The sequence below is a fragment of the Silene latifolia genome, unplaced genomic scaffold (genome assembly GCF_048544455.1).
Source record: "Silene latifolia isolate original U9 population unplaced genomic scaffold, ASM4854445v1 chrun_scaffold_16, whole genome shotgun sequence".
Classification (NCBI taxonomy): domain Eukaryota; kingdom Viridiplantae; phylum Streptophyta; class Magnoliopsida; order Caryophyllales; family Caryophyllaceae; genus Silene; species Silene latifolia.
The window spans coordinates 8,684,099-8,756,187 of record NW_027413123.1 but is presented as its reverse complement, the minus strand read 5'-3'; the positions used below and the strand labels follow the sequence as shown (position 1 = coordinate 8,756,187).

Here is a 72,089-nt window from a genome sequence, read left to right as displayed (position 1 = left end):
ATTCGAACGGGTTCCAGGCATCCCACAAATGCTTGGTGGCGACTCCGAACATCTCTAATCGTTTCGAGACCCTTACCGAGACGAAACCGACGGATCTAAAACGATCGGTCGAAAGCACCTTTACGCCGCCGAGCGTGGCTTTCAAAAAGACCGATGCCGTTGTCCACAGATCGGCTGGGCATACGCAGGTGGGCCCACGTCCACAGATTGGCGACTCCGCTGGGGATAACTAGGACACTTACGTCTTTGTGATCCCTAGATGGTGAGACTCGAACGAGGTCTTGGTTGGAATGCATTAATTGATATTACGGTCACGGTCGGGTTCCTTGTCCGGGCCCACAACCTAACCTTTATCGACCAATTGGCTCGTCTCGTCGGCGTGAGTTTTCTCATCCCCGCGGTTCGAATCCCGATTGAGTCAAGCATACCATTGACGTTACACATTTCTGTTTCGTCAAAGAGCTTTCATCACTTTCGAGCACGAGGCTAGGGCACCCTCCTTACACATTTTGTTTGGATTGGTATCCCTCTCGCAAATCGGGGTTTGATTGCTTGGTGTGTAACCCACCCTTTTAAGCCAAAACCCGTGTCAGCATGATGCATAATATAATGAAACTGTGAGTGCTTATGTGCTACTTGATCATAAGTCCTTCCGTGTCATTTTGCAAACTTTCAAAACACCTTTTTGCGCCGTTATAATGGCTATTTCAAACCTCGGTCTTTCGCCGACCGATGCACGCCTTTCTAGGCCGTCGTAATGATGATTTTAAAACCCGTTTTTGTATAAACCATTTCAACACGCCTTTCTAGGCCGTCGTAATGACGATTTTCAAACCCGGCTTTGTATAACCATTTCAACACGCCTTTCTAGGCCGTCATAATGACGATTTTCAAACCCGGTTTTGTATAACCATTTCAACACGCCTTTCTAGGCCGTCGTGATGACGATTTTCAAACCCGGTTTTGTACAACCATTTCAAAATCACCTTTTTACGCCGTTATAATCGCCGCGTCTAGACACGGATTTTAACCCGTTTCGCGCCGATAGTGGCTCTTTCAAAACCCGAGAAAAGCACACACCCTTTTCTCGAGACACTTTCGGGATCCCGAGGACCATACACCATCCCTGAGACCTCTTCAGACATTTCAAACTCGATTTTCAAAACATGCAATTTTGAATTTCAAAACCGTCTTGGGAAGCAACACGCCGTTTCCCGAACCGACTCAAACTCAAACCGTCTTTTGCAAATAAACTTAAGACAACCCTTTTCAACTGATCGACTTGCGGAGATTTCTATCTTCGGAAGCCGCCCACTAAAGCGACAAATGAATCTTTTTAAAAATTTCTATTTTCGAAAATTTCAGTCCACCATTCCAATTCCGCCTCGTGTCTATCAAGTCAAAGCAAACGTACTTATGGGTCTTTACTTATGAGTCGTCTCGCCACGAGACCCGTCCAGTGGCATCACGTCGTCATGTTGGACCCGTGTCAAAGGTTCGGTCAAACACCGTCACGTCATAAATCGAGTCAGCACCGAGGGACCACACACGGTCACCCCGTCTTGTTGAGTCGATCTTGGTCTCGTTCTCTGTGTTGTCTGCGTTCAATCTTGGAACCGTGTCGGATTGAGTTGTAATGTGAGCCGTTTTTCTGCCTCAGAGCCATGGCCCCGTCTTCAGCTTCGTCCAACAACAACAATGATAACAACAGAGATGTCACAACTGATCAGCTAGCCAGCCTACTTACCGCTCTTAAGGTCACCCTGGATCGCGTCGAGACCCGTATCGACGCCTTGGAGAACAAAGAAATTGGGGAACATAATACCCCACCTCTGACTGAGACTGAAAAGAGGCTGAAACTTTTGGAAGAGCAACTCCTAGCCCGGGGTAACAACATCCACCTTGAAAATAACCGAAGGTTCGAACCTGTTGGGGACCAGTTACCTGACAACTTCACCCTAACTGATGTGCCTAAATTCAAGGGAGTGGACGACCCACTCAACCACATCCGTGCTTTCAAAGACTACATGGCCATTAAGGGGGTCAAACAGGAACTTTTTACCAGGATCTTCCCCTCCTCTTTGGAGCCAATACCTCGCCAATGGTACTACTCCTTAGACCCGAAAAACCTTACCACCTGGGACGAAATCGCAGTTGAGTTTGCCAAACAGTATGCCGACAATGTCGAGATCCAGGCCAACACCCGTACTCTCGAGGTGTTAACCCAAAACGACAAGGAAGGATTCACTGAGTTCCTAACCCGTTGGAGGAGGGTGAGTACTCGATTGGTTAGTAAGCCGAATGAATCAACTCGGTGGAAAAATTCGTCAACAACCTCCGCCCGCTTTATGCCAACTCGCTAAGGTATCGAAATATCAAAACTTTTCAAGATCTGCAGATTACGGGACACGCATTGAGGACGACCTCCGAAAGGGTGTCTTAGCAAAGACCACAGGCAGGGGTTATCAAGGATCCACCTCAACCGGATCTCGCCCTTACGGTTAGACAAACAAGATTGATGAGGTCAACCTCGTCGAACCATCTGCCAAAAAAATTGAACGCCCCCAGAGAGTGTTCACCAACATAGGGTCAACTTATGCAAGTGCCTTGAAAAGGCTCATGGACCAAGGGAAGCTACAACCGATCGGGCCCACCCCGGACCCGACCGACGCCAAGTAATCCCGATTTTGGAATCCCAACGCCTACTGCCAGTATCATCGAGGGAAAGGGCATGATACCGAAAATTGCTTCAAACTCAAGCACCTCATTCAAGACATGATTGAGAAGGGAGACTTGCCTATACCCCCACCAACTAAGCCAAACAACAAGACGAATCCTCTGGGAATTCACGCCATCTATGACGATGAGCCGACCCTAGACTGCTCTCATCTCATCTTGCCAATTGACGATGAGATAAATGCTCTGGAAAAGGACCCTTCAGACGGAGTGTTCGTGTTCAGTGCTGCCACTATGCTCACTATGTTTCAGCAAGTTGAGGAGGCTATTGCCAGCCTTTCTGAGAGAATCACCCGACTCGACGACGCCTACCGTCGACTCATCTTCAATCCCCCGGCACCACGTCCGCGGGAGAATTCCCCAAGCATTCAAAACTACCCACCCCAGGATGGATTACTCCCGCGACCATTCTGGCATAGACCCCACGAAAACCACCTTCAAAATAACCACATTCATGAGAATTACTCTCAAAATAACTACCCTCAAAATAATTACCCTCATAAAAATCGCCCTCACAAAAATATTCCCCACAAGAACTACCCACCGAGGAATACCCCTCCAAGGTATCCTCGAGACCCTGAAATTAACGGCATATGGCGGGATGATGTTGAGGATGTCTATGTCGTCCCAGGAAAGGAGAAGCGGACGAAGGAAATCGGACATCTCACCCGATCAGGACGTCCCTATCAGAATCCGAGCAACCCAGCGGTCGTTCCAACAACGAATGACCAAATCGTCCCAGAGGTGGACACTCAACCAAAGGCTCCCGAGAACTCAATCCTCAAAACGACTCCAAAAAGCAAAAGCCGAGATCTCTATCGGCAACCGATCGCAACGTCTTTTGAGCATCGACAGGCCTTGCTGCAGGCCTTGGGAAAATTAACCGTGCCCTCCACCTCTTCTCCAGAAGAAATAGTGGCACACATTACAAGAGACGCCCCTGATCTGAGTAATCCGGTCGTCTTCTCCGACGAGGATATCCCCCTGTTCGGAGCCAACCATAACCTGACCCTATACATCACTGTGCAATGCCTCCAAAAGAACATACCAATGGTCCTCGTGGATGACGGTTCCGCCGTGAATGTCATTCCTCTCAAAACTGCCCACAGGCTGGGTATTAAGGAATCTGATTTAATCCCAACGAATCAAGGAGTACGCGCCTACGACGGCACTCGTCGCAAGGTCGTTGGGCTTATCACTATAGCCGTCACAACCGGGCCACTAGAAAGACAGACCAGGTTTCCAAGTGGTCGACATCGACGCATCCTTCAACATGCTCCCTGGGACGCCCGGATTCACGCCGTCAAGGCGGTCACATCAACGCTTCACCAAAAGATCAGGGTCCCCTTCAACGGAAAACGATCACGATCCCCGCTTCCCCAATCAAAGCGATCATGAGAAGAGGGTAGCCTCCCAAGCCATTGAGGAGGACGACAATGAAATGTGGGGTTTCCAAGCCGTGAACGCCATAATCGATGAACTAACAACCTCTCGAATATGACCCGTTCGCCGCTTCACGATCAACCGTATCATGATGCGCCGGGTTATTTCCGGGTTTGCCGCTCAATCCGCTAAAGGACCCATTGCCTCCCCTGAAACAAAGCTAAGGTCCCCAACATTCCCTTTGGGCTAGGATACGAACCTACCAATGAAGACATCCAGAAGATGAACCTCCTAATCCGAAAACGCAAGAAGCACGGAGTCATCCTCCGTCCCTACCACCTGACTCTCAACGGATACTTTGTCCCCGAGGGAGAGTCCGAACTTTACCACGGCTTTCCGGAGCCTATCTATGACTGCAAAAGGCTAGATACCCGGGAGTGGAAGTCTTCCAGATCGCTACTTTATTCCCGACAACATCGAAGCCGTATCAATCGAGTCCAAACCGTCACCATGCCTCGACGGACAAGTCACACACTACTTTTGGGGAAGATAACATCAAACGCCTCGACTATGAGGACATCATTAACATCGCCCTGAAAGACAATCAGTTTGATCCAACCGCCTTGATCTCCGATACTGACCCGGAGAAAGCCACCCAAGGCTGGAGGAAAACCATCAAGTGGACCGATCGCCAAGGCCGCATTCTCAAAATCACAACTGGAGAAGGCCCTATGTTCAAGAAGGAAAGTGCTGAAGGATCTGAGTCTGAGTCTGAGTCGGAGTCAGAGTCTGTTATAGCTCCTAACACTCCGGATGTCCCAGTCAAGGTCCCCTTCCCACTGTTTTATCACAAAGTCGTGGCTGATTCAGAGGCTGAGTCTACTAAGGTCACCCCCACTCCAATGAAAGGTGACAACCTGGAGCCTGTTCCAGGGGCCACTTCCTCTGTCGTGTCGCCTCTGACCGACCACGAGATGTCTGTCCTTTCCGAGCTTTTCGCTCGCGTCAACTTAATGAACGCTAAGTTTGCTTATGACTCGTCTCATTTTAACTGCAATGCAATTCTGAATGATCATGAGGAATTTGACTTGAGTAACTACCCACCTCACTTAGCCAAAGAACTTGACAAACGGGAAACCAGAACCCCCATCATTGAGGAAACCGAGCCTATTAACGTAGGAACCGACAATACACCTCAAGAACTTAGGATAGGGACAACCCTGGACCCCTCGGAAAGACATCAGTTCATTAACCTCCTCCACGAATACAAGGACGTGTTCGCCTGGTCTTACAGAGATATGCCTGGGATTGACAAAGAAATTGCAGAGCACCGGATACCCATCAAACCCGGGGCTAAACTCCGTGAAACAAACTACGTCGGATGCGTCCTGAGTGGGCCTTAAAAATCAAAGAAGAGGTGGACAAACAGTTCAAGGCTGGGTTCATCAAAGTGTCTGAATACTCGGATTGGGTGGCCAACATTGTGCCGGTACCAAAGAAGGACGGACGAATTCGGGTTTGCGTCGACTTCAGGGATCTGAACAAGGCAAGTCCAAAAGACGACTTCCCTTTGCCGCATGTTGACATTCTGGTAGACAACACCGCCGAGCATGCTCTCCAATCATTCATGGACGGGTATGCCGGGTACAACCAGATTAAAATGGCTGAGGAAGACATGCACAAAACAGCATTCACTACACAGTGGGGGACGTATTGCTACACGGTCATGCCTTTCGGCCATATCAACGCCGGAGCAACCTATCAAAGAACCGCTACCACTCTCCTACATGATATGATGCACAAGGAGGTAGAGGTATATGTCGATGACATGATCGTCAAATCAAAAGAACGGGACGGCCACATCAATGCCCTCCGGAATTTCTTCGCTCGTCTGCGGAAATATAACATGAGACTAAATCCTCAGAAGTGTGCATTCGGGGTCACCTCCGGAAAACTCTTGGGACATGTCATCAGCAAAAGAGGCATTGAGATTGTTCCAACCAAAATCAAAGCCCTTCAACAAATGCCTCGGCCTAAGAACGAGAAGGAGATTCGGGGATTTCTCGGTCAGGTGCAGTACATCAGCCGGTTCATCGTCAAGCTCACTATGATTTGTGAACCGATATTGAAGAAGCTTCGCGCCTCCGATCACACCGATTGGGACGACGACTGTCAGAAGGCATTCGACAGGATAAAGGAAATCCTATCCAAACCTCATGTTCTCATGCCACCTCAACCGCCTAAGAACGAGGAGCGAGCCATCTACTACATCAGCAAAAAGTTCATTGAGTACGAGACGAGGTATACCCAACTGGAAAAGACATGCCTTGCCTTAGTATGGTCAACAAAGAAGCTGCGGCATTACATGCTCAGCTACTCGGTCCACATCTACTCCAAGATGGACCCGGTTAAATACATCTTCGAAAAACCCGTACTAAACGGAAGGCTGTCTAGGTGGACACTCATGCTGTTCGAATTTGATCTCAAGTTTGTACCCCTCAAGGTTATCAAGGGAAGAGCAGTCGCCGATTTCCTAGCAGAAAATCCCGTCAACGAGGATCCAACGACCGACACATGGTCACTTCCTGACGAAGACATCCTTTGTGCCGACTCCGACGCATGGGACCTATACTTTCATGGGGCATCTAATCTGAGAGGTTTCGGGGTAGGAATCCTTCTAATATCATCGGAAGGAGAACACGTTCCGATCTCGGTCAAGCTAGACTTCGCCGTCACCAACAATGCCGCTGAATATGAAGCATGTCTCATCGGCCTACAAGCAGCCATCACACTTGGCATCAAGAGACTGAGGGTCCATGGCGATTCCTCACTCATCATCAATCAGGTATCCGGATCGTGGAAGATCCGATCTGACAGCTTAGCTCCCTACCGAGCAAAGATCAATCAAGAGGCCGAGTTCTTCGACCAAATCGACTACTTCCACTTGCCGCGGGAGGAAAATCAATTTGCTGATGCCCTGGCAAAACTTGCCGCGCTCGTCAACATACCTGACGACATGGCGTCGATGCCCCTAGGTGTCGAGAGACGGAGCGAGCCAGCTCACATTTGTGCCATTATCGACGATGAGGAAAGACATGATGAACCTTGGTACCAAGCCATCCTCAATTACAAAACCAAAAACGAATTTCCTCCCAACTCTGATCAAAGAGGACAAAGAGCAATCCGTTTACTTGCATCACAATTCGTGATAAACCAAAATCAACTCTACAAAAGAACACCCCAAGGAATTCTCCTCCTTTGCGTTGACCATCACAAAGCCAAGAATTCGAGGTGGTTTGATAGCCGGTGGCTTCAACTTACCTCCCTCATTCGAAAGGATGAGATAGGTTGGTCCTACCCTAGAGGATCAATCTAGTTTTCTTACCTAATCAAAAAAAAAAAAAAAAAAAAAAAAAAAAAAAAAAAAAAAATCACAAAGCCAAGAAAGTCATGGGAGAAGTTCACGACGGAGAATGTGGCCCTCACATGAGTGCAATGATGCTTACACGGAAAATCATGCGGCTAGGTTACTACTGGACAATCATAGAAGCCGATTGCCGTAACTACGTCAAACATTGCCACAATTGCCAAATCTTCACCAACATACAACACATACCACCATCCCTTTTATACACCATGACATCACCCTGGCCTTTCTCAACCTGGGGCATCGACATCATCGGGAAAGTCAACCCGATAGGCACCAAGGGGCATTGCTTCGTCCTTGTCGCCATCGACTACTTCACCAAATGGGTGGAAGCACAGTCATATGCAGTCTTGACCGCCAAACAAGTGGCCAAGTTCATTCAAAACAACATCATCTGCCGATATGGGGTACCCCATGAAATCATCAGCGATCAAGGCTCTCACTTCCGGGCGGAAACTCAAGCTTTGCTGGACAAGTACAAGATCAAACGACATCGATCATCCCCCTACCGTCCCCAAACCAACGGAGCGGTGGAGGCAGCGAACAAAACTCTTGTTACCATTATCAAGAAAATGCAAGACAACTACCGCGATTGACCGAGCAAACTCCCATTCGCACTCTGGGGATACCGAACCTCCATTCGAACACCGATAGGCGCCACACCCTTCTACCTAGCATACGGTATGGAGGTGGTTCAATCGGTGGAGTTAGAGGTCCCATCTCTACGCATTCTATTGGAGAGTCAAGTCCCTGAGGCGGAATGGACCAGTCGAAGGTACGAACAGCTCACTCTTCTAGATGAACGGCGACTCAACGCCCTCCACAACGTCCAGCTATACCAACGACGTATACAACGGGCATTCAATAAGAAGGTCAAACCCCGAAACATCCGGGAGGGCGACTTGGTTCTCAAGTCAGTCCGGGCACCATTACCCGTCGATCCGAGGGGAAAATTCAAACCCAACTGGGCCGGGTCGTACCTGATCAAGAAAATACTTTCGGGGGGAGCAGTGAGACTGAGTGACCTAGATGGGGAGGACTTTAAAAACCCGACCAACCTAGACCAACTCAAGAAATACTACCCTTGAACCCTATCAACAAACAGCCTAGCCTAGTTTTACAACTAGCACCAACCTCAACCCTTTTCAAGTCAAGTTCCTCAATATGTTCTGATTTTAAATTGCATGTTTTATCGAGTCTAAGCTGTGGCACGTTGCCCGTTTCGAATGTCCTTTGATCCGTCAAAGGCAACGTCCATTTGCAATACAAAAACAACCCCTGAACTACGAGCATGGTTTGATTTCACCTCTTCAGGTGAATACGTAGGCAGTCCCTCTTATGCTTGAGGGATACAACCACAAAACCCAATTCAAATTCACAAAAAATTTCGAACTACGATCATGGTTTTATTTCACCTCTTCAGGTGGATACGTAGGCAGTCCTTTCTTACACAAGAAGGATACAACCATCCCCACATGCAAAACATCCCCATCAAAAAGAGAAAAGGGAAAACCATTCCCTTTTCCCCACAAAAGTACAAAAAATGAGCCTTTCTCCCTTTCCACAAAATACCACTTTCCCAAGTGCAATTGTTTAGGACGATTCAAATCGAGTTGCCTTTACAAAATGGATGGAAGAAACAAGCGTTCACAACTTGCCGACACGAGCAATCCTCTTATTTAATTAATAATGGGAGGGATTACAATTTCGACAAATAAAGTTCGACGAGTCTACAACTTGTCAAAGCTAAGGTGTCCACTAACACACCTAACATAGTAAAACTAGCACAAAACACACAATAACTAGCTAGTACAACATAATACAAACTCACAACAATAATACAACATAATAATAAAGTGGGTAATGGAGGTATTCACTCTTACATTCTACCCTTGCCTTTTCCCTCGGGGTACATCTTCCCCTTGTTCTTCTTGTTGGCCCGCCTAGCATGGACTTCCTCCTCGGGACGGATCCTAAACGGATCTAAGACGGCGAAGGCCTCCGGTCTAGCACAAGACCCCATATTTGACCCAAGACGAGCCAATGCACGGCCCACCATACTCTTTGGACCGGAACTCCTCCTCTTCGGTGGTCTCATCACATCGGGAGTAGCTCCATCAACATACTCTTCAAAGAAGGCACGGTTGGCCTTGCCAACCTCTCGGTACTTCAAGTCGACAACCTCGTCCTTACGGAGTTTGGATCTCTCTTCCAAGGACGGAGCACGTGACCACTTGACATAAGCGGGAGTCGCCCATGTTGTGGCAGCGGGGTTTGGCACCTCCCAAAGCGGCCGAGCGGCCCACCACCTTTCAAAGAATTCCACAAGCTCGGAGTTCCGGAAAACATTCTCTTGGACAAGAGTATCTTGAGCGGGCACCTTTTGTTGACGCCCCATTTGCCTCATGAGCCTCTCGGGATAAATGAAGGAAACAACCTTCAAACCCACCGCCATAAAAGAACGAGGACTAGCACCCGAAGCGGGCAACCCCGTGAAGGACCTCAAGTGCCACCACGGCACCACCCAACGGATATGAGGACCACCCTCCTCCGCCAATCTTGCGGCCCAATAGGCCTCGGTGGAAGCAAAACTATCCGGATACAACTTCTTCCTCATGGTAAGGTGACGAAAGGAGTAAGAAGAAGGATTAACCGGAGGCTCTACATACCTTAGCCTCTCCAATAGCCACACTTGGAGGATCCTTGGCGATCCAAAAGAGGGAGCTTCTCCACAAGATCCTTCCTTGTCCAAAGCTTGGATAATCTCTCCAAGCACCAACCATGATGGATCTCTACCATGCTCCATTTGCTCAATCACATGGATAAGGGTCATGCTACCATGGCATCTCGGCCCCTCCTTCATTAAGACATCAACAAAGAGTTACACATGGTCAAGGCAAAATGCAAGAGCCCTTCTCCTAGCAACCTCCGAGACATTAGCATCTAACCGATTCGAGAAGATGTTAATAAGAGCCAACATATCCACACCATGTGGATCAAGAAGAAAGTTGACTTGGCTTGTTGATAAGCCCAACATGGAGCGGAATTTCTCCTTGTAGCACAACCGAGTCGGAGGAAGCACCGGAGTACAACCCGGCCACCCACCAATGACTCCAACTTCTTCGGCAAGAGGACAAATCTCGCCCTTCGGGAAAATGAAAACATGATGTTTCGAATCCCAAAACCGAGAACATGCTTCAAGAAACGAAGGTTGCACCTTGACTTGACGAAGCACCAACAATTGACCAACTCCCATGCAGTCGAGTTGATACTTCTCGGGAGGCGACAAATCCCGGCACCGTTGTCGCAATGCATTCTCCAAAGCATCCATGAAATATTTTTGTGGAAGAAGAGGAGGTTTTGTAGAGATGTTTTTGTGTTTCGGATGCTGAAACAATGAAGCGCAAACGTCTCTATTTATACAAAATGATCAGCGCATTTTTCAGAAAAAGAGGAGAGCCGGCTTCCATCGCCAAGACGCCCGCGCCTCTTTGAGGCTTCCCCAGGATTCTCGCTGTTGACTTGTCTCTTTCAACATGTGTTTTCTCCTGACACCTCAAAACTCCCGCCAGGAACCTCGCGCCTCTTCGGGATGATCCGGGAAATTTTGTGTTTCTTCACACTAACATTTCCTTGTTTTCGCGTTTTACGAAATCCGACACGGTTTCCATGACGCAGCTTTAAACATACGGATTTTTCTTTCTTTTTTTAAGGGGGGAAGGGCTAGTCGCCCCGATCCGCGACGGATCATTTCCATGTCAGTCGAAATCCCGAAAATTTTTCGCTTTTTCGCAAAACAAAAATCAAAATCGAAAATTGATAACACGACATCAATTTTACTCCAAAATTCAAGCACTCACAAATTCGAGTCTTGACCTCAAAAGCCAAATGTACTCGCAAAAATCCTTTTCTAAAAATTCTTTCCTGACGGTCTGAGTTTGAACTTTTCGAGTCATCTTCAAAATTTCGATGCAATTTAATTCACGACACGAGTTAATTGCTCAAATTTTCAAATCAATTCCTTTTGAATTCCAAACGTGAGGATTTTGTCACGGAATTTCCAAAAATTCGTTTCAAAATTTCAAATTTTAACTTCAAGTCATCTTGGTTAATTTTGATTTTTCAAACAAATGCTTTACGTGATTTTCAATCAATTGCTTTTATGTGTTTACATGCTATCTGTTGCCGGTTTTCTACACTAACGATGCAGGAACTGGTGCAAAGCAAAAGGAGGGTCAACAGCCAACAACGCTCCTCCGAAACACAACACAAAAAAGCCAAAAATCACAAAACAAACCACAGTTCAAAAACACATGTATATACAAACCGCCTTACGCAAAATACATCAACAAACGTCTATCATACAGACACTGGCCTAAAACAAACGTCTATCATATAGACACTGGCCTAAAACAAACGTCTATCATACAGACATTGGCCTAAAACAAACGTCTATCATACAGACATTGGCCTAAAACAAACGTCTATCATACAGACACTGGCCTAAAACAAACGTCTATCATACAGACACTGGCCTAAGACAACGAACTGGGGGCTATCCGCCACCTACCGAACTAAGCACTCCCTACCCTTCGATCGGAAAAGAAAGGGAGCAACAGAAACAGAGGAGCAACAAGTGAAAGCGAGAGGAGGTTACCATGGCGATAACCCCTCACTCCCCGCTCCATGACAAAAAGGAAGACAATGTCTTGCAGATTTCGGACGACACGACAACCGAGGATCGTAGCTTAGTATGCTACCCCGATGTTAAAACCCACTCAGCCGAATTCAACTGCGATCAAGGTCAACAACAGGGGATAACACACTCGTCCTGACCCCCAATCATCAGTCATCCTATCCATGAGCCACGACGAAAAGGACAAACCAGCCATATTGGCCGCCTATCCGGATCTCTGCCGACAACGACCAACGATCGATACCCGATCGTTGGCCGGACAAAGGCCGCCAGGGAGAAACACAACCAAGCCTGTAACAAAAAACAGTCGACTCTTCCCCTCCGGGATCGACTTCCTCCTCCAAAGCCTCAACAACGCACCCCATCGGTCCCAAATGATATCCTGTAATAAAAAACAACAAAAAACGTCAGCCGAAATTTCGGCATTACGACGGCATGAAATGGATAAATCCAAAAACAACAAAAAACAACCTGCAATACAGAAAACAAGGGGCAATCCCGCCCAAACCATTCACAAAAAACAACAACACAAAAACGACTCGCCCCTCTTTTCAAGCAAAAGAAGAGTCAAAACTACAAAAACGGCATTTCAAGACCCGTACAAGGTCTGCCAACAACCCAAAATACATTCCCGACACAATGGGGATTTTTCTACGGTTCAAAAAGGCAATTCATACGCTAATTTGAGCCCGAGCCGGTCGAAAATTCGAAAACGACCGCAAAAAGGCAAACGTGATTTTATCACGCCTCAAGGTGACCTAAAATACCAATAAGGTCCATTTCAAGGCGATCGACTCAATTCAAGCCCAAACAAGCGCTTATTTTGTCAGACGTAAGACCGTCGCAAAAGGCAAAAATTCAATTTTGCCCACAAACATCCAATGAAGGTCCTTAAATGGCAAATACGGGTTTTCCCGACTACAATGCAACCTAGTGGGGCCCACTACCCAAGAAAATAAACTTGGCATTATGAAATGAGACGGTTTCTCGCCTCATTCACGTTTTTCGAGCATAGGGAACGGGGACCAAAATGCAAACTAAAAGCACCCCTATACTCCTAAACAGGTTTCTAACCTAATGCAAACATCAATTTCACTCGAAATTGGCTCAAGCAAAAACGCCCAATTCGATTATTAGGGCAAAATCCGCCCTAATTCAATTTAGCTAACAACCAACAAATTTGAAAGGATTCAAGAGGGAATACTTACCTTGAGATGACATTTGTTGACAATGGCACGGATGAAAGCAAGCTTGAAGGTCCGTCAATGGCAATTTTGGGCGAATTTTCGAGGTTGAAGATGAATGTTCATCCGCAGCTCAACCTCGCGTCTTTTTAACAAAAAATAGGGAAGTCGGCTTGCATCGCCAGGTGGCTCGCGCCTAAACCAGGCCTCCCCCTTTCTTTTTTAGCGAAATTTGGGCTTTGGCCCTATTTCCCACAACAAAACTTCAAAATTTTCATTGACAATATCAAATATTGTCATTTCCTCGAAAACCAACAAAAACAAATAGTGAAAATTCAAAACTCGCTATTTTCAAGCAGACGGCGATCAAAGCCGCCAATTTCAAAATAATAGTGAAAATTCAAAACTCGCTATTTTCAAGCAAACGGCGGCACATAAACCGTCACTTCGATCAATAGTGAAGATTCCAAATTCACTATTTCTTTCAAATATCAACGGCGGCACATAAACCGTCACTTCGATCAATAGTGAAGATTCCAAATTCACTATTTCTTTCAAATGTCAACGGCGGCACATAAACCGTCACTTCAATTAATAGTGAAGATTCCAAATTCACTATTTCTTTCAAAAGTCAACGGCGGCACATAAACCGTCACTTCGATCAATAGTGAAGATTCCAAATTCACTATTTCTTTCAAATGTCAACGGCGGCACATAAACCGTCACTTCAATCAATAGTGAAGATTCCAAATTCACTATTTCTTTCAAATGTCAACGGCGGCACATAAACCGTTACTTCAATTAATAGTGAAGATTCCAAATTCATTATTTCTTTCAAAAGTCAACGGCGGCACATAAACCGTCAATTCAAATCGAATGGTGAAAATTCCAAATTCACTATTCCTTCAAATACCAGCAGGGGGCTTCCTCACGGAACCCGCTCATTCCAAAAGCAGTGATAGTGAGAATCCATACTCGCTATTTCCACAGCGACATCATGAGTTCGCTACTTTCAAAGCAAGCCCATTCGACGCGGCTATTCCCATGGTCCATTAACCGACATTTATCCTGGCTGGCGAGCCTTTGTCCGCAACCTTTTCAAGGATACATCCCGAAGATGCCTCGGGTACATTTCCTTACCTTTTCAAGGATACATCCCGAAGATGCCTCGGGTACATTTCCTTACCTTTTCAAGGATACATCCCGAAGATGCTTCGGGTACATTTCCTTACCTTTTCAAGGATACATCCCGAAGATACATCGGGTACATTTCCTTACCTTTTCAAGGATACATCCCGAAGATGCCTCGGGTACATTTCCTTACCTTTTCAAGGATACATCCCGAAGATGCCTCGGGTACATTTCCTTACCTTTTCAAGGACACATCCCGAAAATGCCTCGGGTACGTTTCCTTACCTTTTCAAGGATACATCCCGAAGATGCCTCGGGTACATTTCCTTACCTTTTCAAGGACACATCCCGAAAATGCCTCGGGTACATTTCCTTGTCTCGGCTGGCGAGCCTTACAACGCACCGTGGCTGGCGAGCCTTACAACGCACCGCGGCTGGCGAGCCTTACAACGCACCGTGGCTGGCAAGCCCTCCTCATATACGCACCGCAGCTGGCGAGCATTTATCCGCAAACATGCAAGGACATATCCGAAGATGCCTCAGGTATGACTCCTTCCTATGGCTGGTGAGCCTTTGCACGTAGTCTATCGGACTTTAAACGACCCGCACGGACAGTCGACAGACTCTAAACTGTTCCCGACGACAGGTCCTTGACTCGTACCCTCGAGTCGCCTTGGCGTCGCCCTTCCCGACGGCAGGTCCATGGCCGGAATCCTTTCGAGCCGCCTCGACGTCGCTTGGGTCTTCAGGTTGTAATCTTCGATTGACCTGGGGACTCTACTTTGACTTTCGCCCTGTCCAAGCCTCAGTCAAAGTGGGGGCTCTGTAGATACCCAGTATCTGCGGAGACTCCAACAAACACCCGATGATTATCGTACTACAACATGTTTTGGGATCGCAGCGTTTGATCGACAGTTTGTGTACAACTTTACGTCAGAAAACTTAAAACGATTTCGAAAACAAAACATTTCAAAACATTTCAAAAATACCTGGAGTTTTTAATGCACAACGACGGGGTCGCGATGACACTAACTAGAGTCAAAACCGACACCGGACCAAAAACCGACTCGAGAATTCAAATCCCGACTCCAACAACGAGTCAAACCGAGTCAACCACAAAAACAAAATATCTTCAAGCCTTCTATACTAAGTTTTCCCGGATTCATGAATGGTCAAGTACCAAACATGTGACTACAAAACCTAGGATAGAACAAATCATGATTGCGTTTGTTGTGATAGTGACAACACAACTCGAAGTGCCACGATTTGGCTCGCGCCTCTTTGACCAGCCCAGGTGGCCACTGTTGGAATATGTGTCCTCCGACAATAATGCGATCACGACTGTTGATCATGATGATCACATGTTTAAATCTCATTAAAAAGAATACAATTGGGAAGTAATTTTGTTACTGTCAACATATATCGGTAATGATTGGCTGACTAGAGTTTGACATTACTGTCGTGCGACGGTGGTGATCAGTTGACCCCCTAGGTCATACCTATAGGGCAACACTCTTAATTGATTATTTAATTAATCGTATAATGTTACGAGTTAATTAAATTACTTGAAAATTGACGGACGATTTTGGAAGTAAAATTTACGTATCAAATTGAAATGTGATTAAATGAGATACGGTCTGAGTAATTGAATTGTATCATTACTCGGATGAAATAATTGTTTAATGTAACAATTAAATTTGAATGAATTGTTATAAATACAAACTGTTGTGATTTATAAAATGGTAAAATTTTTGGCACAAGTAATTATGAAATTACTAAGTCGATTTTGTATGTGACGTATTTTTATTAATACGTTGATTTTTAATATGTTAAAAATACATAACAAATTTATGTCACATATGACATGTGACATATTGACAATTGACAAAAATAATATGGATTCCATATTATCAAATGGACCGAAATAACAAGAAGAGGATTAAGCTAATTAATTGTTTAATTAGTAGCTAAACATAATGATTGTTTTGCTTTAGTAGCCATGCAACCCTACTACTCCTTGTGAAGACAAATGTGGGCATGCATTGGCTCACCTTAACCTCTCCACTTACACGGTTTAGAGAAGAAAAACCCATCATTGTTTTTCTTATAATTTTACCTAATAATATACTAAGTGTCATGTATTATTATTCATTCAACTTATCATCCAAAAATTAGTTCTAGTGAGAAGAAAAATCCTCCTCTTCTTCTCTCATAAAAACCGAAATATTCAAGTGTTAAATAATATTTTGGTTCAATTTTCTACCTTATTAATATTATACTAGTACTTATAATATTAATTTGTATTAAGAGATAGCCTTGGGTATAAAGCTTAGGGAGAGATCCTATACTTAGATCTTGGTTCATCCATATGGAAAAGCTCAAGAACAAGAGAGAAAGGTGATCTCTCTTGTGCCCAATATAACCGAAATCATCATTGTAAGGACATGATTTCTCCTCTATTTTATTATTGTTTGCATGCATAAAATCCGTTATAATTTTATGACAAATTATTTTAAACATATATGAGTATGTTAGTTTGTTTATGAATCTACATTTCCTTCAATTGGTATCAGAGCCACGGTTGTTTGCATGCAAATCGGTTAAAAGTTTTTCCGAGTTATAAGAATAACAAATAAAACTTGTAAAATTTGTGTTATTATGATATATCACGAAATTAAACCATGCATGTTAATATTTCTGGTCCTAAAATGTTTTAGGATATTTTGGTTAATTTTTCGGATTTTTATTGTTCATAATTTACAATAATGGCATTTAAATGTGATTTTATGAGTAAAAATGTCATTTTTGGTCTAAAATTAGCTATACTTCGAATTTTCCATTGTTTTTTGGATATGTTGTCACATATATTATTTTGAGATAACCTGTAAATTTTCATAATTTTTGGACTTGTTATGCTCGAAAAATGAATTTTTCATTGTTAAATTCGGATTTAGGTGAAAAATAGGTTAATATGAGTTAAATTTCGAATCTGGTCATAGAAAATTAATATGTTGTCACATGCAATTTTACAAGATGTGTGTAAAATAATTGGCTATAAAGAAGTCTTTTTGCATGATTTATGGATTTTTGAAGAAAAATAGCATAAATAGTGACATTATTAGTGGAAAATTAATAAAACATAATCTATGACTTAGGAAAAACGTCTAATGTTGCATTTTATTATATTTTTTAGATCTAAAATTGAAAAGTTAGTGAAAATATTTTTTCCATGTTTTTATGATTATTTTAGTTAAAATTTTCCGGTAAATTTTCGAAATTTTTCCGGTAAATTTTCGAAATTTTCGAAATTTTTGACCTAAGATTTTGAACATTATGAATGTCATGGAAATTTTCCAGAATGTTCATAAGTTTAAATTTCAAATTTTGAATTTATTTGAAATTTTGTGATTTATTTGAAGTTTAATAGCTTATTTTTGTAATTTTTGGTCCATTTATGAACAATTTTTATAAAATATGGGTTAATTATGGTCAAATTATTAGTGAAGACTAAATTTTGAGTCCTAAGAGGTTAGGGTAATTAACTTATGCATAAATATGAGTTTATGCACTTTTGTGATTATAAAATGTTGAAATCACGCAAATCCGTAAAAACCGAGTAATATACGATATTGGCTAATTAAAAGGCGATTTAGCATAAAATTGAGCATGTTCATACATATTATAATGCTGCATTTTTCTTTATGATTGTCATAATTTAATTTATGTAATTTTGAATTATGTAATTTTACTTAGTATGGCCTTAGATTTTAATTGGTATTTCCCGAAATGTATGGGAATATCGATTCGGTTGTAATTTGTATTGTGATCTCGTATCACCGTTTTGTAATTTAATAGATTTATTTTATTTTAGTTACAAATGTATAATAGGAAATTTTGTAATTTATTATGTAATTTTATTCATTCCGGAGTTCCTAAAGATGGATTTCTTCAAGAATGGCGATACATAAAGACGGTGTTACCTCGAGATGCGTGCCACAACCGAAGTTCAAGGGACCAATGGAGTTGGTTTCCGAATATGTAATAGTTAAATAGTTTTTTCTATTTTAGGAAAGGCCATACTAGGATTTATTTATCTTCTTGCTTGCATTTTATTTTATGTCACATGCATCGCTAAATCGCCATAACTAAACATGCATTTTTATCTTATCGAGTTTATCGACCGTGTCAATTCAAATTATCGTAGTTCACCGCTTTACTTCACTTAAAACGTGATAGATAATAAATTGGCATGACCTCTCGCTAAAACAATTAATTGAGACATAGCCTTACCAAATAGTAGAAACCATGAAAACCTATTTCGCGAGGGAGTGCACTCGGCTACCCCGGGGTACAAACCTTGTTACGTAGGGGAAGTGGGTGATGAATGTTAATCCACCGAATTCATGTAGATAAGGAATGTATCGGCTACCCCGTGCCCAAGTTGATGTGGGTTTGGATAATGGACACATTTATTCGAAATTTGGATTGAACTCAACAAAAGTAATTGATAAGGGTTGCATCGGCTACCCCGTGCCCTTGTTGATGTGTTTTGGGCTATAGATAAACATTAGAGTAATTTTATCGACCAAGAGTTCTAAAAGTAGAATCGATTAAAAGGTTAATCCACCGAGTTATATTGTTAAAGGTTGCATCGGCTACCCCGTGCCTAAGTCGATATGAATTTGGGTCTTGGAATCATTTATCTAGTTGGGTAGAGGTCACTAGAAAAATGCTTAAAACTTGTTTAAGTCATACTTTTACGAGTATCATTAAAACGACATTTGTTTTACTCCTTATATTTTGTTTTGTAGACCACTTCTTTTTCATAACAAATGGCAACATCAACACCAACTCCTAATGCTACACCTCTCGCTACTTCATCTTGGCTCCGATCCTTTATGGATCGATGTAAACTTGAAAAGAATGGGTCAAATTTCTCCGATTGGGATGCCCAACTCAAATTAGCCGCCGAAGGTGACGACAAGCTTCGTTACCTTACCGAGGCCTCTCCACCCGAACCCTCCACTAGGTCCACCGCGGCCACTAGGGAAGCATATGAGGCTTACCAAAAGGAGTCCGCCGCAATGAAAAATGTCTTAATATTTGCGATGGAGGCGGACCTCCAAAGGAGAGCCTTCAAAATGGGCAATGCTAATGAGATTTACTCCAAACTTGTGACCATGTTTTCACAAACTCCGCGGATCGTCCAATATGAGGCGGCCGCGACATTCTTTGATCTCGACTTCAAAGAGGGCCAAAAGGTTAGCCCTCATGTGCTCAAACTCATGGAGCTTGTCGAGACCTTGAAAATTCAAAAGGTTGAAATCCCTAAAGAACTCATCGTAGATAGGATTCTACACTCCTTGTCCAAAGTCAAGGCATATGTGCAATTCCGGGTGAATTTCAACATGCAAGACAAGGATGTGTCTCTTGAGGAATTGCACAAGTTACTTGTGCAAGCCGAGAGGGACATGGGGTTAAATGTGAACCCTCCCAAGGATGTGCTTAACATAAGCACTAAGAGTAAAGGGAAATTCAAGCAGAGTGGAAGGAAGGGTAAAAAGCAAGCTCCCACATTCACCAAAGCTAAGTCTTGTGAAGCTAGCACATCCAAAGTCAAGAAGGGTCCTCTTGATAAATGTCATTATTGTAATGGCATGGGACATTGGAAAAGAAATTGTTCCAAATACCTTGGTGATATCAAAGCTGGAAAGATCACTCCAAAGAGGTAAATGACTAATCTTCTTTTATGTTTCTAATTCAACTATGGTATTATGATGCAAAGTTGTGATAATGTATCTCCCTTTTTATTGTAAATAGGGCCTCCACCAAGCAAAGACAAGGGAAAAGAAAAACAAGCATGAGAAACCATGGAGAAGCTATGGATAGCTTTTATGGAGCTTTGTTTTTCATTGTCTTATTTTAAGTAATGTTTTGGATTTTAGAACTTTATGTTTCCGTGTTTGACATGGAAAAGTATTTTGGATAATGAGTTGTATTTTGGATGATGGTGACTTGGTTTGCAACCCAAGTCACCCGTTTTATCATTTATCCTTTTAATGTTCTAAATTTCATCTTTAAAATGCTTGCGTTTTGAAACATAAGATCATTCACTTAAAGTGATCTAATAGACAAATATAACGACGGGTTTCATTATATGTCCACATGCTTAAGGCGTGTGTATGATCACTTATAAAGTGATTTTGAGTCTATGAACTCTCCTAAAGGTATGTCAATCACCAAGTACACATATGAAAACAATAACTATTAGTCTATCTATGAGATAGTTCTCCTTATACTTCAACATCATTAATTTGTGTCTCATATGCTATCTTTGAATCTATGGTGTATTTATTCTAAAGATAGAGTGGGAGAAAAATGAGGACACAACACACAAGGCAAGATAAAATTGTGTACTTGTGTATATGAAGATCTACGCAAGAGAGAATGATTTGAATAAAGGTATATCTATTTACATAGTATACCGAATAGATGAGATCTATGGTCTCAAGTTAGTTCTATATGACTAAAGAGACCAAGTGTAGTAATCATAAGAGAATTTTCTCAAGATAACTACACGAGGAGACCAAAAGAAAGTTTTGGAAGAAAATGACTAATGTAAAGTCTCAACAAGTTTTTGACTAAGTTTATGAAATATTTGACCAATAGTTTCAACCTTGAGATTTACTTAAGAGCCTAAATGAATCATAGTAACCTACTAGTTATGATCGAGTTGCAAAGATTGATATACCGATATCTTCAATGGCCAAAGTTTTAACCACGCAAATGTCATTGCTTAACCTCCCTATGAAATGGTTAAACCTCCTTCCAAAAGGGTAATTGTGAAGGACGTATTCGAGATATTGTTTATATTTGAAAATGACATTACTACACATCATTATGACATAAGTGTGTTGGAGATTTAAAATCTCTTTCCGTAAGGTTAAGATGAGACCACTTCAAAATAGGTATTTTGAAAGGATATGATGGGAACATATATGGTTTTATCCTAATAACTTGGCAATGCGATTTATATTTCAATTCTTGAATAAATTTCGATTGAGAAGACAATCTCGAAATGTGTATAATTGAGTGGGAGTTAGGAAATTCTCATGTGAAGACATGGAATTTAGTGGGAGCTATCATCCTTGAATGTATAAAACTCATTACTCATTAAAGAATGACGAGCTAATATCTTCTTTCATAAAGAAGCTCTTGAGTTTTCAATTCTGGATGAAAATGGACAACGATAAATCCAATTACATCAAGGGATGTTGGATTAGTATTAAGAGATACACATCGTATCAACATTCGCATAGGTTATTCATATAGATGAAAATGAAATTACCATTAGCAGTCATGGTCGTTCATTGAACCTATGAACAGTTGATCTCATGATTATTAGTAACTAATGTTTCCGCCATTAGAATAATCATGTACATGTCCAATTATGAATCATATGCATAAGAGCATGATGATGGATGTGTGGGTTAATATCCGTATACTACCCTTTAATTGCAGGACTATAACGTAAATTTAAACATGCAATTTATAGTCATAAAACGAAAAACATAATGAGATGATTAATGTATAGAAATCAACCTCGGGTCCTTTGATGCACGGCGTAAAGAACAGAAATCAAACCAGATTCCCTCCTAATTGTTGCACCCAAGACCTTGTCCGAGATATGCCCTTGTGCTAGACGATGTTCTCCGATTGCCTTGCAATATTGGGAGAACTGATGTGAGTTTTCTTGAGATGTGAGATCTCGGTTTCTTCAGAGAAGAATGCTCTTCGAAACCCTAATTATTTTTCACTAACTGATGATTAGGTCAGAAGGGAGGAGAAGCTCTCCCTTTTGATCCCTCTCACTCGGCAAAACCGAGACCCACACAAGGGAAGTGGGCTTCCACTTCCTCTTGGTTTTAACTCGTGGTCCGGTTCATTAAATGACTAAATGTATATGACACGGTTTTTATAAATCGTCATCGGTTATCGGCTATTAAAACATCAACTAATAACACGGGTTAGTTGAAGTATTAATACATGTCCGACAAAGACGATATTGTATAATTATATTCAATATACATTAATTAAATATAAATCGTTTATATTTAATTTTACGAATTAACTGGTTAATTCGCCTTAGCCCATGATATTTAATCCGTATTAAATATAATATCTCAACATCACATATTTGACTAATTACTAGTCAAATAACTCGACTAACCGGTTAGTCAATCTTGGCATCTACATGACAGTATTTTCATACCGTCACATCTCTCGAACGTATCCTATAGGTGTGACTTTTAGGGACCAGTTGATCACCGCCATCTGTATGACAATAACGTCAAACTTTTCTAGCAAGCCAACCGTTATTGATAAACGTGGATCAACTGATAATAATACCAAAGTATGCCCTTTGATCCTTTTAGAGGTTTATAAGTCCTTGCACTAACTGTTAAGGACACCAACCCCAACAAGCTCCCACTTGTCCGTACAAGTGCATGTGCAATGACGTTATCCGCACTAACTGGAGGACACAGCTCCAACAAACTCCCACTTGTCCGTACAAGTGTATGTGCGATAACCGATTCTCATATTCATTTAAAATCTCTCCCACTCAATGTAAAACAATTTGCAGATCCGGATCCGCAAAGGTCGTATTTTACAATCGATCTGTATCAAGAGTGGTTTCCCCGACTAGAGAGTAACTTAACTGATAAAACGAATCCGTATTCGAGCATGGCCATGCATTTCAGTTACAGCTCCTCGAGTGGCCCTGAGAAATATCGAGTACCTGATAAAGGCTGAATATTTCCTTCAACTCGAACTCCTTCCGATCTAAGCACAGCATGAAATGACCCAGAAAAAATCTACTTGGCCCCCTGTTACGGATGACCGTGAGAAAGAAACCAAAGTCACCCAAAATCTGCCGTAGTCTCAAGAGACAGTCGATAGTCAAAAGAATCGACTCTTAGGATCACTATGGAGGTCCTATCCACGACCGGGCACGGAATGTTATAAAACATTTAGGACTCCACGTCGATGTCACAATAGTGTCCTACGAAATATCCGTATAAATCGCCTCTGTGATTGGTCAGTCAACCGGTTGACTTATGGCTCGTTGAACCCACCATCAACCAACGTCACAAAATAATTGCCAGAGTTATCAGCTCATGTGGGCAATTAAGGACTGAAAAATATAATGTTCGTTCAGTTCACTTTGTGGTGTTCAAAATTTGTCGTACAAAACCACATGAAAAACAAAATATATATATAAAATATCAAAACGATGATGTCGTATAGAGTACAAGAGAGGATGAATCTGATCCATAAAAGAGTACTACAACTTAGGAACACGTTTAATTCCCATGGAATTAACATGCCTTTCATGCTTATCTTGTCGTAATGCTTTAGTGAGAGGATCTCTATGTTATCATCTCAGAGCAATCTTTTCTATCACTACTGTCTTTTGCTCCACGTAATCCCTGATTAGATGAGCTTTCCGTTGTACATGTCTAGACTTGTTGCTAGACTTTGGCTCCTTAGCTTGGAAGATGGCACCACTATTGTCGCAATAGATGGTGATCGGGTCATTCGAACTAGGCACTACAGATAGCCCATGTAAGAATTGACGCATCCATATCGCTTCCTTTGTAGCTTCGGACGCGGCATAGTACTCGGACTCGATCGTAGAATCTCTTGTGACATTTGTTTCGAACTCTTCCAAATGATCAGCGCCATTAAGAGTAAAAACGAATCCAGGTCGAGATTTCGAGTCATCTCGATCCGTTTGGAAGCTAGCATCTGCGTAACCGGTTGCGCATAGCGTTTGAGAGCCTCCATAAGTCAATGCCCAATCTTTAGTCCTCCGTAGGTACTTAAGAATGTTCTTGACAAATGACCCCAATGTGGTTCACCTGGATGTTGTTGGAATCGACTTGTCATACTCAATGCATATGCCACGTTCGGACGTGTGCATATCATGGCATACATGATTGATCCTATAGCCGAAGCATAAGGAATCCGTGTCATGCGCTCTTTCTCTTCCGGTGTCTCGGTGCCCGAGACTTGCTCAAATGCACCCCCGGAGCCATAGGAAGAAACCCCTTTTTGGAGTTAGTCATGCTGAATCTCTCTAGGATTTTGTCTATGTAAGACTCCTGACTGAGAGATAACATCCGACGTGATCTATCTCGATAGATACGGATGCCTAGAATTCTTTGTGCCTCTCCCAGATCTTTCATCTGGAAATGGTTTTTCAACCATACTTTCACCGAAGTTAAGAGAGGTATGTCATTCGCAATCGGAGTATGTCGTCAACATACAATATTAGGAAGACAATCTTGCTCCCACTCGACTTGATATATAGACATGGTTCCTCGACCGATCGAGTAAATCCATTTTCTTTAATCACTTGGTCGAAGCGATGATTCCAACTCCTTGATGCTTGCTTAAGTCCATAAATGGAACGCTTAAGCTTGCACACTTTCTTAGGATGTTCTGGATCGATGAAACCTTCGGGTTGTACCATGTACAACTCTTCCTCCAAAAAGCCGTTTAAGAAGGCGGTTTTCACGTCCATTTGCCAAATTTCATAGTCATGAAAAGCGGCAATCGCTAAGATAATCCGAATGGAACGCAAAGATGACTACGGGTGCGAAAATTTCATCGTAGTGCAAACCTGGCACTTGGGTGAAACCTTTAGCAACTAGTCGTGCTTTATAGATATCTTGTTGACCTTCCACAGAATGCTTTATCTTGTAAAGCCATTTGCATTGAAGGGGACGAACCTTAGCAGGTAAGTCAACAAGATCCCATACGTTGTTCTCATACATGGAGTCCATCTCGGATTGCATGGCCTCAAGCCATAGCTTTGAGTCAGAACTAGTCATGGCACCTTTATAGGTTGCGGGTTCACTACTCGTTAAGAGTAGAACGTCATCTATGTCATGTTCCTCGACCATACCAATGTATCTGTTCGGAGGAATAGAGACTCTTCCCGACCTCCTAGGTTCCTCAGGAATTTTCACCGCAGCCGGGATTGAAGGAACAGGTTCCTCCAATGGTTGCTCGGTGTTTGGTTCTGGAATCTCCGACAGGTCGAAGGTTCTATCACTCTTTGCATTCTCGAGAAATTCCTTCTCTAAGAATGTCGCACTAGCCGCAACAAAAACGCGTTGTTCGGTTGGCGAATAGAAGTAATGACCAAGCGTTCCTTTAGGATAACCTATAAAGTATGTCTTGACCGATCGCGGGCCGAGCTTATCCTCGTGTCTCCACTTGACATAAGCCTCGCAGCCCCAAACCCGTATAAAGGACAAGTTAGGGACCGTTCCCTTCCATAGTTCATATGGAGTCTTGTCACAATGACTTTAGACGGACTTCGGTTAAGTATTAGAGCGGCTGACAAAAGAGCATAACCCCATAATGAATCAGGTAAAACCGTGTGACTCATCATGGATCGAACTATATCAAGTAGTGTTCGATTTCTCCGTTCGGACACACCATTCAATTGAGGTGTTCCAGGTGGAGTTAACTGTAAGGCAATCCCACAGTCTTTGAGGTGTTGATCAAACTCGTGAGAAAGATACTCGCCACCACGATCTGAACGTAGTGTTTTAATCTTTCTACCTAATAGGTTCTGTACCCTATTTTGGTATTCCTTGAATTTCTCAAAGGATTCACTTTTGTGCTTCATTAAGTAGACATAGCCATATCTACTTAAATCGTCCGTGAAAGTGATGAAATACCTATAGCCTTCTCGTGCGGTGATTGACATAGGACCACATACATCCGTGTGTATGAGCCCTAATAGGTCGCAGCGCATTCCAACACCTTTGAAGGAAATCCGAGTCATCTTACCGATGAGACATGATTCACACGTGCCATATGATTGAAAATCAAAGGCCGAGATAGCTCCATGTTTGATGAGCTGTTTTACGCGTTTCTCATTAATGTGTCCCATACGGCAGTGCCATAGATACGTTTGATCTTTGTCACCAACCTTTAACTTTTTATTCATTACGTGCAATATTTCAGTGGTCCGATCTAAAACATAAATTCCATTCATGGAGACTCGCCTTGTCAGAAATCATATCGTGTAATGAGAAAATGCAAGAATTATTTTCTATTACAAATGAAAAACCAAGTTTATCAAGTGCGAAACCGAAATAATGTTTTTCGAAAGACTAGGAACATAATAACAACTCATATAATGACAACTCAAATCCGCTAGGAAGCTGGATCACATATGTCCCCTTGGAGATGGCAGCTACTCTTGCTCCATTCCCAACACGCAGGTCCACCTCACCCTTTACGAGGGGTTCGATGTTTCGGAGCCCCTGCACATGATTACACAGATGAGAACCACAACCAGTATCAAGTACCCAAGTTCCGTAACATGCGTGGTTAATCTCAATCATATGAATAAAAGTAGAAGAAGAGGAAGACATACCAACAGGTTTAACACGACCTGCCTTTAAGTCCTCATGATAAACAGGACATGTGCGTCTCCAATGCCCAGTCTTGTGGCAATGATGGCATTCCATGTTATCATTCTTGCTCTTTGTCACGCCTGATGAGGTGCTCGACTCACCAGGCCCACTCTTACCTGAACCCGACTTCTTGAACTTCGCCTTACCTACTGCTAGGTTTGCCTGAGCTTTGCCCTTACCTTTCCCTTTATTCGACACAACGAGAACATCCTGTTTCATGCTCCCACTGAACTTCATGTCCTTCTCGGTCTGTACGAGGAGGGAGTGCAGTTCATGCGGAGTTTTCTTCAAATCATTCATATAGTAATTCGCTCTAAATTGCGAATAACCATCGTGGAGTGAGTGAAGAATGCGGTCGATAACAATGTTCTCGCTGATGTTACAGTTAAAGGTCTCCGCTTTCTCGACATTCTCAATCATGCTGAGAATGTGTGGGCTAACCGGTTGGCCCTTCTGGAGTCTCGCATCAAAGAAGCGAGTGGTATGCTCATAGGTCACGATTCTCGGTGCTTTCGAGAATTCCTTAGTGAGCGTGGTGAAAATCTTGTTTGCACCATGGGCTATGAAGCGTTTCTGCAAATTGGGTTCCATTGCAAAAATGAGTACGTTTTTAATCGCACCCGCCTCCATACGTAAATCATTAAACTTGGTGATTTCAACTCTAGCCGTGGGACCCGGGTTTGCACGGGATGGGCTCTAATAGATATTTGAGCTTCCCGTCAGCCAGCAGCAGATTCCGTAATGCCGCCTCCCGGTCCGCGAAGTTGGATCCATCATTCTTCATCCGAGTAGACTCGATTCATCCGATTCATGAAGATCCGGCCGTGGACTCACGGTCCAATGTGGCACTTGGCATTGGGTTATCACTTGAACCACCATTTGTTGTTTAGCGATTTAAAATCGTGATCTACACCGAAAAAGAAAGAAAAACAAAACGAAATAAGCAACTCATCGAGGTGATTTAAGTCTATTTTAAAATTCATTTTAAACATGTAGACTCTCGCACTTGCATAATTGATCTCCCTCAAGAAAGATACAAGTGATCCCAAGACTCAATTTCTGTAAATTGATAAGCCAACTGTTTAGCTAATTCTTCCGGAAGAACTCTTGGTCGATAGATTTCTGTAAATCCTATCTATAGTCCACCATGATCACAGATCGTTTAGTGACCATTGTGTTGAGATAAAATAGGTCAATCGGTTCCAACTTACCCGACGTAGAAGGGGTCATATTATGCCTACCGACGAAGAAGGGACTCATTGGAGTTTGACCTATAAAGACCGTTCTCAATTTTGGTTTATACGAGGAAGATCCCATCAACAAAATTATAATTCATTTTAAGTGAACGAATAACTAGCGTCTGTCGTGAATGAATTTATTTGGATGATGGCTTTAAAACGTGTGACATAAGAATGTCAATGAAAACTAACTCGTGACCTCTATATGTGTCAGTTTTCATGCAATTATTAGGTGGTTTGGTTTTTAGGCGGAATATGATGCATATTATCGTTGCGAAAAATAAATAAAAGAATGCAATACGTAAATAAAATCCTAGTGTGGCCTATCCTAATAAAAAGAACAAAATACGACTTTGGAATCCACCGTTGGACCCAAGAAGCTTGTCTTGTTGTTCCATCTTGATCCATGTAGCGGGAGTGAGCAATCGGTCTCCGTCTTTGGTCTTCTCAAAAATTACAATTAAAATTACAAAATATAAACCTAATTACATTCTAATAAAAACTGTAATTACAAGTGAAAAAACCAAAACGGAGATACAAGATCTCAAAATACAACCAAGACCGTGTTCCATCATTACGGTAACACGTTCTACTAAGGCCACACTAAGTTACAACTGATTGCAAAATTAAATACGTAATAAAAGGCATTCAAGGCATTCATAATTAACGAATAACAAAAATGCATCAACTAAAAACAAATTCATTCGTGACATAATTCCGTAATTATGTTAAATTTATCCAAACCACCTTTTAATGATTAAAATTCATGTGATAAAACCACTTCTATCAATTTAATTTTAATCAAATACAGTCCGTTACTTTAAATACGCTTTAAAATAACTTAATGGTACGTGGTGAACCGTTTCACAATCATAGCGAGTGTACTATATCCGTATAAAGTACATATTATAGCCAAAAGAAAATTTAAAGCAAAAGGAAAAAATTTTCAAAGTCATTAAAACAAAATCCCTCGATCCAGGGGACACAGTGCTCGATCGAGGAACACACAGGGCTCGATCGATCAATCGCAAGTCGATCGAGAGGATTGCCAAATAAGGTGCTCGATCGACTAAACTGGTGGTCGATCGAGTACTTTTATCGACAAAGCGCTTGATCGAAATACGAGGACAACTCGATCGAGCGAGGGTTTTAAAAGGGGGGCGATCGAGTACAACAGGGACTCGATCGAACAAAACCAAGACAGAAATAGCACTCGATCGAGTAGAAATATGCTCGATCGAATGCAAACATGGCAGAAAACTTCAAAACCCTCGTGAAAACAGTTTGACAAAACAAAATCAATTGCAATTTTGATCAAAAACGCATCAAAACAAGTTAACAATTGACAAAACTTGACATATTGTTATAATCTCCGTATAAAATAACAACATGCATAAAACAAATTGATAAACAAGATGAATGAACCGTGTAAGACATGTCACGGTATCAAAAAAACTTTAGCCGTGTAAACTGGACACGGTTTTCGAGACAAAGAAAAACGCAGCAACACAAAAAAAAATTTTTCGTGATTAAAAACCTGCTGCCTCACGGTTTTAAAGCAAAAACGCAACATCCGTGTATACAAGGCACGGATTTCGAGACAAACATAACCGTTTCAAAATCGTTTTATGAAAAACACATAGAAAAATTTACGTGGCCTCGCTCTGATACCACTTGTGGGTTAATATCCGTATACTACCCTTTAATTGCAGGACTATAACGTAAATTTAAACATGCAATTTATAGTCATAAAACGAAAAACATAATGAGATGATTAATGTATAGAAATCAACCTCGGGTCCTTTGATGCACGGCGTAAAGAACAGAAATCAAACCAGATTCCCTCCTAATTGTTGCACCCAAGACCTTGTCCGAGATATGCCCTTGTGCTAGACGACGTTCTCCGATTGCCTTGCAATATTGGGAGAACTGATGTGAGTTTTCTTGAGATGTGAGATCTCGGTTTCTTCAGAGAAGAATGCTCTTCGAAACCCTAATTATTTTTCACTAACTGATGATTAGGTCAGAAGGGAGGAGAAGCTCTCCCTTTTGATCCCTCTCACTCGGCAAAACCGAGACCCACACAAGGGAAGTGGGCTTCCACTTCCTCTTGGTTTTAACTCGTGGTCCGGTTCATTAAATGACTAAATGTATATGACACGGTTTTTATAAATCGTCATCGGTTATCGGCTATTAAAACATCAACTAATAACACGGGTTAGTTGAAGTATTAATACATGTCCGACAAAGACGATATTGTATAATTATATTCAATATACATTAATTAAATATAAATCGTTTATATTTAATTTTACGAATTAACTGGTTAATTCGCCTTAGCCCATGATATTTAATCCGTATTAAATATAATATCTCAACATCACATATTTGACTAATTACTAGTCAAATAACTCGGACTAACTGGTTAGTCAATCTTGGCATCTACATGACAGTATTTTCATACCGTCACATCTCTCGAACGTATCCTATAGGTGTGACTTTTAGGGACCAGTTGATCACCGCCATCTGTATGACAATAACGTCAAACTTTTCTAGCAAGCCAACCGTTATTGATAAACGTGGATCAACTGATAATAATACCAAAGTATGCCCTTTGATCCTTTTAGAGGTTTATAAGTCCTTGCACTAACTGTTAAGGACACCAACCCCAACAGGATGGTAAGCCATAATAGAAACGTCATGTATTCTCAAGAAGAATCTGATGAGCGATTTCGGTGTTTAACGGAATACTCCATTATGTGATAAGAGGTTGCACATATTATAGAAAGTCCGAGCACATGTGAGGATTTATGAGAATCCCAGATCTTTCAAGCCTAGAAAGAGAAATAAGAAGTTTTTGGAAAGATGCTTAGTTGAATAAGAAGTTATTCAAAATTAATCTTTCCTAGTTAAGCCAGGACTTGTGAGAAGTGCCAAGCTGATAATCTTGTCAGTTGTTACAAGATTCTACAAAACATATACCTAGTGCATTGTGTGTGGATGGATTACTTGATCGACAAGTTATATCATTCATCACAAATTCGTTCGTTATGTGATAGTCGATAAGAAAGTTCTTTCAAGTTAAAGAACCGAAACCAAGGTCGGGAACCTTGATGTGTACTTGGTAAGATTCATGCTGTGAGAGAGAACATGAATATAAAGTAGATTGCAAGTGTAAGAAGTTTAAACACATGGACACATGGGATGTTAAACTTCTATTGCAATCAATAAGTGTTTACACTTACGATATACATCACAAGGTTGTAATGTGATATTGACTACCCGAGTGTGATGTCGACATTTGTCGTTTGAGTTATTATTAACTCACCTTGTACATTGTTATATCCAAACGGGTTGTAGAGACAATTGAACCCCGTTAAAGTGAACATGGATTAACATTGTTTTTGCCCATAGTTACTTATATGAGGTGACGTCTCGAAGTGACTAGAGTGTGATGCGATTGATGGCAAGTTCAAGTGCCATAGAGTCATGTGAGATGACTAGTCGATCACATAGGCAGATCATTAGGAACATTTTGTCGGTCCTAATGACCGCTTATAGAGTTCTGGCAAATTTATATAGCCTGGTCGTGGCGAGAGCTACTATAGTATTCAAATGAGTCGATTCTTTTGACTAAAGACTATTCTCCTAAGATGGCACAGTTTCAGATTAACTTTGATTTGTGTTACTACGACCTTCGTAAATGGGGTCAAATGGGCATATTTTGGGTTATGATGGCTGTGGCTAGGCGAAGGGAATGAGTGCGATAGGAATTGTCCACCCCTAGTCAGGGTTATAACAATATCTCAGGGCCACTCGAGGAGTAATGAACTGGAAATGCGTGGCCACGCTCGGAAAGTATCTATGATAGATATGTCCTGGTCAATCGCTTATTCTCCGGATCGAGGAAACCACTCTCGATATGATCACTTGCAAGTACGACCTGAAAGACACCTTGCATTGAGTGGGAGATAGTAATAGGACAAGAGAATTGGTGACGCACACTTGTCGAGGACAAGTGGGAGATTGTTGGAATATGTGTCCTCCGACAATAATGCGATCACGACTGTTGATCATGATGATCACATGTTTAAATCTCATTAAAAAGAATACAATTGGGAAGTAATTTTGTTACTGTCAACTGGTCAACATATATCGGTAATGATTGGCTGACTAGAGTTTGACATTACGTCGTGCGACGGTGGTGATCGATTGACCCCTAGGTCATACCTATAGGGCAACACTCTTAATTGATTATTTAATTAATCGTATAATGTTACGAGTTAATTAAATTACTTGAAAATTGACGGACGATTTTGGAAGTAAAATTTACGTATCAAATTGAAATGTGATTAAATGAGATACTATTCGAGTAATTGAATTGTATCATTACTCGGATGAAATAATTGTTTAATGTAACAATTAAATTTGAATGAATTGTTATAAATACAAACTGTTGTGATTTATAAAATGGTAAAATTTTTGGCACAAGTAATTATGAAATTACTAAGTCGATTTTGTATGTGACGTATTTTTATTAATACGTTGATTTTTAATATGTTAAAAATACATAACAAATTTATGTCACATATGACATGTGACATATTGACAATTGACAAAAATAATATGGATTCCATATTATCAAATGGACCGAAATAACAAGAAGAGGATTAAGCTAATTAATTATTTAATTAGTAGCTAAACATAATGATTGTTTTGCTTTAGTAGCCATGCAACCCTACTACGCCTTGTGAAGACAAATGTGGGCATGCATTGGCTCCCCTTAACCTCTCCACTTACACGGTTTAGAGAAGAAAAACCCATCATTGTTTTTCTTATAATTTTACCTAATAATATACTAAGTGTCATGTATTATTATTCATTCAACTTATCATCCAAAAATTAGTTCTAGTGAGAAGAAAAATCCTCCTCTTCTTCTCTCATAAAAACCGAAATATTCAAGTGTTAAATAATATTTTGGTTCAATTTTCTACCTTATTAATATTATACTAGTACTTATAATATTAATTTGTATTAAGAGATAGCCTTGGGTATAAAGCTTAGGGAGAGATCCTATACTTGGATCTTGGTTCATCCATAAGGAAAAGCTCAAGAATAAGAGAGAAAGGTGATCTCTCTTGTGCCCAATATAACCGAAATCATCATTGTAAGGACATGATTTCTCCTCTATTTTATTATTGTTTGCATGCATAAAATCCGTTATAATTTTATGACAAATTATTTTAAACATATATGAGTATGTTAGTTTGTTTATGAATCTACATTTCCTTCAGCCACGTCGCTCAAAACTCACACAACCACTCATTCTCCTATAAATACCCCTCAAATACCACCCATTTGAGACTTACGCGAGTGTCCGACCCCTCTTTTCTCCCTTAAATTTCTCGACTCGACTTCTAAAGTCACAATCCGACGCGTGTTTACGACCTACCGATCGTAAACACGAGCCTTACACATTGTTTGGTACCGTCATCGTGCATTAAACTACTTGTCCGACCACTTTGACCACTACACCATGACTAAACATTTAAAACACTCTTTTACTTACCAAAACGGTTTTAAACCGAGTTTTTTCCGATCAAACAAGTTGTTACACTTACGTCGGTCACTCGCCACAACCAAACATGTAAGTATGAGGGTGTAAAAATCCTCTTTTATTGTGTTTTCATTTGTTTCATGACTTTAACATGCTAAAGCATGCATAACATGAAGCAAAACATGGAATAAATGAGCCAAAACTGATTTTTGGTCTGAGGCAGAAGCCCCTTAGGTCGCCAACAGGCTCGCGCCTAAATGGGGTGCTCAGACCAGAGATCAACCGTGTTTGTTCTCGTCATTTCCCTTAATCCATTTTTCATATTTGTAATCGGTTTTTACCATTTCAAGTATTTTCGAAACCCTTTTGTTTCATTTTACATGTTTTAACCATAAAGCATTCTTCACTCTTGGTTCTTCATACCATGACGGTTAAATCCGTGTTTCGGTGATAATATTTGGTTAATGACATTTAAGAGGTATTTTAAAACCTTTTATTTCATTTCTTTACATTTGCAAAACATGCATATTAGTCACCAACACGAAATCATCCTTGGTTCCATATACCATGCCGGATTTTAACCCTAAAGCGATGATGAGTAACGACTAATTACATTCAAAACGGACTTAAAACAATTAGTCCATAATCATTTTCAAAACTATTCATGTCAAGCTTGTCAAACCGAACCCGACACCGAATATTATCAAACAATGATGATTATTCGAGTCTAGTTCTTCAAATCAACAAATGCGGTCTAAACGACCCTTTCAAGATCAAACCGGGTTCAAATACCCACTTTCAACACGTTTCATAACGTTTTCTAAACAACCAACCACGGCAAACAGCCGTTGTTGGCTAACCCGCGCCTCAAGCAGGCCTTTTCAGTCTCATTTTCAAAACCAGAGGGAAGCCCCTTACACCGCCGGCTGGCTCGAGCCTCTTGTAGCCGTCTGGTACAGGGCCTGTTCCCTTCCAGCATTAGTCCACGACGATCCCGACTCCGGTTAACCCGGATATAGGACGGATCAGATGACTATTCGAACCACATTTGCCAAATGCCTTACTAAGACAAATGGATCATGTTATGCACCCTAAACCTAATACGGTAAATGGATGTTTAATTTCCGTCTTGCATGCAAATCAATCATTAATCCAACTCGACATCTTATACTTGATACTTGGATTAAATCAACCGACTTAGAAAGCTCACATGTTAGGTTTAAATCATTGGATGCGCGTTCATGCATTTAAACCGTTTTATCAACTTTTGCATTCAACCAACCAAGATCGATCAATAGAGGCCGCTAAACGCGGGCGGGATTGGGTGTCTGATTAAAGGGCTTCCCAATACGTACCTTCACCTCTTACTCAGAAACTTTGGATAGTGGACGACCTTATCCAGGGCGTACGAGAGTCATTTTAGAGATAGGATGCTAAAGAGAGACGATTTCTTTATCTTTAGTACCTATATCAAAATGCTTCTTTGTGCTTCGATTTGACCGAGGTATAAAGTGGAATTCGAACGGGTTCCAGGCATCCCACAAATGCTTGGTGGCGACTCCGAACATCTCTAATCGTTTCGAGACCCTTACCGAGACGAAACCGACCGATCTAAAACGATCCGGTCGAAAGCACCTTTACGCCGCCGAGCGTGGCTTTCAAAAAGACCGATGCCGTTGTCCACAGATCGGCTGGGCATACGCAGGTGGGCCCACGTCCACAACAAGCGATGCTCCACTTTGATTCTTACAAGTTTAATCATTTATAACTCAACAATGATGAATTAGCATACTACTTGATGAATTATAATTGCTACAACGGAATAGGTAAACAAACAAAAGATTCATTCACCTAATCTAGCAATGGTTAATTAAATAATAACAACTAGTTGATCATTCTAGATGTATAATTAACAAACCAACAATAATCCAAATTAAACTTGATATTCAAACAATGAAATAGAAATAGAATAAGAGTCTTACAATTCAATAACTAAATTGGCTTCAAAAACTTGTTCCAAGATGTAGAACTTATCCCTCCATACAAATAATAAAAACAAACTTGAAATTGGAAATTGTTTATGTATTCTAATGATTAAAAGGTAGAGAAAGTATGTAAAAGTATATCCAAATTGATCAACAACATCTCCTTTTATAGGTCTTCAAAAAGCATCTTCATAAAGTCTCATAAAGTATGAGCATAATTGCCAAAATAAAGGAGAATTAAGGACTTGTTGGAATCCAATGCTCAGCCACTCCAAGGGGCATTTTGCCACTCCAAGTGGCCAGAAGTTCAAGAGTCTTTGTTTTGCCACTCCAAGTGGCATTTTGCCACTCCGAGTGGCACTTCCTTGTGATGCTTCCTTGCTTTGACTTTAATCTTTGGGCTTTGACTTGCTTTAAAATCCACACTCACATGACATCTTTAGCCCAATACCAACCTCTAAAGGAGCCCTCTCCATACATAACAATAAATCAATCCAATTATCCCATAAAAACACACAAGTCATAACCAACCCAACATAAGAGACATATGCAACAAAATCCACTAAAATGCTTCTCAACCTATCAATTAACCATCAAAATAACCTTTATTGACCCATACTAAACTAGACTAATCAATTAGTTAGATTACGAATTTTCAAATTTAGATCCACTTATCTATTTACTATATAAGTTTTAATTTTCAATTCTTAGATCTACCTTAAAAATATTATATTATAAGTTTTAATCTTCAATTTTTAGAACTACCTTAAAAATATTATACTTTATTACTATAGTCAATTGAATTTAACCTTAAAAATATTATACTTTATTACTATAGTCAATTGAATTTACAATTATGAGGAGTTCTTGATCGTCTTCACTTTTATCTTTCATAGATGGTTTTAATCTTAGTCTCCTATTTCGTACGATCTTAAACATAAATTGATATTATCTAATAAGCTCAAGGCAATTCGGCTTAACCATTCAAGAACAGTAACGTCATAAGATACATATTTCACAATGAGCCAAATACTCCGTATTACACAACTTGGTGATCAATTGTACTATATATGCCCATCACACAATTATAAGGGTAAAAATAAAAATACAAACGGAAACAATTACACCCTCTAGGAGAATCCAGGGGGATAGATTCTCGATACTCCGCAACATAATGAAATGTAGGCATGAAAGAAGTTTATTAGGCGGTAACTAATTTGCAATATCAATGCTAAAAGGTAAAATTCTATCTCGAATTGAATTATATATCGATAGAGTTCTATCTCTAATTGAATATATTTGTATAACAATATATTTATTTATTTTTGTTAATAAGTACAATATCAAAGCTAAAAGGTAAAATTATATCTCTAATTTAATTATATATTAAACGGTAGAGTTCTATCTCTAATTGAATGTATTTGTTTAACAATATATTTATTTATCTTTTTTAATAAGTATGTTTAAAATATGTTAATAGGAGATTAAAAAAAGATAATTATAGGGGTATATAATTAAAAATTCTGTCCTTATTAAAATAAGAGTCTGAATAAATGAAATAAGTATAAGTAACTAATATAATCTGTAAGGTATGAAAGTATGTAATAGTTTAAATGTGAAAAAAAACATTACTATTAGTTTAAGTGTGAAAAAAATAATCTTATCACAAAAATGATTTAGTATCCGTGCAATGCACGGACATGAAATCTAGTAATATATAAAGGGATTATTATTATTAGGAATATTCTCTCGTGTACCCCTTAACTTTTTCATTTTCTAGGATGTACCCCTCTTTTCTTGCAAAAAACTTTGACCGTCAATAACTCTTGGCTACAAATTCAGAATACGATAAACTTTTTTTTCAAATTGGCCGTCTTTAAGAGGTCTTCAGTCTAAAAACAATTCACCGACGTCTCAACTCATAGTCGGGAATTAAGGTCGGTCAAAGTTTATTCGTTAAAAAAGCTTTGACCAATCATAGCTACCGGCTACGATTTCAAAAGGCGGTGAATTTTTTTTTTCAAATTCAAGGCTTTGAAGAGATAATTGGTTTGAAAAAAAAATATCGTTTTCTGAACTCCTAACAGAGAATTATTGTCGGTCAAAGTTTTTTGTGAAAAATAAGAGGTGCACCTTAGAAAACGAAAAATTTCAGGGATATACGAGATAATATCCCTTATTATTATTATACTTATAAATCGGGAGGGAGGGTATAAAAAATACTAGCGTCTTTCTTAATTACCAGTTCCTTTAGAAAAAACCAACATTAGTCATGACCAAACCCATATTGGTAAAAGACTATTAACGCGCTATTTCACATTGTTGTGTCTTTTTCAACCATTCATGCACGGTATATCATATTATCATTATCATGGTGACATAATAAACTTAAGGAGTATTATTAGAGTTGACAATTCAAAAATTAGTTGACCTCGCTCAACAATTACTCAATCAACAACCAAGCTATATATATATATATATATATATATATATATATATATATATATATATATATATATATATATATATATATATCAAAGATCAAGAACCCATCGTCAACCCAAACACGATGGAGTATTTCGCCAACGCTAAATGCATAAGATTAAGGAGCTACCACAGCAAGTACTTAACAGCCGGAAGCGATGGCGAATCCGTCAAACAAAGCCGTGATGGTACTACCATTAAGGCACGTTGGACCGTCGAGTTGGTCCAAAACAAACCAAACATAATACGCCTTAGGAGCTGCCACAATAAGCTCCTTACTGCGTCGGATGACCTCTTTTTATTAGGCTGGACCGGTAAAAAGGCGGTCCAGACTACACGGGATGATGTATCAGTTGAATGGGAGCCCATTGTGGAAACCGGAGGATACGTCAAGTTACGGGCAGCAGTCAGTGGGAAGTACCTGAGAGGTAATTTCAAGGCCCCGCCATGGCGGAACTCGGTGACAGTTGACTTGCCAGAGATAAGTGCGACGAGGGATTGGATTATGTGGGTTGTTGATGAAGATGTGGGCGATGAGGCGGACAATGATGATCGTTGTGTTTGGGTGAAGAATGGTAGGGGATTGACTATGGGAAAGAGGATTAGGAGGATTGGGTTTAGGTCTACCACTTCCACTGATGTTGCACGTTGTAGTGTGTCTTCGTCGTCCACTGAGGCCACCGAGGAGGAGGTGGCGGAGATGGTTGGTTTGACGTCCATTCAGTCTTTTTCTTCTTTTGGCCGTGCTTATAAGGTGCATTTCTTACCCACCTTTTCTTTTCCACCTTATAATCTCAAATATTCTTTTTTGAATAAAAAACTCTTATGCAAATTTATAACTGAATTCTGAAACTCTTTTATTTATTTACTCCGTATTTTTTTTTTAAAATACTAATAAAGAATCAGTGGACATAAAAGTATATATATATATATATATATATATATATATATATATATATATATATATATATATATAGGGATCCGTGAGACCCCATTATGGCGGTCGGGTCTCACCAAATTCCTCATTATGGTGAGGAGTCAAGATCCTGTGAAGTCCACCTATATATTTAGTCAATGAGTCCATAAAAAACAATATCACGCACTATACAATACAATATCACGAATTTTTTTTTTTCAAATTTTTTTTTTTTCAAATTTTTTTTTTTTCAATTTTTTTTTTTCAATTTTTTTTTTCAATTTTTTTTTTCAAATTTTTTTTTTTTCTAAATTTTTTTTCCGAAAAAGTTTTTTTCCGAATTTTTTTTTTTTTTTTTTTTTTTTTTTTTTGTGAATCTCATACATATTTTGTGAATCTCATACCTTATTCAGATGAATCTTTAAGGCTTTTTTTTGTGAAACTTGATCATCATAATTGGTTAAAATCACCTATTTCGCTCTTTTCTTTATTAGGTGAATCTCGGACTTTGTTTTGTGAATCTCGGGCACTTGTTCAATGAATCTTAACTTGTTTTGTGAAACTTGGTCATCATAAGTGGTTAAAATCACGTTTTTTCCTCTTTTCCTTATTTTGTGAATCTCATACCTTAGTCAGTGAATCTCAAGACTTGTTTTGTGAAACTTGATCATCATAAGTGGTTAAAAATCACCTATTTTGCCTTTTTCTTTATTAGGTGAATCTCAGACTTTGTTTTGTGAATCTCAGACCTTGTTCGGTGAATCTTAGAGCTTATTTTGTGAAACATGGTCATCATAAGTGGTTAAAATCACGTTTGTTGCTCTTTTCCTTATTTGGTGAATCTCGGACCTTATTTTGTGAATCTCATACTTTATTCAAATGAATCTTAAGGTTTGTTTTGTGAAACTTGATCATCATAAGTGGTTAAAATCACCTATTTTGCTCTTTTCTTTATTAGGTGAATCTCGGACTTTGTTTTGTGAATCTCGGACCTTGTTCATGAATCTTAGAGCTTGTTTTGTGAAACTTGGTCATCATAAGTGGTTAAAATCACGTTTCTTGCTCTTTTCCTTATTTGGTGAATCTCAAGCCTTATTTTGTGAATCTCATACCTTATTCAGAGAATCTTAAGGCTTGTTTTGTGAAACTTGATCATCATAAGTGGTTAAAATCATCTATTTTGCTCTTTTCTTTATTAGGTGAATCAGACTTTGTTTTGTGAATCTCGAGCTTGTTCGATGAATCGTAGAGCTTGTTTTGTGAAACTTGGTCATCATAAGTGGTTAAAATCACGTTTTTTTGCACATCTGAGTACGGATTTCGCTAACTCATCCTCAATGTTAATGTATTTAAGTTTAATACACTAGATTCTTAAATTAACTAGGCCATATGAGATTCGAACTCATACCTTTGTGCAAGATTTGCACATTGCTCTCCCATTTGAGCTAATAGCCTTTAAGATATACGAGTACATAACAAAGATTAAATAAGGGGAACCAGGTTTAGGGTTCACATAATATACTCCCACTTCTACATATGCAATTTTGCCAACAACCGATTCCGGTTCCGGTCCAAACCGGTTCCGGTCCGGTCCGGTCCGGTTTTGGACCGGTGCCCAGCCCTAAGTAGCACAATGTTCAGCATTGAATCATAATGTCAAGAAGATCGAGCAAACCTTTGAACACACATCATCAGAAGCTCCTGATTGCCTGAAAAGCTTCCCCACATAAAACGGTATCATGTCACTGATGCAAACTCCCCTGAAAAATATTAGAACTTGTAAGATTCATTCAAATAGGTAAATCTTTCTTGGCAATATGATGACTACAATTATAAGCATAAGAAAGAGATAGAAAGTCGATTACCGAGAGACCCACAAGATGGTAGATATAATGTATGGGCCACTTCTTGAGAATGATTCAAAAAAAGATTGCCATGTCCCATCCAAGCAAAGTTTCCGAGCTAAGGTTATGCCAACCTATTGTAAGAATGTCGACAAGCTCTCAAATAAAGGTATGTACTACTCCCTCTATTGAATTGAGTTCACTACATTTTCCTTTGCGCGACATTTAAATTAATTCACCACATTTTTTCCATTATTCTCTCACATATATGTATTTCATCTCCAAAAACTTTGGCTCAAAAACAAGTGTAGTGAGTTTAAGTGAATGGGGAGAGTACATGAATATGATGATGATCGTGGTATGTCAAATTCTTAGTTTGTAAAATGAAATACTGGCAAAAAGGACAGACCCATATATTTAAGGCCTCTTCATCGATAAATGACCCGCATCCAAAGACCATAAGCAACCAAAAATAGACCCACCTGCACAATGCGATATTGAAGATCAAACGTTATGTCTACTTAACATAACAATTAGAACAACGTCGAACAAATATCCCGCCTCTATCTCTGCAGATAGTCACGAACATTGTCATGTCCGTCGGGAACTTCAAACTTCTTGAAAATAAAAATGAGACTGGGAAAATTGCCTGTGGAAAAGCAATACCTCAAATTAATTATAACAATCTCTAGATGAACTGATTCGATCAAGCAAGCAAACCAGTAGCATGAATATTGCCAAGCGTGCTCTCTCTCATCGTCAAACAATCTCTAGATGAACCGATTCGATCATATGAGTATATACCGCACGAGAAAGTCGATGAAAGTTAATTATAACATACATTATTGCCAACTGGGATGATGAACTGAAAAATTATACAGTTGATCACAGTTCACACACACATCTTGTGGTGATAATAAGCATCCGACAAAAATAAAACATTACGGAGAATAACTTAACTCTATTGCAAACTTGCAACCTCTACAAACATAAGCTCATTTCCCTACAAGTTTTGGCTAAGCTCCTCAATGTCTAGTTTCTGATCTAATGCAAATGATATATGCTACCTCTACAAACAAGTGTAAGGCTTCGTACATCCGACACAATCATAAGACTACATACATTACACACAAGCATAAAAGTGTGAGCGTAAGAGTCTTTGATGCATTAGGGTAATATGGTGAATGATACCTTAACAACTGTAGCCTTCAATAAAGTCAATCAAAGTGGTGAATTGAATAGATCATCTATATATGTACATAAGATCACTACATAGAATTATAAAGAGTACACTAAATCATCAATATATATTACATGAATAAGTTAATTGTATCCGCAGAAAGAACTACTTTTCCGACAATACAACTTTGACCATAGAGAATCACACAAGTATAAACGCGGTCATTCACCACCTTAAATCACAGATTCAAGATGAACACGACATCACCAAAAACATAAATTGATATGCTTTACAATAAGCAAACAATTATGGTGGCCATAGCCACTAGAAATATACTGTACCACTCGCTTTTATGCTTGTGTTAGATAAACCGATTAATTATACTCTCACAAAGCGAGTAATACAAGCAATTTAATTAACTTTCGACAATATTATTTCCCACAATTATTTAATTACAGTAGTAACTAAATAATTTGCTTGAATTGGAATTTTTACCCCATAAACAACAAAAACAGTAAAAAAATCCAAAACAATCAATCCATAGAGATGAAAACAAGCAGAATAATTGAGGAAAGAAGAGGAATAAAATCATATTACCAGAAACCCTAGATTCACAACTACAACCACCTGATGACATATCTATCATCATACCTGCAGCAATCAGTCACATAGAACAAACGTATGGAATTGGCTTGAGCGGATGCAATATGATTTAAACAAAGCAAATAGACGCCAATTTAGACCTTTCTATCCTCATGATAATCGTTTACTTCACAAATTGACATCATTTACTAAGGCTAGACAGAAGTGAAAATCTGTGTAACAAACAACATAATTGCACATGAATGCAAACAGTCAGAGATCAAATAATCAACTTGTATCATATAATCATAGAACGAAAAAACAAATAAAATCAAATATCATAAATTCAAAAGAAATTACCACAGTCAGAGATCAAATAATCAACTTGTATCATATGATCGAAATTAGAATGAAACTGACATGAATTTCAAGCAAACAGTATACTCAAAACGAACAAATCCGAAACACATAGCAGCACACCACAGCTACATTTCACATCAAAATTAATTTATCCAAAATTTCAACAAGGATTAATGTAATACCAGATTACCAGTACAATAACACTGAATATTCTCCATTAACAATTCAATAATAATAGTTGATCGAAAATGTATTAAATTAAATTGAATCGGTGTAAATCGAAAGAAAAATTAATTGATAGAAATAACCTAATTTTGGATGATAATGGTGAACGAAGCTCGATGATAATGGCGGTAATAAGCTGAATGAGAAGATGGCGAGCGAAGTGTGAAGATGAAGACGGAGCTGAGCTGAAGATGAAGACGAGATGAAGAACGAGTTGAAGAACGAGTTGAAGAACGAGCTAAAGATGGGTTGAAGAGAGAGAAAGTGAAGTGAGTAAATGATAGAGTAACACGATTTCAAGGTCTGTTAAATGGGGTGTTGGTTGGGGACATGTGGCATAATCTTGTGCATTCATTTGTTTTTGATCGGATGGTAGAGATAGGTCCAGCCGCCTCACCCTAAGAAGGGTGCCTCACATGATTCAATCTCTATATATATATATATATATATATATATATGCTTCCGGTGTAACATGTTACAGACTTACCATACCCTTATCTATAAAATGAAAAGTCTTTTTTTTTTAAATCCAATTAAATTATGCTTAGTTAGTTACGAATAACGTTATTATTGATTGGGGGTGTACCGTTATTTGGTACTCCTCAAAGACTTTTAATACAGGGCGTCACCTGGATGTTGCATCATGTTATCAAAAGAATTCAGCTAGTCTTCCATGAGAGGGATGTACATCTTAATATTAAGCAGCCTACGGTTGAGGGAGTAGATCGAGTTTAATAATAACTGGATTTACAAAAGTAATTGAAACTATATATTCAGATACTTGATTTGGAAATTTATTGTGAATAACGGATAATATTCGTCTAAAGTGAGAATTTGTAATTGAATTCTGAAACTCTGTTTGGAGTAGGCTAATTAAGGAATTGAAAGAAGCAAAAGATTTACAAGTACACTCCAAACAGTTGAAAATTCGACGGTTGAAAATTGAAATGTTTATAGAAAGAGGGAAAAAAATATAAAATAAAAATAATTAAATTTGACGGTTGAAAATTGAAATGCATAGCATAATGCAAAAGAATGCCAAGGTTTGAATAAAATGAGTCCCAATTAATCGTTAGTCTAGCTCAGCAAAAAAATTGATTGTCATTCAGGGGGGATTGGAATTATTCCGGAACGCGAGAACAGTCCGTCTGAGAAGCCAGCATGGCAAGTACTTAGTAGCGGATGACAATGAGGAATATGTGATTCAAGCACGAAAGGGGGAAACAAGGCGCGCACGTTGGAGCGTGGAGTACGTAAAATCTGTCGAAGGACTAGAACGGGTTCGCAAAGAGTCAAGCTACGACAAGTACTTGACAGCCACAGACGACGAGTTCTTACTAGGAATGACCGGTAAGAAAGTGAAACAGACTACACCAACAAGTCTTAACTCGTCCATAGAGTGGGAGCCAATAAGAGAGGGGATGGAAGTCAAGTTTAAGACGCGGTATGGGAACTTCTTGAGGGCGAATGGTGGGGTCCCGCCTTGGCGAAACTCGATCACTCATGACGTGCCTAGTAGTAGTCATACTCAAGATTGGATTCGTTGGGAGGTGGATGTACTTCAGGTTTATCCTAAGGTTCAGGAGATTAAAAAAATTGAAGAGGATGAGGATGCAGGTGGGTTGAAAAGGCATGGTTCTACTGTTATATCCAAGGTCATTTTTCGGCTTTCTACTTGCAATTGTATTCATTATGTTCATCCATTTATATAGCTCATGTTTTGATTGATACTAAAAATGGTTCTTATTTGTATGCCCAATTCCAATTGCAGTCAGGAGAACTTGGTGTTGATGACGTAAAGCATAAAGGTCGCATCATTCATTACAACATTGTTCAAGATGACAAAAATATCGAGAAAGTAGATGAGGGACTGTCTTTAGTATTCACAGGGAATGGGGTGACGGAACTGTGTCAATGTCTAGAGGAAGTGACGGGATTGTCTGACATTATATTATGTATGCGCAGTCCTTTGAATGGAAAGCTTTATCCAATGCGTTTGGCACTTCCTCCAAACCATGTTAACTTGCACATTTATGTTGTGCCCTCTTCTTTTCAAGGTTTGTTTTGATCGCCACCCTTGCCTATCTCGTTCTTCTCTTTATTAGTCTTTCAGACACAGTTTTTATTTCGAATATGCGTCCTAGACTATTTGTGTGCACTAGCCAAAGTTCTTTTAAGATAAAGGATTAGCATTTCGGTTATACTGAAGACTATTTTTTTGACAATTTGATTTGCAGGTGAGCATGAATAAATAATTTAATTGTCAACACTCGAACTAATATGTTACGACAAGAAATTAAGTCATAGAATTGGAGCCATGGCAGGGATGACATTAGATAAGTCCTTTTTAAGAGCATACATTACTCGGTGAGTTATTTCCAAGTGTCACTTGTAGTTAGTCTTGTTCTTTGTTCAAGGCAATTTTGAAAAGGGTTGTATAGTTGTATATGGTATTCTCTTTCCTTGTATATCATCTATGTTGAGCAGGAAGTTTGTGTTATACAGGTTTACTCGCCATTGTCGACTTTCTAGTCTCCAACTTTCATTCGACTAAGTCTATCCACGAGATCGAATATGAGTGCTTAACAACAAAAAATGCAGACCAACCCCAGTTAGGCATTTCATCACAGAATACTAGGAGAAAAGTTCATAAACTTATATCAAAAACATGTAGCCTCAATTATTAATTTTATTTTGGGTGGCTCATTCATTTCTTAACTTTTCAATATTGGTGATATTCGTGATAAATACTTTGGTCATTGACATTTGTTATTGTCCAATTATCTCCAACAATTACTACAAATTGTCTCTTCATCTCTAGGTCTTTGGGCCAAAAGCACACGTAGCAAATTATCATCAACCAAAACCAAAAACAAAGGTAAACAAATAATCGGAATGAAAGTATATCGAGCCTTAGAAGGTGTTTAGTATGAATTTAAGGTACCAACCGTAATCCCCCAGTGTACTTTCCAACTTACACCTTTACCAACAAGCCGACACCCACTCTTCCCCCTGGAGCAAGATGACAGAAAAATAAAAACAAGCAACTCCAAAAGAATGTCGGTAACATTACACGGATGTGAAATATGGCTAAACAACCAGTCATATAACAAGAATGAATTCACTGTCTAAAATTTGGTAAAATTTCAAAAGCTCGTCACAGATACGATTGAAGGGAGTGAGTGAAAAGAACGGTGTCAACTTTCATGAAGGAATGAGAATGACTTATCAGATGAGATCAGCAACGTTAGCAGGAAGCTCTTCAATAACTACGTTGTAAAACCTTTGAATATCTGCAAGCATTTTCTCATCTTCACTTGTCACAAAGTTAATGGCGACACCCTTTCTCCCAAATCGCCCACTTCTTCCTATACGATGAAGATAGTTCTCCGGCTGAGAAGGGAGGTCATAGTTTATCACAAGCGACACTTGTTGCACATCAATCCCACGGGCCAAGAGGTCAGTGGTGATAAGAACACGGGAAGAGCCTGACCGAAATTCCCGCATGATGATATCTCTTTGGTTCTGGTCCATGTCACCATGAGTGGCTGACACTGTGTGGTCACGGCTTCGCATCTTGTCGGTAAGCCAGTCCACCTTGCGCCTCGTGTTGACAAAAATGACGCTCTGAGTGATAGCCAAGGTTTCATACAGATCACATAGAGTCTCAAGCTTCCATTCTTCCTTGTCCACGTTCACATAGAATTGCTTGATTCCCTCTAATGTAAGTTCATCGCGCTTTACAAGGATTCTAACAGGCTTGTTCATGAATTTTCGGGTAATTTCCAATGCCTCTGGTGGCATAGTTGCAGAGAACACTCCAACTTGAATCTTAGGAGGCAAGAGTTGGAAAATATCATAGATCTGTAGAAGTTTAAATTGAATCCATATATAAAAAAAAATCCATCTCAGCAATTATCATATGAGATCAGCCAAACTATCTAAAATACCAACCATATAACCAAATAACCGACTAAAAAATGAAATCAAGAAAAAGTTTATCCCTTAATATGGATTGATCTAGTTATAAATCTTATGATGCAACCATCTCATATATGAGAGAATCATGCCAACAAAATGTCTCAAGAGGTTGATATCATAAATTACAATCAGCTTCTTAACAACGTACCTGATCCTTGAACCCGCGGGAAAGCATCTCATCAGCTTCATCCAACACAAACATCCTAATGCTATCAGCTCGAAGTGACTGCCTCTTTAACATGTCGAAAACACGACCAGGGGTACCAACGACAACATGCACACCACTTTGAAGTATGCGTTGATCCTCACGGACACTAGTTCCACCGACACAAGCATGGACCTTAACCCCGAGATAGTCACCAAGAGCTCGCATAACCTTTTCAATTTGCTGAGCAAGTTCCCTAGTTGGTGCCAGAACCAAGGCCTGGGTTTGAACTAAGCTGTAATCGAGTTGTTGTAAGATGCCAGAACAAAAGGTAGCTGTTTTACCAGTTCCAGACTGAGCTTGTTGTATAACATCAAGACCTTTGCAAAATGGAACTATTCCTCTTTGTTGAATTGCAGAAGGCTTCTCAAAACCTGCAAAACTGAAATTCTTTAGTGATAAAATAGTATAACGAGATAGGTTGACAGTATGACACAGCATGTAAATGAGATAGATGGAAATAAGTCACAGCATGTACATGAGATAGATGGAAATAAGTAAGCATTCAACACATTTTTTAAAAGACTGTTTCACACAGTATTTTGTGAGCGTTATCAATCTACCCCCTAACTGCTTCGTTATTGGATTTTATACAATTTTTATTAATTAAATGTCGCAGAATAAACTAAGTCATTTTAAACTTTTGACAATTCTACTTTACCATATGCATAAATTCCTCTTAACAGGTTCTCTTGTAATCCCATAGCATCAAAGCTATCAGAGACCTCGTCATATGTAGTAAAGAAGTCGTCACCATCAGCTGATAGTCTGCAAAGTAAACATAATACAAGGGATCAAATTGTTGTCAAAAGGTGAGGTGGTTATAACCAGATGGTGCAAGTACAGAAAGTTTATTATACAAAGTAAAACCACGGGTTCTTACAATTCAGTCATCTTTGCATCATACTGACGTGCATCATATTGGGAACCTTCTGGTGCAGCAGCCATGACTGCATGTACAAAATGTAATTAAAAAAACAGTGTAAAAGAGAGAGTTCACAGTTTCTCTCAGAAAGAAATATAGAATAAACATCTTCAATACTCTATTAAACAGCTAAACGGGGTCTAGCTGTTTAGGGAGGTCAAATTCCATAGTAATAACAATAAGATGTGGAATCTACGAGAAAATGCAAAATTCCATAGGTTTTAAGGAATGAGCATGTCCAGAGGCACCATTTGCTATAGCATCTTTCAGTATATTATCTGATAGAGTATTTTCTCCGCCACTAATCAAGCAGAGAAAATAATAGTCAGATGCTCCTAATTTGGTCGCACGCACAGCACAATAAAAAACATTGGAAAGGGAATGTTTAGTTATGTAATGCAGATTTTTCAATATTACTCACTCCTTCAGGTTCAGCTCAATACATATTCTTTATTTGCCTTGTTATTGAATTCCATACATTTATATGTTAGTTAAAAATTTGTCTGATTAAAATAAAAAAATACCACGCTCGATAACAGTGAACATTATGGAGGGCTAAAATGAAACGGTATGTGAGTAACTTAATGAGTAAAAGACAACGAATTAGGCATTACAGCCTAAAACATTAAGCATTACAAAAAGCAAAAGCATAGAAGTTGAAAGCTAAAAATCATTGATGTTTTAAACACAGGTTTTATTTAACAGTTCATAAACTTTAATTAAGTAGAGAAACAACAGTACACTCCCTTGACAAATTTCCACATCGCAAGAACGCTGATAGAAATAGAAACGACCAAAAACAACAGCTGATGTAATTAGTTTTACACACAACTGATGTTACAGAAAAGCCAAACTTGATTACTCCAGTGAAGGGAGCACAAGCATTAAATCCTGATTTCAATATTTGGAAAAGAAATATTAAAGGGGGTAGCGAGATATCCAATATTTGAAAAGATCAACAACAGATATCCCGAGCCCCACTCCTCCAAAGCATTAAGGATGAAACTATTCATAAACAATACAAGCAATTAAATCCTGATTTGAATGAGTTTTCTACATTAAACGAAAGTGGAGAAAAAGAAAATGTTACAGAAAAGCCAAACTTGATAACTCCATTGAAAGGAGCACAAGCATTAAATCCTGATTTCAATATTTGGAGAACAAATATCAAAGGAGCATCCAGATATCCCATATTTGATATTATATCATCAGATATCCCTCACACCCTCTCCTCCAGAAAATAAGGAAAAAAAAAACAAATGACAAGTATAGATGAGCTGAAATCGTACAAAAAAAAACAATCTGCATATACAAAGTCAACTCCCTTTTTTAACATAATCAACATGTATAAATAAAAAAAAATTAAAAAAAAAAAAAAAAATAGAGTAAGCATACAAGTAAAGTAGAAAGATAAATGGGTTGAGATGAATGAAGAGAGTAAACCTGAGTGCGGAAATGGATTGAGAAATAAGAGAAAGAGAGATAACGGCGGTTCAATAGGGGCACTGCGTGATAGTAAGTGAGAGAGAATTATGGAAGAGGCAACTTTTTTTCATGTTTAAAAAGGGTGGCGTCTTCCTATGCCCTAGCTTTCTCTTCTTTCGCCGGATTGGGCCTCCCAATTATTTCACTTTGCTTTTTTTCTGTGTTAATCCAATCTCTTAACATCGCTATTTTCGTCTTCAAATCCATACTGGTGGGTCAAATAACACCCCTCTTCAATTCCTAACTTCAATGCATTATGTTTCTATCTTACCAGTCTTAAACCCGTGCAATTGTTATTTCGAGTTTTGTTCTGATACAATTATGTAAACATAAATCCATAATAGTTACATTTTCTAGGAAGTCATATTCAAAATTATTGTTTCAGTTATTATTTATCTTAAAAATTAATTATGCTTGTACAACCTCAATGAATTTACGAAGGCATACATTTTGGGCCTATATAAATTAATTTGAATAATAATCCGATAAAAATTACACAGCGTAAGCGTGTATAAAATAAAATTAACATGAGAAAAATAATTCTTTCCGCATGGTGTAACATCACAATGTTAAAGCTTGTCAATTAATTGGTTAAATTAGAGTCTTTTAAAAAGCTCATATACAATGAAATACATGGATTGATTAGTAATATTTTAAACCCGTGCAATAACCCGTGAAAATTGCACGAGTTTGCTTTTTTAAATTATTATTATTGAAACACTTATTTATTTATTAATAAAGTATTGATAACTAATATTTAATTATGATTATATGAACGTGTTTATACCAACTTACACGAAATTTGGCTACGAAATTTGACTTTTATAATATCACTAAAAAAATATATGATAACATTTTCCGGAATCATATGAACAACATAAAATTAGTCTTAAGCCCGTGCAAATCATGTATTAATTAAAATGGATAACTTTTGCACAATACTCATAAAATGTGAGGCCATCTTATCCAACCCGTACCCAAGCCTGCAACTTATAACCCTTACGGCCTTATGCAGTGTCAAACCCCAGGCCTGACACAAAGATTGAGACTTTAACTTAGCCTGACTGACCTGATGTTCTCAAGATGTAATGAACTTTCAAAATTGACTAAAAATACCAAATGACCAGCTAAATCATGAAAATTGGTGACAAGCTGGCTAAATGAATAAACTAACCCTGACTAAAATTTCAAGAGATTTGAAGGATTCTAAGTATTTTTGGTAAATTAATTAAGACTGCCTGGCAAAAGGAAACCAGACAACTGACACAGGACTGATGTTTGAGACTGATCAAGGATCCAGGGATATAATTATCAACTCAAATCCCACAGAATACTCACAGGGAAGCAAGCTAACAATTTGGACAACTTAAACTGGAATTTATCACATCCAAGCACAGATAAAGACCAACTCAAGTTAACAGCAAGACCTAACAACCCACAGTCTGAGCACAGGATTAAATGAACCTCACTAACATACTTTGTTGAACACCTACAATCTAAGCATAAGATGTTAACAGGCCTGAATCTTTACTACAGACTAAGCACAAGTTATAGAGATTTAAATTTGAGAGCAAACTCAGGTTTAATATTCATCAAAAGCTGCCTCAATGCAGTTGGAGGAGAGGTCCTTATATAGGCCTTTCTATTGGAATTCTGTTACAAACTTTAACCTAAAAATCTCATCCAAGGGCCAGGATTCGTTCTTAGGACATAAATAAAGTACTGGAAATATTTTACAATGATGACGAAATGATTTAAAGGAAATTGCAATAAAACAACAGAAATCCTGCACTGATAGTGACATGCTTTTCCTAGGTCAGCCGTGTTGCTTTGGTGGGAGTATAAGGACGAATGGGTGCGAGAGGCCTTGACTTTGGCTCTTAGGTGGTATCTGAATTATGGAGAGACAAGCAAAATTTTCCCAAAGAACAACTCCTTCTTTGTTTAGCCGTAAATGACAATTTGCTTTATGCTTTATGTCCCTTTCAAAGACTTGACTTTGAGTTTGATTTTCTCTTGATTGCGGGGTGAATTATGCCTGGCTCCTCGGGACTTTTCCGATCTTAGTTGGTCAATGTTTCACCGCCAAGGCGATTGGTGGTTGAGTTTGTCTTGGTACTTGAGACCTCCCAAAGCGAGGCCCGACAGGTTGTTAACAGGGTAGTGTGGACCGGAATTTTTGCTCACCGCCGACAGTGTGTTGCCACTGGTCCCCGGCTCCCGCTGCACCTCCCCGGTTGAACAGGGCTTGTCCTCAAGCCTGTAGCCTCATCATCATCTAAATCATAGTAAGGACTGAGATCTCCCACATTGAAAGTACCATGTACCCCATAATCACCTGGTAAATCCACCTTGTAGGCATTTGATCCAATCCTTTCAACAATTTCAAATGGGCCATCAGCTCTTGACATTAACTTGTTCTTTCTCCTGGTTGGGAACCTTTTTTTTCTTTAGATGAATCCATACCAGATCACCTGGCATGAACTCCTTCTTCCTTTGAGGGACCTTAGACTGCTTCTTGTACCTTTTATTGGCCTTTTCAATATGATTTATCTCCCTCGCATGCTGTTGTTGATGGCGTCCCTCCTGTCAATGAGCCCACATAGCCCATAACTACTCCTACTCTATCCTTTAGGCTCCTACCAGTTGATGACCATTTGTTATATCAACCTAAACTTGCTACTTCTTTTTATCAACCTGACTCAGCGGCGTCGCTGATGTTGCATGATTTAACTCCCTCTTATACTGTTGTGGATGACGTCCCTTATGTGAATGAGCCCACATAGCCCAAAGCTATTCCTACTCCTCCTACTCCTGTGGTAGGGAACACAGATCATGATCATCATAATATTATTTGTAATGATTTATCATCCTCTCATGCTGATGTGGATGACGTTCCTCCTGTCAATAACGCCACTGAGCCCACGATTATTTTTCTAATAGGTACTCCTACACCTCCTACTTCTGCGGTATGGAACACAGATTTTGATGATCATAATATTATGGTACTACCAGATACTCTAATTGTTTGAACACTCAATAAACCATCTGTTAGTAATGTCTACATTCGTCGATCGCCGCGTCATTTGTCGATTGCCAGTGTTCCTTGCAAAACCCCAAATATTGCAGCAATCCCATTTCCCTTATTTCCGTTACCAATTGAAGACGATATTCCAGTTCATTGTAACAGGAGGGCTATAGTTCCAGTGAAGGTTTATAGATCTCCCCATCTCTAAAAAAATATAAATATTCTTAGGGATTTGAATAAACCCTAGAAAAATGTACTGGATTTCGTACTTGGTGAATCACATGATAAAAGGGAGATTCTTTTCCAAACTCAAAGTCAGATATTGACAAGGAGCAAATTGAAGAGTGTGGCTGAAGGTGATCAAGTATCTTCTCATGTCATAGATGCTTATAGTGAGTTTCTTAACAGTAGTGAGAGATTCAGATCCCGGAGATCTCTTTGTCGTTTATTTGTGCCATATACAAATGACTGTGTTAGTCTTACTACTCTTTACTATAATCCAAGTCTTTTTTTCATATTGTACTCTCTACTATATCCAAGTCTCCAAGTGTATTTCACATGTTGTGCACTTATAATCGTTACTCACATATGATCCCATTTTTATTCCAGTGTCTGGACAATGATGATGTTTCTAGAGTACAATTGGTAAGTATTTTATTTGGTCTTATTATATTTCAACATAAGTTCATTTTTGTATTTTTTATTCAGTGCATTTTTGTCCTTTTTCAGATTTTCGCTCCAGTCATCTCTGCCTCATGCCCACCGTTCTTGTTTTGTATCAACATAAGAACTAAAAGTAGCAAATTGCAAGTCGTCCATCCTATGAAAGGCACGTCTGTTTATTACGCTTGTTATATAAAACCTACGGTACGTGTATCATTTCCATTTTGCTTAGGAAAATGTGTGTTATTGTGATTCTACAAGGAATCGAATTTGTGAAAGTAGGACTTTTATTTCGTGAATCCTACACTTAAGGTTTGTGAAACTTAAATTTCTATAAAGTACTCTATCATCCTATTCTGGAGATGTTGGTTTATTTAGAAAGTATAGGACTTATAATTTGTGAATCCTACAATGCAGGTTTTTGAACATTTGAGTTAACTTTATGAAAGTAGGGCTTTATTTTGTGAATCCTAGTTAGTGAACGTGTTGTGAGTCTAGGACCTTTACTAGTTTCACAAAATAAGGTCTTACATTTGCAACATAAAGTACAAGATTCACACAATTACGTACGAAAATAAAATCAGTTGAACAAAATGGAATAAGAAAACAAATTTCTCTTTTGTTCATCAAAGTTGCCAGCAGTGACAAGTATTATTTTGACGATGCCTGGAGTGTTTATCCCTAAATTAGTTCTGAATACTGAACAAATTGATAATGGCCTCTATTTGTTGCACATATTGGAGAATTACAAAGGGAATAAAAGTGATTGTCAAATAACCATAAATATTATAAGATTACTTTTCAACATCTAATATTTATTTATACATTGATAAACATAAATTTTTATACGTTTGCAACATTTTTTATTCCCCTTTTTTTCCATTTATCGGAAACTCAGCTCAAGCGTTTTGCATTGAGGGTGTGCCATCACATTATTACATGCGATACGAACCTATTAAGAAAAAGAGTCCAAAAATATGCACTAGAATGGAGTTGTGTACCTTTGTAACAATCTTCTTCGTTTCAATCAAGTTTTTCTTGCGAAACACCTACATTCTTTAATGCTATTGTTGATTAAATAATGTTATATTTTCTTATTATGACAGTGGCTCTCGGCCACTACCTTATAGTGATCAACAATTGGTGGATTATGTTTGCAGACCTAGATCAAAGAAATCTAAATTGTAATGATTTTGCTTTGATTTTTTAAATTGTTTTTTTTAAAAACAAAAAATTGTGAGGGAGATATCTACTAATTGCATTTTATCAATAATTAAGTGACGCTATGGTGTCCACGAAGTGGATGGAAGTCACAAGAGATGCTTTGCAGACACTTGGACCGCGTAGCTTAGTTATGGATCAAGTAAGTAGCCTAAGTATCATTTTCCTTTCCTTTTCCTAGTCATGTTTCATTTTGTTCACTCCACTCAACATGTCTATTTTTCATAAAATCAAGTCACTCAATATCTCTTTTTCCTAACAAGTATTATTTTGTAGGTCATTGATATGTTTGGAGTTAAGTCCACATAGGAAGAATAGATGTCCCCTACTTGCCAATGACAGCATATGTCAGCTTTAAGTCCTTTAGATGTTGATATTCAAATATTCAAGTATTTTCTTTCTTATAGTTGCTCTAGTTTATAAAATAGTACAAAATGCCTTTTTGTCACATGCAGAATGTTAATCTCAAGTGCAACCCAGCTATTTGGGGTCAATACCTTAAGTCCGATTATATTCCATATAATGGTAGCCATATCCAAAAGGTCATATCCCTCTTCTACTATTTATTTTCTTATTTATTTTCGTTCATGTATATTGTTGATTGGTTTGTCTTGTACATTTACTATCTCAGGTTTTTATCCCTATGCGTACCGATACGTGTAAGCATTGATGGGCTTGTGTTTGCGATTTAAAGCAAAATTAATATTTCATCCTCGACTCAAGCACGGATTTATGTGTAGATCCTCAGAACAACACAGCCTTAGAGATTGTATGATTTTTATTCCAAAATATTGAAGACTATTTGTCTTTAGTCTCTTAAAAGTACAACCCAAAATATATTTTGATCTTTTATTGTGTTTTTCTTTTCAGCTGTACAATGTTTCATCTGTTGATCTAGGTGGTTCATTGGCATTTAAATCTTTGCGGTTGATGCACATGAACGAAACTGTAAATCTCGAAGTCCCTCAACAAAGAACATGGTATGCAAGCATGTATCTTCGTCACTATTTTTTTTTGTTACAAGAACAATAGTTATTAGGGTTTGTCTCATTGGTTTAAGCATTATGGTGTGGAATGTTAGTCCATCATCTGACAATATTTGCAAAATGAGTTAGTGCGATATGACAATATGAGAGATGTGTGTGAAATTGAGTAGGAGTACTATTTTCCATATACTTGTGGCGTACAAGGATGCATGTGGTCTTATTGTTGTGTTACCATGTCTCCTAGTTCTAAACATAGTCTATAATGAATTGCTTATTGATTCTTGCTGGTTTCCTTGAATGTGGAGTCAAACTTAAATCTCTTTCACTTTTAAGTGTTCTGTAAAGAACGCACTCAGTTTTTTAGGCTATATTTGTGTTTTTATTCTTTTTGAAGTTGCGCTCATAAATGTTTTTTTGTGTAGTTATGATTGTGGAGTTTTTGCGCTGAAGTGGTTGAGGGCGTTGGATGATGATAGTTTATGGACCAAAAGCGAATATTTTGAGGTAAGTTCATCAGTTTACGAAAATAAAACTTTATATTCCACAAAATTAGGTTGTGTATACTTCATTAATATACGTCACTCTTTGCAGAAATTGTCGGAATATCGAAAGAAGATAATGTTGGAACTTCTTAAATGGGATAAAAATACTAAAACGGTACACTTCCTTGTCTTAAAAATGATGTGAAGTCCATTTATTCATAACTTAATTAGGTGAAAATTTCGTAAATAAGTCTATTGTTACTTGTTTTTGGTGGTATGGGTGTTTCATTAATAAAATAATTTTCCGTGTTGATGTGAACTCTTTTTGCAATCAAAGGATCCTTCTCAGATGGATATGAGTTCAATAGCGGAGGTCCGTTGATTCAGCATGCTAGTTATGGATATACTGGTTATGGATATACCGGCTAATTATGGATATCCTTTTTCTATCTCCTACTATCTTTATAACGGGAAAAGGAAGTGATGTTTATAGGTTGTTATTGGCGGATACCAGATGTTATGTTGCTTAATTCTCTAGTTCATGTCTAAGTTTCATAAATTAAGATGCAGGATTCACAAAATAAGTTGTAAGATTCACAAATTAAGAAATTAAAAACTTCGCAAGTAAACGATTTCACACATTTAAGTCCAAGTTTCACGAAATCACCTTCAAGGTTCACAAATTAATGTGTCAGATTCACAATTTAAGAATAAAAACTTTGAACTAAACGATTCCACAAATTTCAAGTCCAAGTTTCACAAAATTAGGTCCAGGTTTAACAAATTAAGGTGTAAGATTTACAAATTATGGTGTTGGATTCACAAGTTAAGAATTAAAAACTTTGAACTAAACTATTCAACACATTTTACATCTATGTTTCATATAATTAGGTCCAGGTTTAACAATTAAGGTGTAAGATTCAGAAAATAAGAAATTAAAAACTTCGTAAGTAAACAATCGTATACATAAGTTTAAGTTTCACGAAAACACCTTCCAGTTTCACAAATTAAAGTGTAGGATTCATAAAATAGGAAACAAAAAAACGTTGTAAGTAAACGAGATGTCACACACATTGAGGTCCAAGTTTCATTAAAAATCACAATTGCTTAAGTTCCTTTGCTAAAAAAAATCAACTAACCAAATGCCTAAGTTCAAACCTGAGATAAAACCAACATCAAACCAAATGCTTAAGTTCAAAACCAAAAAAAATAATCAAACTAAACGTGATAAAACTTGTGCTTCTTCTATCGTCATCATCCTCACATGTACATCATTCTTTATACTCTTCCTCTTCGTTCTTTTCTAATGTATCTCCCTATCAAGAGTTAAACCTTAAATTAGATACTTTTTTTTTGGAAAAAGTATAGTTTCTACGAATATAAATAATCTTCAAAGTCGACATTGCGCTTAGATCATTTGATAGCTACATGGAACCCGAGTCTAAGGTCATATGATAGCTTTAGTATGGATACAAATAATAATGGCAGCAAGTTATATTAAAAGATAAGAGTAGAATAATAACTACTTGATCTTCAGGAGGATGCTCTGCATATTCATTTGGACAAGTTCTTTTATCATGGTGTGACATGCATTTACACTTAGCACACAGCCTTTTCGGTTTTTTTTACCTTCATGATTGCCTTATTTTTGCTGCTCACCAACCTTTTACCACTACCTTTGTTCTTAGAGACTTGAGGTGGTAAGACCATGCCTTCTTTTGGAGCCCTGCAATTGAGAAGGACCTCCAATTCTTGTTCTTTGGTCAAAGGCTTTGGGTTTGGCTCTAACTTCTCTCAGAATTATTTAATTAGATTGGAAAATTCTCCCGGATCCGACTTTTCTTTTCTTTTGAGCATACCAACAATTGCGTAAATCTTATACCACACCCGATTCCAAATTTCCTTTTACCAGTAGGGTCGTGGTTGACCAGAAGATTTCTATTCAAACCATAAACAGGGTTTCTGAGTGCATTCTTACTCCTACGCAAAATGTATTTCTTAGGTATTTCCTTAAACTTTCCCGAGCAAATCCAAATGACACGGTTGCATAAAATACATTTCCTTCCAAAAAGTTTACATGTATAACTTACATCCATTGTTCTCTTATTGTACTCAACAGCATATCTCTTTCGCTTGTTTGCGTCCTCATCAATTAAGACTTAACCTCCTCTTGGAACTCGGAGAACACTTCATGTGTATAGACCTTCACAGCCCGGGCCTCCCCGTTTGACCCGAATAGAGTTTCAAGTATTAAATTATTGCTTTGTGCTTCAAGAAGCTTTAGATTGTGCCTTTGTTGGTCCATGGCACTCTCAAATCTCATCCAAAATTCTACGAGAGTCCCATATTTATTTTCAAATCTTTTGAAGAAGCTATTCGTACTCTCTGATCTTTGTGTGGTTTTTAAAATGTTGCCCATCAACACATTCCTGAATTAAGCGGGTATCGACTTCTCTCGTTCGGTAAACTTGCTAGTTAACCATTTATTTCCATCTAACGAGAGCTCGCTAATGAACTTAGCTTAATTCTCTTCAAATTCCCTAGGCTCCACGTCGTCGCTTCAGATAACATTGTTCCGACGGGTTAAGAATTCAGTGTCTTCGCGAATTGTGCTCCCAACCTTGTCTATTACTTGTTTCATAATGTGCCACATGCAAAAGTGATGTCTTGCTGTTTTGAACACGACTACAAGTCAAAAATCATATTATCTATTGTCAAGATCATTTTTTAATAACTAAAGTAACAAAACAAGTCCCTAGATTCACGAATAAAGTCCCTAGATTCACAAAAAAAATAACTAAATGATTTCACAAATTGGAGGGCCACGTTTCACATAATGAGGTCCATGTTTCACAATATAAGTTTTAAGATTCACAAAATAACCAACTCTCATAATATTACCTTCTATTTTCACAATATAAACTCTAGGATTCACAAAATAAGAAATCTACACTTGACCAAACTAAAACAAATTGATGATTCCGCTTCATACCAGGAATAAAATTTACAAAACACCAAATAAATAACTACATTCACGAATAAAGTCGCTAGATCACCAAATAAATAATTAGATTACCAAAAGTAGGAGTCATTGATATACAAACACACCTGGAACTATATTTTGTATTCCCTTGTCTTGGTCAATGATGATGTAATTTGGTTCTTTGCTACCCATAGATTTCAGAAATTGCTGAAACGCTCAAATAAATGAAGCATCATCTTCATGAGCTAAAAGCACGCATCCAAATGTTATTGACTTTTTACGATTGTCAATGTAGTGAAAGGCGTGAAAACCATGTTATATTTGTTAGTTGCATAAGTTGGATCGAATAAAATTGCGTCACTAAACAATGAGTAACATCTCCTCGATTCCGCATCTGTCAAAAAAATCCTTGTCAAAACTTTGTCAGGTTCTGTTTTATACGGAAATTACAACCCCTTCGTTTAACTAAGGGTTTCTAAAAGTGACACGAACATGTGTACATCCTTACCATTAATGAAACACTTCACATCACGTTGGAAATTCTTGAATTACATAAGGGAAGCTCCCACATTTTCGAAACCCTCTGCTTGCTCCTTGCATACGTTGTACGTTAAAGTAGCGCCAACATTCGCTCTTGAATTTTGGATAATCAATTGCTTTGATATTCGTTCATATTATATCCGTTTATATTTTCTGGAAGTTTCTCAAATTCCCTATTTTTCACCAAAGTAAGTGGGTGATTGTGACCTTCACGGAATTGTTCAATCTTGTACATGTTTTCATGGAACTTGAATTTAATCATCGCTTCACAACCCCGCCTTTTAATTTTGGTTATCCTTGTACATTTTTGCTTATTGGAACTTTCAGCCTCATCTGCACCTCCACCCGTTTTCACACCGGTTTTAGCACCTGGTTTTGTTTTTGCTTTTTTTATACCAGTTTTTGTTTTGTCACCAGTTTCAACGACTGTTTTTGCACCAGCTTGGGCAGGACGTTTTTTTCTCTTATTAAAACTTTCACGATGGCGAACCATGCGTTTTTTTCTCTTATTAAAACCTCTTAGTTGAAGACTTCCTTGCTTCAAACCCACAAGCAATAACATAAATTGTATAGAACATCATCGCTGACGATAATAGAACCCTCATGTAACACCCCCACACTCCAAGTGCCTTACCAGGACCACTCAGGTATAAGGATGATACCATCTCGGTTAACCGAGGCATGATAATCATAAGACAATAACGAAACAACATTAAATAATATAACTATAGTGAAAGGTTACAACTGAAACCAAATACCAAAATACGATACATGTTCTCAAAACCAACTGTCTACTAAGTTAACTAAAAAGTCTATAAAACTAGTAAATCTACAGCGGAAGACTTCTATCGTCAGACGGTGGCACATCCCAGCTATCCCAGTAACTCAACTCAAACCTGCTCAATTACTGCTCACCATCCCCGAATAGATCACCGCAGGTTTTACAAAACAACAACCGGGGTCAGTACTAATCACACAACTTATATATATCAACAATACGACAAACAGCAGACTTACACCGTCACACACACTCAATCACACCAAATATCAATCTCAATCACCGATCGTCCACTTTGGACCAGCCACCATGGGGGGACCGCAGCCGTACCCACCAAATCCCCGCTCCTCAAATTGAGCGATAACCCTGTCCATTAATGTGCACATATCCTTCCGTGGCGGGTTCCACGAAGGGCGAAACTAGGGCGTGAAACCACTCCCGCAAGTGACTCCACTCAGCCGAGAATGCATCTCGAGAACCAGAGACAAACAATCACAATCAACAACCGTCACAATACAATTACTATATTATTCAATCAACCACAACACATCAACATCACATTATGGGACTAATACGAGTAGAAATCCTACCGAAAGCACAACTATCGAGACGGTATCAACAAATTTGTATCAAAAGCCTTTTCTACAAAACCTCCTCCTATCATACAAACACATAAACACTACCAAATCACAATCTACACAAAACCCCCAAATCCCCATATTAGGGTTTTACCAACTTAAAGGAAATACTGTAAAAACGGTACATAAATCTTACCCTCGACGCAAGGATCTCAACGGTATAACGAAAGGTGAAATCCGACCTTCCAAACTCCGGGATTTGCTAACAATGCGATTAAAGCGAAGAACGTACTTTGTTTTCTCTCTTGACAGTGATTAGGTTTTGAAAAAGTGTTTAAGAACAATGACGGAAGTGTTATATACCTTAATCGCATAATTAACAAAACCCGAGAAATAACTCCCCGTAAACCGGCTACTCGATCGAGTAGCTAAGGTACTCGATCGAGTGCCCCCTTACTCGATCGAGTATCTTAGTTACTCGATCGAGTACCCAACAGGTCAGAAACTATTTTAAAACGCAACTCACCCTTACTCGAGTAAGGCCTACTTGATAGAGTACCCAGAGACTCATAAATACGGAGTATTACACCTCACCATCCTGACCAGATCCAACATTAGAACAAGGACCCTCACCATAACCGACAAGAGGTGTCACACTACCCTCTGTGTTGGAGTTGACATTTGAATCAACACCTAAGAAGATAAAAGGTTCAAAAAGTCACGTCTCACATTCACTAATCATGTCACGGGCTAACAACAATTCAAACATAAAACACATACATCAAAGTTTTAACAACACAGGGAGCGTTACCAGGTCTACAAAACAAGCTGTAAAATTCATAAAAAAACGCCCAAGATTTACTAAATAAAAGAAACAACAAAATAGCTGATTTCAACAACTTGTGATCAAGTTTAAGAATATTAGCTTTGCGTTTCACAAAACAAGATCTAAGTTTCACAAAACAAGATCTAAGTTTCACAAAATAAGGTCTGTGATTCACAAAATAAAGAAAAAAGCAAAGTACGTAATTTCAATAACTTATGATCAAGTTTAAGAATATTATCTTCTATGTTCACAAATCAAGCTTTAAGATTCACTAAATAAGGTCTCAAATTCATAAGATAAGAGAAGGAGCAAAATTGGTGATTTCAACCACTTATAACCAAGTCTCATAAAATTACCATATAAGTTCACTAAACAAGCTCTATGATTTATAAAATCACCTTCAAGGTTCACAATATCGAAACATATAATCTGCAAAATTGAGCACAAATTTTCACAAATTAAAACTGAAATAGAAAACAATAATTAAAGGTTTCAAAAAAGGAAATACCTTTTTCAATAGCACTATTATCATCAACCATTGTGGTATCTACAATCTCCAAGCAACTAGAGCTACAAAATCGTCAAAAACAATTTAATAGGAATTACGAAATCGCGAGGTAAAGGAAATAGCTCAATCTTGATCAAATTCGAACGTTATATTTACGAAAATCGCTGAATTTGATCAAACTCGAACCTTATATCATCACTTTATGAGTGAATTAATAAAATTATAAGAACATATTCAATTTTCATCAAAATTATGAAATTACCAGCAAATTAATCGAATAAAGTCTTCTGAAATTGATCAAATCACGAACAATTTTTCGTCAAATCACTGCAATTGGAATCTTTGAACAATCACTGCAATTGATGAGTTTATGGAGCAGATTTGGGTTTGATCGATAAATTGATGTACCTTGTTGTTAAAGTATATTTGTTTATTATATTTTGTGTTTTTATTTTAGATAGAGAAAATATTTGGGCCAAATGAAAAGTTATGAATGACCCCAAATTTTCACCCTAAGTTGAATCAGTCACTCCAAGTTAGGAAATCTACAATCAGTCCTATGTTGAATCAGTCTACCCCAAGTGTAATGAAGGAATTTGGTGTGGCCAGCCGCCTCGCCATAATTAACGGCCTCACCGGATCCGGCCTCTCTCTCTCTCTCTCTCTCTCTCTCTCTCTCTCTCTCTCTCTCTGTCTTTGTCTCTTTGTCTCTCTCTCTCTCTCTCTTTTTCTCTCTCTCTCTCTCTCTCTCTCTCTCTCTCTCTCTCTCTCTCTCTCTCTCTTTGTGTGTGTAATACCATTAATTTAATACTCCCTCCTATTCTCTATAATCTTCCACATTTCCTAAAACGACAAATTCACTAAAATCTTCCGCTTTCCTTATTTGTCAAGCATTTGTAGTTATAATAATTTCTGACCCCACATTCTCTCTCCTACTTTTTGTCTAAAACTAATGTGGAAGATTATAAGGAATAAGATGGAGTAAGTAATTTAATAGGAATAAATAATGTAATTCACATAGTTTATTAATAACATTTCTAATACTAATTGCAAGTAAGACGTTTAATTAAATAATAAAGTAAACAAGCAAGTTGGGAAATGGACCTACCTAATGGTAAGGCATTGGGTCGTGTGACCGTATGGTAGGAGTAAGGAGGCCGAATTATATGTACGTGATACGGGATTTTGTATCGGGATTTAATAATAAACAATTAAGGAACTAATAATAAGCAAAGTTAATAATAATCATATCAATAAGAATCTTAATAATGATAGTGTCATAGTAATAATGAAATTAGTAAAGGTAGTATGTAGTAATCCTACTTATGGTAAGACTAATATGGGTAATAATAATTATATTGGTAATTCCTATAAAAAGTAGAATAAGGTAATAGTTCTTAGTTTCCTAATTGACCTCATATACTCTCCAAATCTAGACTATAAATACCATGATAGCTGAAACATAATTCATAAAAATAGAAGAAGGAGTTTTAAGAGGAAGAAAGAGTAAATTAAGCGGTAAAAGGTAAGATCCCCTTAACTCATGTCTATATCGTTTTAATTAATTTAAGTTGTCATTAATACATCGTATAGACTATCGTAAACCGTACCAATGATCTTAATAGTTGCCCTTGACCGTAGTGACTCAAGTAAGACCAACCGTGGCCTTTGACGACCACCATAGGTGGCGGTTTTGATGTCTAAAAGGGGGAGGTGCCGTGAGCTTTATGACGGATGGTGTAGCTTGTGTAGTTGTCGTATGAGCATGGGACTTGGGTGTTTGGTTAGTTGGCTAGAGGCGGTCCTAATGGTGGTGAGTCATGGTGGTTGGAACGGTGGCTGTCGTGGGGGTGGTTGTTGCGGGTTGTATCTTTTATACGGGTCATGTGTCGTGTATGGTGGGTCATGGGTTATTATATGGAGTCATGTCAGGTGGTGGGACCACCAGGGGTCAGAGGAGACCACGGTGGTGGCCTTGGTTGTCGTGTGGTGGCATAAGATGGTAAGGGAGTGAATGAGTTAGCTATGTCGGGTTTTTGTAGGGCTGTTTAAGGCGTCGGGTTGTGTTGTGTAGGTGGCTGTTTAGTCGGTGGTTAGGTGGTGCTTGAAGACGACGGGTTGCAAGCTAGTGGTGACGGAGTTGGGTGGTGTTAGTTGTGGTTGATGGTGTCGGGTTTGGCTGTCCAAAGGAGGTGTGTACACGGGAGTAAAACCGTGTATAAGGCAGTGTTGGTTGTTGTTTTGTGTCGGGTTTTTAATTGGGTAACTCGGGTTTGTCTTTGAATCGGATTTTTAATATCGTAACCCTTTGATAATAATAATAAATAATAATAGAATAGAATAGTTAATAATTAATGAAAGATTATAATATGTATGTTAGGTGACGATTTGTGAAGGAAGTATAATTGGATTCAGTTGCTTTAATTAACTGGATCGCTTGATTTGCTTAATCGGATTTGCTTGCCAGGTAGGTTAACTACTCAACTATACTATATTGGTAATTGGAGAATTATTAAAAGATGGATTACTGTTGCAATTGTTGTCCTCGGCATATCGTCGTAATTGTCATCTTGAGCAAATTGTTATCATTGTTGTCTTATGATCATATTATTCTCTTGTTGGTTGGTTCTCTGTTGTTGATTGGTTGTGAAAGAGATTGGTATTGAGATTGGCATTCCTATTGAGATTAATTGGTCGGTCAGACACGGGGATGTGCCAGTGCCGTGGTCCTGTACGTATGATGGTCGGACAGGCACGATGGCGTTAGGGGTTGGGTCGTGGACCTGAGCAGTACACCGTGTGGTGTCAATCGAATTACGTTTGTTATGACGAGTGGATGGCATACGGTTGAGCCGTGTGAAGTGTAACGGATTTGATCGTGTTCTTTGATTATAACTTGTTATTGTTGCTGTTAGTTATCCTACTCAACCTCGCGGTTGAGAGTGTATTCGTGAACACATGTGATGAACCTTAATGGGGAGCAGATTTGAGAGGTACTAAAGATTAGCTGACTTGGGAGCTTATGGGAATGCGTGAGGACTTGGCCAGTCTACCTAGAAGTCTAGACCACATAGATTATATGATTCACTTGTTTATCTTCCATTAGAAGTTGTATTAAATTTTATATTATGTCTAGTTTGGATAAGTTGTAATAACATGTAATCACTAATGTTTTATTTAAAGCACTTTGGTGAGTTAGAGTTTGTTATACACTACCTCGAGAAACCAAGATAGTAACAATCCTAACCAATGAATATAATAATGAATTTAAGGTGTGTCAATTAAAATGAACCTGGGTAGAAACTGTTAGGAGCGCATTTTGGCTTAGGATGAGAAGGTACCCTCACTCCGAACCCCGGCCCTTCCAGTTTTAAACCGGTTACCTTGAGAGATATTAAAGTGTGGGGTAATTTAAAATGAATATTGTTTATTTTCTTAGGAGTTAACTGTTTGTCTTGGATGAGTATTATTTTATTAATAATTACGGTTACGGGAACATGATATAAATTGATTTCAAATAATGATATATGCATGTGAGTATGGAATAAGTGTGTTGGTAAATATTTGGGGGGTGTAAATGTGATTAATATATGAAGCACGATGAATATGAATGCGTGAAATTGTGAAGAATATAATTTTGGTTGATTTCTCAGATTCTTACCCTTATTTGCTTTGGCTGCCATTTGTCGTCGATTTAGTAGCTATGTACGAAATTTTTATGAGTGATCACCATGTGTGTTAGCTTTAATATGCTGCTAGTTTTATACTTAAATAATTTACAGTTTGGGAGAAATTAATATTTTAGTAGATCGTGGTCAGAATATTCCTATGCAGTTGTTTTTTGACACCTCATTTTATTAAAATTCTTATTTAATACGTGTTTAATATTTTTACATAATTCCAACTCCACTATTCAAAGTACTCGTATATGTTTCTAAATTGATAAGACTTGTTTCAAGGTAATACTTTGACGATTTATAGTGATTTTTACAAGTTGACCTAAGTTTCTGACAAGTTGCTGTAAAATTTATGTCTTGACCAAATAATTTGTAAAATGCATTATAAATTGATCTTATGAGTTTTTAACTTGATTCTTTTTCTCATGATTTCCTAACTCTCTGTATTTTTTATAAAGCATAAATTCTCAAGAAATAATTTAGTTATTCTTTATTAATGAATTTTGAAAACTGTAACCTAATTGTTATTCTTGAATACAGAAGTTTATGATAAAAATTTTAAAAGTTATCTACTCGTTCTTGACATTTGGATATCATGAATTATGTGAAGTAGATCATCATGTCTAGTGATATGCGGAATGTATTTTGCCCTAAGCCTATATAAATAATTATATCATGTGCATCTATGTGTAAGCTATACAACGATAGTGAAATTTCAAACAAACAATTAATAAATCTAAATCCAGTAAGAAGAAAAGGGGGTGACATCTTGATAGCTTAGAAGACCTATATACCAACCCAATCATTTACATAAGCATAGTATCTCCATGCATATTAAGCATACCTCTAGTAATCATACATATACTCATTAGCATATACCCTTCTGTACCCTAATCACTATTCCCAAAGGTGTGGAGGACTGAAACACTTAGTTTACGTATGTTGGGCGGATAACCATAGCACTAACCTTGGGCGGGAGCAAATCAGCCATACCTTTGGGAATAGTGATTTGAAAGAGGAGTCGTGTGTTTTCCTTAGGTAAGAAAAGAGGGAAGCCTGTGAGGTGATAGAGATTAGTGATGATGAAGAACAGGAAAGAGACATCATGTGGACATGACTCTTGGACGATGATAACGATAGACTTCAGCCTCGTGAGAAGAGAACCTCAGATTATGATCTATATGAAAATGTAGTATATCTTGGCCAAGTAAAAGCATCAAACCCGGAACCAAGGAAGCATAACTGGGCTCGTTTCAGGAATAAGCTTCGGAGAGTTATATAAAACAAAAGAAAAGTAACTAAACAATTGTGCGTATCTTTTATTATGGATTATTAGTTATCTTGGCAATGTATTCGCCAGTAGTTAAGTAAGAAGTTAATTTTCAATAAAGGTTAAATTCAAATGTGATGATACAATGTGGATTTTGTTATTTCAAAGTAATTCGAAAATTGTTGTTATTCATTTCCCCAGAATGTTATGTTGAAATATAAAGTTGGGTTATAATACAATGTGTGTTACATATCCTGATGCAGTTACGATAAATGGTTTTATTCTTGCCATTAATTGATATTTCGAAACTTCGAGGATGAAGTTAATTTTAAGGGGGATAGAATGTGATACTAGAAAGGTTTCTAAGTTGTTGTTGTAATATCTCTTGGTGAATTAGTAATGTGATAATGGTAGATAGTAAGTAGACGATCATTGTTATAAATTAGAATAGTGCTCAACTGTAAAGATATATGTTGTTATAGTGCTGTTGGGCGATCTTTGAGACGAATTTCATTTTAAGGGGGGGGGGGGGGGGGCAGACGTAATACCCGTAATTTAATAAGTAATTTAATAGGAATAAATAATGTAATTCACATAGTTAATTAATAACATTTCTAATACTAATTGCAAGTAAGACGTTTAATTACATAATAAAGTAAGTAAGCAAATCGGGAATCAGACCTAACTAATGGTAAGGCATTGGGGCGTGTGACCGTATAGTAGGAGTAAGGAGGCCAAATTATATGTATGTGGTACGTGATTTTGTATCGAGATTTAGTAATAAATAATTAAGGAATTAATAATAAGAAAGGGTGATAATAATCATATCAATATTAATCTTAATAATGATAGTGTAATAGTAATAATAAAATTAGTAAAGGTAGTAAGTGGAAATCCTACTTATGGTAAGACTAATATGGGTAATAATAATTATATTGGTAATTCCTATAAAAAGTAGAATAAGGTAATAGTTGTTAGTTTCCTAATTGACCTCATATACTCTCCAAATCTAGACTATAAATACCATGACAGCTGAAACATAATTCATAAAAATATAAGAAGGAGTTTTCAGAGACGAAAAGAGTAAATAAAGCGATAAAAGGTAAGATCACCTTAACTCATGTCTATATTGTTTTAATTAATTTAAGTTATCATTAATACATCGTATGGACCATCGTAAACCGTGACAATGATCTTAGTAGTTGCCCTTGACTGTAGTGACTCCTGTAGGACCCACCGTGGCCTTTGTCGACCACTGTAGGTGGCGGTTTTGGTGTCTAAAAGGGGGAGGTGCCGTGAGCTTTAAAACGGATGGTGTAGCTTGTTTAGTTGTCGTATGAGCATGGGACTTGGGTGGTTGGTTAGTCGGCTAGTGGCGGTCCTAATGGTGGTGTCGTGGTGGTGAGTCGTGGTGGTTGGAACGGTGGTTGTCGTGGGGGTGGTTCACTACTACAAAACTCGTCATGGACATCAGTCGATGGACATCGTATTATCTGGAAAACCGATGTATGTTACATGCACATCGGTTGTTTGCAAAAAAAACTGATGTGCATATAATTATATGTACATCGGTTGCGTTAAAAAACACATGTCCATTATTTCTGACTTTAAAGGACATGTGATATTTAATAAACCCATGTCTATATAAAAGTCATGGACATGGGACATTGCATTTAACCGATGTGTATCTAAAGTATAGGCGGATGCCTATTGAATAGACAATAGACATTATAACATCTAATGTATAATAAATTCACCTAAAATAGGTCAAAAATGACCAAACCTCTCTCACTCTTGCCCTCTTTCAGCAGCCAGCACATTACACATTTACACACTCTCACTCTCTCAGCAATACCGTCTTCTCCATCTTTTCCACCATCGGATTCCACCATTATAATCCACTCAAAAATCACTCAATCTCTTATCATTCGACCCACTCGATCTCTCACCTGGCGACTCATCCTCCCTTCCATCTTTTCCCAATGTCACATTTGAATAATTTCTGAACAAAGTATGTAGAATCTGCCGTTTCAATAATTTCGTTTTAGTTATGGTTTATATGTATATTTTTTATTTGATTTAAAGCTAAATCGACTATATTAGTTTATTGTATGATGCTACTGTTCTTGTTGAATAATCAATTGTTGTTGTGTTTAAAGTATTATGATTAAATTGATATTACTTGATTTTTAGGGTTATTAAAATTGGGGGTTTTTATTCAGTTTAAATTTGGTTGTTGTATGATGTTGCTTTATTGGCCAAAACCTTACTGGGAATTTTGTTGCGCATCATTGTACAGTCGTCATCGTTGTTCGTATTCATTTCTCATTTTGGGCGATGTTACTAGGATTTGTCCAAAGGCCAACTAAGGTATGATTCATTTCATTTTTCTATTGCTTTTCATTTTTATTAATTTAGGTAGAGGATATAAAGAATACATCTTCTTAAAACTAGTTCCTTAATTAGGAAGGTGTATTCTGTACATGAATCTGGGTACTCAATGGTGTTTGCTGCTTAGCCTGCGACATAGATACGTCCCTTTGCTTTCTTAGTGAGGGCTTAATCTGATAATATGTTGAAGTACTCCCTAATATTTTGTTACAGGCTTTAAGCAATCATCATGTTCAGATTTTTCAGAATTATTGCCCGGTTTCCTCAATTGTAAACATCGAGATGTTGGGTGTATTTGTCGTAGAAAACTTGAAGAAATGTGTTATGGCCTATGAGATGAAAAAGACTAAAGGTAAAAAATATTATTAGTTGCGAGTTTTGACAGTATGTAGTATACTGGATAAATTTTGAGAGAATTAAGATAGAGTAGATACTAGATTCTCACATAGTTGGTCTATTTTACAAGCGTGTGTAATCGAGAAGGAAACTGCTTAGTTTTAATGGTTTGAGGATATATATGGCTACTTTCTTATCTTGATGTCTTCTTTATTAGACTAAACTATGGTGGTTATCTCTTGGTAGGGTTCAAATCAAGACTTTCAGGTTTCTCCTTGTAAAAGGATGGTGAGTGAACCCCATCTTATTTATTACGAAGTAATCACTATTATAATCGAATTACAAGATTTTATATGATCCGATGTATTACGTTTGGTAAATTTGCTGAGGTCCCTTTGTTAAGTAGAGTAATAGGTCAAAAATTTATGACATTTGTAAGTATTTCTTATCCATAGAGAGAGCAGTGGTGTGTGATGTGACTCATATTTGAGCACATTTAGTACCCGAATTAACCTCGTTCCTATGCTTTATAGTGCATAATTGGGTCATTTACTATCTTTAGTTTCCCATTTTGTGTATTCTTAGAGGTTTTGTCCCCCTTCGTAGGAAAGGAGAGCTAACCTTGCATTTACATGGCGAAATGGAGCTAAATTGATCGCATCTAATGACCAAGCATCAAAGAGAAGACATTACTAGATGGCCTATGTAGATAATGAAGTAGATTGGGCAATGACGAAAGGATCCTTGCATCCTCAACAAGATCCCCGCGGATTGTTGAGGAACGAAGAGAAAAGAAGCTGTCTGACCCAGGATCCGAGCGGATTGCCACCAATCCGGGCGTCTTTCTTCACCACCATCCGAGCGTCCTCCAGTCAAGACGCTCGTCTTGAAGCCAAAGGATCCGAGTGTCTCCTCTATGATCCGTTCGGATCACAGGACAGAACCCAACGTGCCAAGACCAAAGCCGCTCGGGACGAGCATATCCATACGGGCCCAGCACAATGGAAATGCTCATTTCCTTGGAGAGGAGCATTTCCTCAACTTTTCTTAAGTGTCTTAATAGTCAATTATGCCCTTAGTAACCCTAATTTTTGAATTAATCTTTAGTATAAATACCCCTTTGTACTACCTAGATTAGGATCAAGTTGTAATCAATTAGTAAGCAATCTTAATGCTCTCTTAATACTTTCTTAATCAAGTTCTAATCATTCCTTAATCTTGTAATCAACTTTTAATCTAGTCTTAATACAAATCTAAATACTTAATCTTTCCTTAATTTCTCTATTGTTCTTCATTTATTTTGGGTAATTAGAAGATTATTTGGGTTTATTTGGAGGATTGACAACCTTCCATCAATCAGCATGTACTTCTATTATTCTTTGCATTATTGTTTTGGAATCTCCATAGGTATAATTCTCTTAATCCTTGTTTTAATTATTGTTAATCTTTCTTACTTGTTCATCATGTTTTGCCTTGTTAATATGATTGACAACCTTGTTAGCATGTTAAACTTGATAATGAGTGAGTACTTCTCTTAGTTAGGGTTAATGGGGAATTAGGGAAGACCAACATGGGGAATGATTCATGCTTAATCTAATATGTTTTCATAATTTATTTGCTTGCTTGTTGTGATTTCAACTTATGCACATGTTATGTTTGATGAAATGCGAGCCTATGAATCCTTGCATTTTTTACCCATCGCTTATCTTTTAAGTGAGACTTGTAAGCTTATACACCAACTCGAGTCTCATTAGACCATGCATATAGTTGGATATGAAGGACTAAGTCGACTTGTAGG

General features: G+C 38.4%; 2 protein-coding genes and 2 non-coding genes across 5 annotated transcripts; 1 reads left to right on the top strand and 3 right to left on the bottom strand.

The window, feature by feature from the left end:
• Positions 1-44,836: 44,836 nt before the first annotated feature.
• LOC141637208 (uncharacterized) lies at positions 44,837-45,966 on the top strand. Of its 2 annotated transcripts, none has more exons than XM_074446772.1 (3): positions 44,837-45,045; positions 45,200-45,485; positions 45,666-45,966. In XM_074446772.1, exons 1-3 carry the CDS (start codon positions 44,896-44,898, stop codon positions 45,677-45,679), a joined length of 450 nt encoding a protein of 149 aa, XP_074302873.1. In that variant the 5' UTR covers positions 44,837-44,895; the 3' UTR covers positions 45,680-45,966. The 2 variants fall into 2 exon arrangements, with proteins under 2 accessions (XP_074302873.1, XP_074302872.1); XM_074446771.1 differs by having other exon boundaries at positions 44,837-45,083.
• A 510-nt stretch (positions 45,967-46,476) lies between these two features.
• Positions 46,477-50,186, bottom strand: LOC141637203 (eukaryotic initiation factor 4A-9-like). Its single transcript, XM_074446770.1, has 5 exons — positions 49,983-50,186; positions 48,498-48,564; positions 48,276-48,382; positions 47,558-47,988; positions 46,477-47,292 (listed from the first exon to the last, which is right to left on the bottom strand). Exons 2-5 carry the CDS (start codon positions 48,560-48,562, stop codon positions 46,657-46,659), a joined length of 1,239 nt encoding a protein of 412 aa, XP_074302871.1. The 5' UTR covers positions 48,563-48,564; positions 49,983-50,186; the 3' UTR covers positions 46,477-46,656.
• LOC141637351 (small nucleolar RNA snoR98) lies at positions 49,372-49,479 on the bottom strand. Its single transcript, XR_012541735.1, has one exon. It is a non-coding gene; the product is annotated as a small nucleolar RNA snoR98 (small nucleolar RNA).
• LOC141637350 (small nucleolar RNA snoR98) lies at positions 49,621-49,727 on the bottom strand. The gene has a single exon (XR_012541734.1). It is a non-coding gene; the product is annotated as a small nucleolar RNA snoR98 (small nucleolar RNA).
• Positions 50,187-72,089: the final 21,903 nt, after the last annotated feature.

Excerpts from the sequence above, each read along its gene's own strand:
- LOC141637208 (XM_074446771.1), top strand. The coding sequence starts at position 44,850 with ATGGAAGTCAAGTTTAAGACGCGGTATGGGAACTTCTTGAGGGCGAAT. Across the intron at positions 45,084-45,199 it reads GTTCTACTGTTATATCCAAG|TCAGGAGAACTTGGTGTTGA; the intron begins GTCATTTTTCGG and ends TTCCAATTGCAG.
- LOC141637203 (XM_074446770.1), bottom strand. The coding sequence starts at position 48,562 with ATGGCTGCTGCACCAGAAGGTTCCCAATATGATGCACGTCAGTATGAT. Across the intron at positions 47,989-48,275 it reads AAGAGGAATTTATGCATATG|GTTTTGAGAAGCCTTCTGCA; the intron begins GTAAAGTAGAAT and ends TCAGTTTTGCAG. Across the intron at positions 47,293-47,557 it reads CCCGCGGGTTCAAGGATCAG|ATCTATGATATTTTCCAACT; the intron begins GTACGTTGTTAA and ends AAACTTCTACAG.